Raw genomic sequence first — 72089 nt, 5'->3', positions numbered from 1 at the left:
TCCAAGATCATATGAAATAAGGTTATCCACATTATAATTTAAGCTAAAAGTTCTGTTCTAGTAGTTTCACTATACACCATTAGAGTTAAATGAAAACACTGTGTCTTTAAATAAAATCTCTTTGAATCTATAATATTTCTTAAAAACCCAGGAGATGTAAAAATGTATAATAAGATTATCCGAATTCATCCACCATGCCTATTTCTTTAATATCAATTAGTGCTACGAATGATGTATGGTTAGGTGTAAAAGAAAGGTCAGAATAGTTGTTTTTATACCATTGTCTCTGACTATGCTATATTGAAGGGTGAGATAGTAACCTGAAAAACTGATCACAAGAATGTACCCGGTAGAAGATAACCTTCCTTGACTAGTGGTGTGATAGACACCCAAAATAAAATGTGTATCAGTATACTTAGTTGGAGAGAGGTTGCTGAGGAGGACATTTAGACTAATATTATCATTGTCACAGAATCACAGAATCATTTAGGTTGGAAGGGACCTCCTGAGATCATCTTGTACACACACACACATACATGCACGCACCCCGCTCAACTGTCACCTAGAGCAGGTTGCCCAAGACTGCATCTAGTCAGGTTTTGAATATCCCCAGAGACGGAGACTACACAACCTCTCTGGGCAACCTGTTCTAAAGTAGATCTAATTTATCTGAAGATGACATAAAATTAGTTCCCATTCCACACAAACCTGCCATGTTTTAATGAAGTATCATGTTCACTACATTACCACCAGCTATCTCATGGCTATTTTCATGAAAGCAAAATCTATGCAGGAGGGTTCCCCTTAAAGGCAGTCGATATGTCTGAGAAACCCCAAAAGAGTGGGAGAGTGCGTTGAGGAATGCCAGCCCTGTTTTCTTATAATTCCCTAGGCATCCACTAATGGCCATTTTCAGCAATAAGACAGATATTGAACCAGGGAGACCTTTGATCTAACCTAGAGGGTATATGACAGTTCTTATACTCATAGATCCTTATGTTTAGGAAGCAAATTTGTAGCTGCTATCCAGCTGAGTTGAAGGTACTGGGGAAAAAAAGCCGGGTATTGACCCTGAGTAGGAAGAAAGAGTGAAATGAAAGTCTAAGAATCAAAATTAATTTACTCTAGAATAAGGTGATTATAGTTAGTGCTCGTAAATAGAAGCAACACTGCTGCAACAATTTGCAATTAATTTCTCTTCTAAACAGGGCATTGTTTGGTTTTTTTTGTGGTGGTTTGTTGTTGTTAATAGGAGTATTTGAGTGTACGAGGAAGGAGTGAAAGTCTGCAGTGCCTCTTGTATTCTGCTGGGAGGTGAGGATCACAATCTACCCTCTTAGATTTCAAAAAGAAGAAAATCTTTTTACCCACTTCTTCCTCCCTTTTTTTCCTCATCTTCTGTGTCTATACAGAAGGCTTGTTTCTCCGCCTGATCCAGTGAGGTGAATAGTGAATTGATGATCCTCAAGTAGTCCGGAAGCACTTGCAGGATGCAGATAATATCAACAGGGATATAAGGAAGACACAAGGTCCTGGCTCCAGATGCTTGGGTGGTTGTTGCTTTGAAACACTGCTTTCTTTTCTTCTTCTGTTTCTTTAATTTATTTTTCCTGCGGTGCTGCATACTGAGGAGTAACAGATACTCTCTAAACTCTCATACACCCTGCTTTAAATCTCCATTCAGCTGCTATGCTCATAAAATCATGCACAATATTATTATGAAATAATTGATCTTTGAATAAAGGATGGAAAGATTAAATGAATGGGAAAGGATTTTTAATGTGAAGCTTTTCCAAAATTATGTTTTAATTATTTGCAAATCCACGCTCTTGCATAGAGTCTTTTATCTCACAGGTGTACACTACGTCTACCATCTTGTACCGTTTTGTCAAGTGAGTTGGAGATGTTTGTCTTTTTTACTAAATTAAAGATTCAAAAAATCTATTGTGCATTAGAATGAACACTGGCTATATATTTTGTAAAAAACCCCAACCTATTAAATATTTTTCATGAGTACAGAATCCAAACTCTCTCCAAATCAGCACATTTGATTTTATATCCTCACTCTGTCTCTTCTTTTAGTCATTTGACTTCTCGTTGTCTAAATATATAACCTGCAAGTAGTTAACATGACCAAGGGGCACTGCAGGAGCACTTGTCTGAAATTACACAGGGGACATTTCGTTAAGTACATTTTGGCTTAGGGTTTATATTCTGTGTTCAAATCTTTCAACCTACATATTAAGAGGCTTTTATTTTGCATGTGTCGCTCTTTTCAGCAGCAGTGAGCCATTAACTTTGTGAACATTTGGCTTCTCTCAGGTTTTCTGACATGCTCATCAGTACTTTGGGGACTGCAAATCATCACGGTGTGTGGCAGACATAGGGAACAGTCATCAGCCTATGTGCACACACATGCATGCTGTCATTTCTGTGTTGTCAAAACGTTACCGTCTTTTACTGTCTATATATAGACTGGAAACCCTATAGAGTTCAAGTAAAAAGAGTCTAAAATTCCTAAACTGTGTGCCACTGCTCTTTGCAATTCATTGTACCTGAAACTTTTTGAGGTTATTGTCCAAATTTATTACGAAGTTTTCTTTCACTACTCATTATATTGACCTTCTGGCTTAGGAAGAGTTGAGAGACCTTTTTTTTTTTTGGAGGAAAAACAGTTCACACTATTTTTCCAGTGCTACACTGGTAATACATTTATATTGCAAGCTATCAAAGTATACACCTAATCTTTTTGTATTGTTTATCGTGGCTTATTGAAAAATATTAGTCTATCAATCGACTGAAATAAAAGAAGAAAATAAAAAGTTTTTATGGAGGGGGAACAAGAAGGAACATAGTACATTCAGATGAGAAGCCACTAAGGTATACTTTATCTTTTCCAAACTAATAGCAAACAAGTTTTGTGTAATTTTTAACAATATGTCCTTTATCAGCCCTTTTTATGTGATTCCAAATGGAATTGAAAGCCTCAGGGAGTAGCTGTCCCAGTACTTTTAAAACATGTTATAGCACTTCTGCAATATCATGAATAGATGAGGAAACTTGTATTTTATTTTATGTTTTTCAAATTATTTAGTGTAACTTAAATCAGAGTTAGAATTATAGACCCTTGTGACCACAGAGATAGTGTAGTCCCCAGAAGTAAAATAAAGGAATAGGATACCAGGATTCCTCAATTCTCTTCATTGACTGCCCCTATGCCCAAGGTGACTGAAATTTGGGGGTGAAAATTGTAATACAGGAGCTTACTTTTCTGAAATGACTTAAATGCTTTGATATCTCAAGGGAAGTAAATGATGCTCATTATAAATGAGTTTGGACAAGCTAATAGAAAGTTCTCAGGCTGTATGCATGCAGCACGACAGGGGATGGATTCACCAGCCTACACTCACAGGTAGCAAAACATCCTTTTCCCAGTGGCACAGACCAGCTTTAATGACTTCTCTCGCTGGACTTAGCTTGGACGCTGTGTACTCGTGCTCTTCCAGTGTCTGAGCTGGCATAAGCAGGACTCACTATGGTGCCTTTTTATCCAGGGTATACCTAGGCTGTCCGACATGTTTGGATACATTGTCCTCACTGTAATTACAGAATCACAGAATTACTGTGGCTAGAAGGGACCTCAGGAGATCTTCTAGTCTACCCCCCCTACTCAGAAAGGGCCAGCTGTAGCAGGTTGCCCAGGACCATGTGCAGTTGTGCTTCGAACCTCTCCAAGGATGGAGACCCCACAAACTCTCTGGGCAACCGTCCTCTCTCAACAACTGTTCCAGTGTTTGACCACCCTCAGGGTAAAAAAGTGTTTCCTTATGTTCAGACTAGCTTCTTTTCTTTTTTAATTTGTGCCCATTACCTCCTGTCCTGTCACTGGATACCTCTGGCTCCATCTTCTCCACTGCCCCTCCTCATCAAATATTTACACAATTGATAAGATTCCCCCTGAGCCTTCTCTTCTCCAGGCTGAGCAGTCCCAGCTCTCTCTCCTTTCCTGGAGAGTTGCTCCAGTATCTTAATTATTCTCACTGGACTTGCTTCAGTGAGTCTCTTTTGTACTGGGAAGCCCCCAACTGGACACAGGACTCCAGATGTGACCTCACCAGTGCTGGCTAGCGGGGAAAGATCACCACTTCTGACCCTAATTAAGCTATTAATCTCTCTTTTTTTCTCCACAGGGCATCATTTTTACACATATTTAGATGAAAAATAAGTGGGGTTTATGTTCCCATTTTTATGGGTGACAAATAAAGCAAATGGGAGTTCTGCTGTTTAAAGTCTTTTGCACAGCTGTGAGAAATTTACCTGTGTTTTGAGGTATATGCTGACATTCTTGTCATGCAAAAGCCAGGTTTTGAGTGGCTAGACAATTATTTCCAAAGATTTGAGCTGATCATTTTTGTGGCTTATGGATTTGCCTGAGAACTGTGATCCTCTCCAGTCCCTTTGTGGTCTTCCTCACTGCACACTTTTAATAATCAATCCATGACAGACCATTGATATATTCAAAGCATTGAGGGCACTAACAGGCCTTAACAGTCCTCCCCAGCTTCACATGGGACCTCCCACCCCTATCTGTAGCCTGGGAGCTCCACGCAGGGCCCTCAGCCCCTGCCCAAGCAGGACAACTTGGCAAATCCCAGAGATGCCTGAGCAGCTGCTTTTGACTTATGCAATCACAGGGGTCAAATGACCAACCGTTTGCAGCATGGTTGACCCTAAAAGTAAGACCATCTCCTGCCAGCCAGCTCCCAAAGCAGTCAGCAATAAAACCTTTAAGTGACTGGCAGAGGCAGTCTTGTGTCAACTGAAAACATCCTTGAAATTCCAGCACTGGTAGTTTTATTGCAGTTATATGAATAACCTCATCATAAAGCAAAATAAGCTTTAAGATCTAACGGAGAGGTGATTCAGCCTGGTACTCGGTAAGTGATGTAAATGATGTGTTTCAAACAAAGGAAAGAAAATGTTAGAAAACAAGTTTAAAAATTTAAAGAACACATTCTCCTTTAAGATTAGGTTCCATCTATATTTAAAAGTTGGTATTTGGAAGTAGAACACCTTTCACATAATAAATACAAATGTTCTGTTATTGGGTTTGGCTGTTTTCTTTTTTCTTTTTTTCTTTTCTTAATCTTTCTTTGTTTAAATAATAAACTTGTTTTCCTTCAAAGGGCTGTTTCACTTCAAGCTTAAATCAAAATATTTCCTGAATACTGACCCACTGTAGCAGCCAACTAGTTAGTCACAGCTCAAAAAAGCACAGACATGAAAGTACCATAATTGATGAACTTTAAGAATTTTTAAATTAGATATGTGTAGTCGGTATCCTCTGTGAATATTTCTTACATAAATATTTACAAAATGTACATAAATTCCCCAAAGCTTCTGTATGAAGCGTGTGCTTGACTTTTTAATCGTATGCTTAAGTGTTTGGCTGGATATTGCTAAAATGAGCTTAAAATATCTCTGTGTCACCTGAATCACCTGTACAAGTAAATTTTTGCATCCACTGTGAGCAAGTGATCTGAAAGAGAGTTTTCTTTCAGGATGTTTTTAATGAACAGAGTGAAGTGTATGCAGTAGCTATGAAAATTACAAAACTACTGAGGGAAATGTGTATATGAAAGAAAAAGAATGAGAAATAGCGGTACAAGGTACAGCCAGTGACATGAACTTAGAGGGAAAAATTAAATTAGGCAAGCCTGGTTGCCTTTCCATAAAATTACTGAAGTAATAGATCAAGGCAGTGATGTACATGCGGAGCTATAGGAGAGAAAGTGAGATGAACAGGGTATTTTACTTGAAAAAGAACTCTAAATGGTATGGCTAGATCTTAACCATGGTATTGAAAGGCACATGAAGACCTTGAAAAAAGTATGGTGAAAAAGCACTGAAAACAGTCTTGGATCTAATCTTAGCAAATGATGGGGTTTTGGATCCATCTCTCAGAAACATAGCACTGATTAGGGTTTCTGCGTTCATCTCCAGGGCATTACAAGGCTTGTTATGTAGTTTACTGAAATCAATTTGGAAAGAGTTGAAATGATTCAAAAGGTTACAAAATATTTTGTATTTTCAATGCATTTGACTTTTATTTACTTTGTAAGAATTGCAATGAAAAAGCACATCTGGTATAATGCCAAAAATAATTTGAAGAGTTTTTTCCTTATCTGCTTACCTTTATAACAATTTTAAGTATATATATCTGAATGATAAGTTTTATGTGGAACTGAGTAGTTTCTCTCAATATCTATTAGAAAAGATCTGTTTTTCAGGTGAGCACATTACAATTTAAAATTAAATAATATTTTAAATCCTGTTGATAAATTGAATGTAACAAACTAGTAAATGACCTTTTCATGTTGTACCTTTGGGTTTGGTATTAACAGCTTTACATGTTCTAATTCATACTAAGCTGTGGTAAGAATATTTTAACAGTTTCTAAAAAAATACCTGTAATATCTGTGTATGAAGTAATAGTATAGTACGTACAGCTTATCTAATCACTGAAAATCACAGTGGAAAAGAGAATTAAATTAGATATCATTTATTGTATCATTTGGGATATGTGCATTTATCAAATTAAATTATCCCTTTATTTCCTTTTAATATGTTTTCAAAGATGAAACAGCTTCTTTGGGGGAAGTTAGACATATGTTTCATAACAAATCCCGAACTTAGAGAGTTTTTCTAGTGTTTTGGGCATGCAAATATTCAGTCACTTTCTCTTCTTTTCTCCGCAAGGTTGACCGGGCTCAAAATTGTACTGCCGTTTGAGAAGTCCATCTCAGAAATACATATTGCTGCAAGAGAAGGAACCGGGTCACAATGCGGAGGTTTAGGAGTCCACTTTTCCTACAGCTGTCTCCCACCCACTGTTTGGAATAGGTAGAGTACTTCAGGGACAAGTGAATACGCGTACAAAAAGAGACACATTGAGATAAGCAAGAAGAAACATTCATGTCACCTTTTAGAGGTCTTTATAAGGCACCCATTGCTATTTGAGGCCACCTAGTGCATAGCTAATCTGTCACACAAAGTGAATAAACCCAGGCTTCCTCAAAAACTCATGCTGTTGTTCTGTAAGAATTCCAGTGCATGGAAACTGGGTGGCAATTTTAGTGTCTCTTGACACCACAATCAGAAGTTCAAAGTCTTCTGGTGGAACAAGAAGTTTTGCCGGTTCTGCCAACTTAATACTGTAAAAAAATCAGACTTTTAACTTGTACAAAATAGACTTGTAGCCATTGTTTGTATAAAATAGGCAAAAAAAAAGAAAACAAACAAACAAACAAAAACCCTGCTATTCTTGGAGTGAAAATTTAATTTTAAATAACATCATCCCTTAATAGTCTTTATATGTTAGATCCACCTGTCCATTGACCTGCTACTCTGCTACATCGTTCCTCCAGACATAACCTTCAAGGAACCGCAGCTCTTCAAGGAACAGATTATGGTGCAATAAAAGCATGGCATTCACTCCCGTCTATGTTAAGCAGGTAGCAAAGTACTTCCTTTATCCCAGGGTCAGTATGTTCAAGTCTTGTCGCTTCTGAAAGAGGTCATCAGTATCTATAGTCCTTAGCTGTGAGTTCATGATATAGAAATGACGTTTAGAAATTAAACTGAGTGTCTGACTCCACTTCTTCTTAACCTGTTAACTTTCTCAGTGACTCGGTGCGAAGGAGGCTGCTAGGTGAAAAGCCTTTTCAGTCTGTGCAGTTCTCTTCTTTTCTCAATGTGTACTGCACTGCCTGCAACTCAAGGGTCTGGTGTTCTGGTCAATTAAATACAGAGCCTGCGATATGCTTTGAAAGCTTGCTAGGCATCAGTCCCTAAGCTAATTGTATTTAAGTCTTCCTATCGCAGTACATATTGTTTTTTTTGGCTTTGTGCAGGCAAGAATCCCACAGCCTTGTAGCGTAAGTATTACTGAGATGTTCACCTATATCCTTTTCATACTTTCTCATCCTGGCAGTTTTTAAAAACCTACAAAATATGGAAGACTATGTTTCCTTTTACCAAGGGAGTGAGGGCACTTTCCTAATGCATGTAGTACACTTAGCTCCCTTCTTTTTCTTGCTCCCAGATTATTAGAAATTTTCCTCCTTTGTTATTTGAATATGGATAAATGGACCTTACATGAGAAAATGTTGTTTATTGCGAAAAAGAAAAACTGCCGTAGGTAGGTGGTATGGCAGTCATAGGATGTGGTCAGGAAAGGATAGCACTTCAGTCCTACCAAACTGGGATCCTGGTGAAATCCGTTAGTCCCATTGTATTGCCTTGGCCACTGGTAGTTGGATAACCCTTTATGAAAAGATTTAGTATTAAACTTCAATGAAAATTCTGCTATAAATAAATGGGGGTTTTGAGTGCGTGTGTGTGTGTGTGTGTATTTTGTATGGTTTTTTCCCGCTTGAATAAACAAATAGGAGAGTAACAATACAGAATATGGTATTCACCAGTTAAAATCAAACTACTGTTAAGATAACCTGAAGCCCACTAAACATCTTCTGTTGCCCCTCTGAAATGACATAGAAAATTCAGACCATATTTTAGTGGGCAAGCATGTTTGCTGAAGTATTAGACTGAAATCAGTGCCAATTAAAAAGGAAGAAGGAATGTAAAGGCATGTAAAATTTAGAGATGAACATGACAGAGTGGGAGAAGAAAATTGGTCTGGTCTTCTCATGGATCTGCAAAAGTCATTTGCAAAGTTATTTTGCTCATATGAAACATTACAGATTGTGAGGTGCTGAGATACTAATGTCTGGGCTATAACAGTTAGTATGGGGAAATTTGCACTACTGCAGTCTGTGATATAATGGGAGACATTTTTTATCTAGAAAATTGTCATTTGTAATGAGATATGCATCTCATGTCCTGACTCGGAGAGAAAAGAGAAAAAAAATGTGAATAAATACATCTCACACCTTTCACCGGCACTAAAAGCTCATTTAAAAATAATTTTGAAAAATTCGATTTGAGAAAAGATTAAAGATCAACTCAAGCACTTTTACAGAGGCAAAGGCACTTCACTCTGGAACAATATTACCACACACAGGCAAGGAAATGAAATATATTGGGATCAACAAGAGCTCCAACAAGCCGACAGAACCAGAAAATTATGTTGTTAAAATGACAGCTAAAATGGGAACTGGTACATTACCAGTTACAATCATTCTCATCTTCTCCTCTTATTAAAACCTTCATTACAAGCATGAAACATTAGCGTTTTAATGCCTATTTAAGAGATAACTTTTTCTTTTCGTTTGCTTTCCTTTGGACTTTTTTTTTTTTTAATTATAAGATAATGACTTACTAGCGTAAATATTTTGTTAAACATATCTTCTGGTAAGCACTTTATTTTTTTCTTGCTATTATCCCCTTCATTGTACATCTCATGCAATACAACTAGTTAGGTCAGTTTGCCTGGTTCCTCAGGACCTGCCTTAGGGCCTTTATCCTAAGTAGTATTTTACTGTACTACCAACAACATACAGGAATTTTGCTCTGCATATATATGTTTGAGACTATACATATTACATTATGTATACCATATGAGAAACCTGCCTTGTAAAATAGGAAAAAAGCCACAAGGCTGTCAAAAAATAATCCTCCTGTGACAAGGCAGTAGCTAGAGCAGACCTAGACTCATGTCACACTAAATGCCTCCAGTTCAGTTTCCATTTAGGATGAGCCAACTGAAGCAAAAGGGTTCATTTTTATTTTCCTAATTCTTTTATGCGGAAAGAGGGGGAGGAAAATAGATATTTTCCTGTGAAAATTTCAGTCTTGTGGAAACTGCATTTTCAGTTGAAATGTTGCCTGGTTCCTAGGAGCTGAGATCAGCTAGGTTATCTGACTGACGGTTAATCTCATTAAACACAAAGACACGGCAAGGAGCAGAGGAACAGCAACAAGCAGCCTAGACAGGGACAACTTGAGCCACTGGCTGGGTCAGTCCAAGGGCTACCCAAGGAGAAGGATTTACCTGTGGTCCTGATGTGAGCTTGTCGTGGTTTAACCTGACAGGCAGCCAATACCACGCAGCCGCTCTCTCACTCCCCCCGCAGTGGGGTGGGGAGAGAATCGGAAGGGTAAAAGTGAGAAAACTCGTGGGTTGAGATAAAGACAGTTTAATAGAACAGAAAAGTGAAAATAATAATAATAATAATAATGATAATGATAGAATATACAAAAATGAGTGATGCACAATGCAATTGCTCACCACCCGCGCTGACCGATAACCAAGTAGCGATCGGCACTTCCTGGATCACGCCTACCGTTCATATACTGAGCATGACGTCACATGGTATGGAATACCCCATTGGCCAGCTGGGCTGGCTGTCCTGATTATGTTCCCTCCCATCTCGTGTACCTAGCTCAGTCAGTAGGCACGGGAGCTGTCCTTGGACTAGGAGGGCACTTAGCAACAACTGAAAACATCAGTGTGTTATCAACATTCTCCTCATACTAAATCCAAAACACAGCACTAGGAAGAAATTTAACCCTATCCCAGCCGAAACCAGGACAGAGATGAAGTCAAGAAATAAATTTTCTCCCCAGAAAGGCATGCAAAATAAAGGGAGTTACAGACTACAGGAGGATAGGACTTGTGGGATGCTAGGGAAGAGCATTTGGAGACAGTGTAAAATTTATTATGGAGTGTTTTAAGACGATTATGGAGATGTGCAAGATTCCATATGGGATGCTTAGAGGAAGGACCAAAGATAGGGAAAGAAAGAGATCAAGATGGATTGGGGAGAGCTAATATAGGAAAATAGAGGGAAAAGGGGATAAGAAGGGACATTTTGTGTAAGCAAGTGCCGCTTGGCTGAGCCCTGGGCCTGATCACTGCAGTTAGTCCTATATTCACATTATATCCTATTTCCAACTATCTTCTGCATGGTTGTGCTCCCTATTCCAGACCTTTGACTCTGAATGACAGCGAACTCCAGGTGGGACAAGGTGATGAGCAGGGAGGTCTTAGGGTGGCCACAGGAGAGAGGACTGCAGAAGTAAGGGTCCCTAGGTTTGGGTGACAGCATGCAGAGACCAGGGCCTGGGAACAGCTACTGCATAGACTAAGTGTCTAAGACCACTGGACACATCCATGTGTGTGTCTACTTGGAGTACATGCTCCGCCTTATTGCTGCTGGACCATCCACTGCTCTCCCCTTATCCACCAAGCTCATCATCTCATCGTTGAAGGCTACCAGGTTAGTGAAGCACAATATCCCCTTCATAAATTCATACTGACTGCTCTCTTTATCTTTTATATGTTTGGAAATGGTTTCCAGGATTATTTGCTCTGTCACCTTCCCAGGGTTTGAGATGAGGGTAACCAGCCGGTAGTTGCTTGGATCTTCTTTCTTGTCTTTCTTGAAGACAGGAGTGATTGCTTTTTTCCAGTCATCCTTCCCCAATTGGCATGACCTTTCGAAGGTTCTACGCATATTAAACATAGTCAATTGATAATGGCACCAAGGTAGAATCACAGAATCACAAAATCATTAAGGTTGGAAAAGACCTTCAAGTTCATCGAGTCCAACCGTGAACCCAACACCACCATGCCCACTAAACCATGTCCCTAAGTGCCTCATCTACACGTCTTTTAAATACTTCCAGGGATGGGGACTCAACCAATTCCCTGGGCAACCTGTTCCAATGCTTGACCACTCTTCAGTAAAGAAATTTTTCCTAATGTCCAATCTAAACCTCCCTTGGCGCAACTTGAGGCCATTTCCTCTCGTCCTATCGCTGTTACTTGGCAGAAGAGACCAACACCCACCTCGTTACAACCTCCTGTCAGGTAGTTATAGAGCGCAATAAGGTCTCCCCTGAGCCTCCTCTTCTCCAAACTAAACAGTCCCAGTTCCCTCAGCTGTTTTCTAGACCCTTCACCAGCTTCGTTGCCCTTCTCTGGACACGCTCCAGCACCTCAGTGTCCTTCTTGTATTGAGGGGCCCAAAACTGAACACAGTATTCGAGGTGCAGCCTCACCAGTGCCGAGTACAGGGGCACGATCACCTCCCTACTCCTGCTGGCCACACTATTTCTGATACAGGCCAGGATGCCGTTGGCCTTCTTGGCCGCCTGGGCACACTGCTGGCTCATGTTCAGCCGGCTGTCGACCAGCACCCCCAGGTCCTTTTCCTCCGGGCAGCTTTCCAGCCACTCTTCCCCAAGCCTGTAGCGTTGCCTGGGGTTGTTGTGGCCGAAGTGCAGGACCTGGCACTTGGCCTTGTTGAACCTCATACAGTTGGCCTCGGCCCATCGATCCAGCCTGTCCAGGTCCCTCTGCAGAGCCTTCCTACCCTCGAGCAGGTCAACACTCCCGCCCAGCTTGGTGTCATCTGCAAACTTACTGAGGGTCCACTTGATCCCTTCATCCAGATCATTGATAAAGATATTGAATAAGACCGGCCCCAAAACTGAGCCCTACTGCAGAAACTTAGAAACCTATTTCCTTTTAAAGCTTAGAAACCTATTTCCTTGTTAAAGTTAAAGTTATTCACATCTAACATGCTCATTAATTTAGGGTAAGCATAATTAAGTTTTATCCAGCAGACAAATGTTAGACACCAGATCCTTCCATTTAAGGATTTCAACTGTCTTTCTCTTTGTTCCTTTCACCTTTTTCAAAGAGTGATGTTTTCATAATTATTTCATTATTCTTTCTATTTTGAGTAATGAACCCAAGTAAGAAGTAAAGACTTAGTTCAATTACCTGAGCTATAGCTGGCAGAGGATGAAGTCAAGACAACAAAATGTTATCTTTCTTAACGGAAAGGAAGAGAAATCTCATAACACCATTGTTGGATTTTTTATTGTGATGCACAAAGACTGATCGAACAATAACATCTTAGTAAATGAAAGTAATAAATAAATGGATTCGGGGCCAAGACTTCTAAAAATAATAAAATGTATGAAATATCTCAGCATCATTTAGAAATATTAAAAAAGAAACATGTAGTGTGATGAGAAGGGTAGCCACTGTTGTATGTAACTTATCTTCTCAACTGTGGGAAGAAGCACTTAGAAGAGTTTGCTGAAGAACACAGTGCCAGATCATCATAGTGCTCAGCTCCAATAAATAATTATACAACCCCTCTGTACAAAAAGTCATCTAAATGTGTAATTGTCCTTGAAATGCTGAATTGTTACATATTTCTTTTTTTAAAATGATATAATCTCTTTCTCAAGATTAGCAATACTGGCTGCATACACACACATATATATGCACATACGCATATATATACACGCACACATACATACATACACACACACACACACTTTGCCTAGGGTGAATATCTTTTTCTATATGTATCACTGCTGCCGTGAATAGCTGTAAATTGTTTGTTCTATCTTGCAACATTATTTGCAGTATATTTTCTGATGATGGCTTTCTGTTAGCAAGTATGCAAAACAAAAGCTGTAACATATTTCCTGATAAATGAGGAACGGCTCTCGGAGATGGCTAGAAGAGCTAGCACGAAGATATTTGTTGAGGTATCTAAGCCATGCCATAAACGGCTGAGGCACTTCAGGCACAGACCTTTTCAGACAGAGAGAGCGGAACTTATCCTAACATCTTGTAATGAAGTTGCCTCCAAGTGAGGGGAAAGGTATGGATTCTGCTCCAAGGCCCGTGCAGGCTTTCAGTTATCCTCATAAGCCGTTCGTCTTTCTCTATAAGTCCTGACTGGTTTGGTAGAAGATCTGGTTGCTTGTTTCACCCAGCTACTGCCCTGCTTTGCACCACTTGTGTGGCAGCTGACTCCGGGGGTGGGAAGCATCGCAGCAGCGTGTAATTGCTAACACAATAATAGTGTTATTCTTCTTCTCCATTAGTGCTTGCAGCTTCATGCTCCCTTTCTAATCTTCGCTATGCCCCAGCCTCTATTTGTCACCGGCCCTACAATTATCAAAAAGTTATTCACATTATTATGCTGTTGCAGGAGATAAGCTAGACTGCTGCACAGAGCAATTCCAAAATGTGGCTGAAACATGATGATCTAATGCAAAGGGAAAATCAAATACGTGCAGAGAATAAAATAAATACGGTCAGTCCGACTGTGAAAACACTGTAAAATACAACCAACTTCTAAATAGTTTGTAAGTATACTGATTAAATAAGCATTTAATGTACATCACTTCACCTACTCAAATGCTTAATGGTGTAATTCTATCATGTTCTTCCCACTCCCAGCTGGGACAACTTGGAATTTATATAGTAATAAAATGCACCCCATTTTAATTAACCTTTTTTTTTTTTTAATCAATATGGCACTGATAATCAGGTAATTTCCTTAATTCCTTTTTCAGCAGAATTTATCCACTAATTATCAGTTATTCTTTCTTGTTCTATTACACCTGCTTCAAGATAACAGTAGATTATCTCTGGAGGAAAAAGAATGGTCTGTGGCCCTGATTTAGAGACAGAGAGATGTTTTTCAATTCATGTTATTGCATTTGACAGCTTCCAGCTTCCCTGTACTCTAGTACTAAAAAGCCATTGGCAGAGGCATTTAACAGCAAAAAGAATTAAGCAGGCAAATAAGGAAGCTGTAATTGAGCTAAATCCTTATTTTCAGCTCAGGAATCTTTCCTAAGGATGGCCTGTCATCTCCTCAAGATGTGGAGCAGAAGTATAAGGACGTAGATCAGCCCTCTGGGAACGAGCTTCAATTAGACATTGCCGTGGGTTGAGGCAGAATGTTGGCTTGTGAAACCTTTTCCAAATGGTAATGGGACAGAGAGGGTCAATAAGAACAAGGATCTGGGAGGGAATGGCTATTAAAAAATGGTATGCGGCAAGAGGAAATGTTAACGAGTCAGAAATTGCTACCAATAGACATCAGAACTCTGTTTTCCTTCTGGCAAAGTAGAAAGGTGCCTTCTGAGATCCCCAAGTGTAATGAGCATGTGTTGAGACGAAAGGTGTGCTGTGAAAAACGAAATGCTGTTATACCGTTAAAGATCATTTTGTAATGTGCAGGTATACAAGGCTCTTATTCAGGGTTGCCCTGCCAACTTAGATTTTAGATCTTTAAAATATGCTTTCTGGTATGTCATTAGTTATCTGTTTATCCATTACAGAGTAGGAGGGAAGTCTCTGAATAGCATGCTGCATTTAGAGTTATTATCTGAGAAAACAATACCTGCCTTGCAAAGTTCATAATAGGCAGGACGTGAGCCGTGTTTGCAGCTAACCGTTCTGCATTTAAAAAGCACCTTCCTTTTGTTTACTTGTCAGCTCCCTTGTTTCCGCACAGTTCTTCCAGAGACAAAAGAACAAATGTCATCCTGTAAACAATGGGGGAGTACCAAACCCATATAAGTTGGCAGCCAGAGCTTTAGCATAAGTAATAAGGTTTTCTTGTTACTGCAACTCAGAAATTCAAGGGCATGTCAAAAGGGAGCAGCGTGTTTACCATTATGCTATTGACACTTATTTATTATACTTTCTTTGAAAGGAGGTTAATATTTCAAATAATAAAAATTAATGGGAGTGTCATTCCTCAGCTCAGTTATAAAGTATGCTAAAATGGTCAACAGGTTTCTCATACATCATTGACTGGGGAACATGGGCTACAGAAAGGAGAGAGAAAGAAAATTTCAAGAGCAGGTTTCTGTAGTGAATAATTTAACCATATGGCTATTTAACTTGTGACCTAATTCATTGGCAGGGATGTCAGGTATTTTATGTGGCACCTGGAGTAGAGACACACCACCCAAAAAATGGCGTTTTACTACAAGCGGCGGACAGAAAAAAAACCACAGGCTGACAAAGTCTCCTTATTACTTTTCATTCTAGAGTTCACTATTTTCTTCTGGCTCTCTGAGGAAGCATATTTTCTTGGGTGTATTATAAATGCCCTGTCCAGATCAGCAGGATTGCCATACTATTAAAGCTTCCCATGGAAGGGTGAAACAAATGCTTTCAGTGAATGCTTGAAAAATCATGACTTTTCTGGAAGGATCCTGTACAGTTTGGAGGTCATCTTCAAAGACCAGCCACTACTTATGCTCAGCTTTAATTCGTCTTCATAAGACAGTTGCAAACATGTTATGTACCTTGAAATACACAGTTTGGGAATCTAACAACAATTGGTAAAGTTAGGATTAAAATATCTGTGTTTTGTGGCTTATGGCATGCGTAGAGATAGTTTACCACATATTTGTTAAGGAGAGGGCAGTTTTATGAAACTACTTTTGAAATGGTTTTACCTTACTGCAAAACACAAATACCTGATGTTCAGAGATTTATTAACTACTTATGTTAAAAATTGAAAATTGAAACTGAAATATTAGAAATGGGAGACTTGGCTTTATCAAACATTTAAACTTATGGATCACAGATTTGTGAAAGCATTTACCTTTTCATGCATTTAAATCCCACTGGCTCTGAATTCTGAGCTAGGGCATACTGTAATGATTTATTCTTACTAGGTACATACTCTTTCTGTTTGTCTTGGCAGAAGAAAATACATATCAAGTAAGATAGCTGATACAGAATAATAAGGATTCACAATAGAAAAAACACATTCTCTCTTTTCCTTCTCTCATCCTCTCTGGTCCCCTCCTTCTTCCCATAGCTGTTACCTAAACTTGTTTATAAACAGGGATTGTGTTGCATCACATTTGATGAATTTTGTGTATACCAGCATTCAAAGAAAACAGCATTCAAGAGGTTTTGTGAAAACTTAGAGGTTGTCGAATCCATAGTAATAATTCTGTGTGGATATAGAGACATGTTGCTTTTTCTTTAAAAAGTTTTTTAAAATCCCAATGACACCTCAATGATTCCTTTACTTGACATTTTATCCTAATTTATCCCATAAAGTCTATAATTTCATGGTGTGATACTCCATTAACAATGTTAATAAGAGTTCAAACTCACCAAAAAAGGGCACCATGCAGAGTTGGAAAGGAAAAGTAAAATTTATCAGGGAGAATTAGAGCAGCCATTATAGAATAAAAGTTACATATGATACTAAATAGTTTTCCTCACTGTGTAAAGGGCACATTTAAAACAGGATAAAACAGAACAGAACTCATGTGATATATTGGCACAGCTCTGCTGTGAAAAATAAACAATGAGTAACGAATCACAGAATCACGGAATGGTTGGGTTTGGAAGGGTCCTCTGGAGGTCATCTTGTCCAACCCACCTGCTCGTGCAAGGCCACCTAGAACCAGTTGCCCAGGACCATGTCCAGATGGCTTTTGAATGTCTCCAAGAATGGAGATTCCACAACCTCCTGGGCAACCTGCACCAGTGCTCAGTCACCCTTATAGTGAAAAAGTGTTTCCTGATGTTCAGACGGAGCCTCCTGTGTTTCAGTTTGTGCCCATTGTCTCTGGTCCTGTCACTAGACACCATCGAAAAGAGCCTGTCCTCTTTGAACCCTCCCTTCAGGTATTTATTTACATTGATAAGATGCTCCCAAGCCTTCTCTTCTCCTGGCTGAACAGTCCCAGCTCTCTCAGCATCTCCTCATAGGAGAGATGCTCCAGTCCCTTCATCATCTTCCTGGCCTTTCATTGGACTCTCTCCGGTATGTCCATGTCTCTCTTGTGCTGAGGAGCCCAGAACTGGACACAGTACTCCAGGTGTGGCCTCGTGAGTGCTGAGAGGAGGGAAAGGATGGATGACCTCCCTTGAACTGCTGGCATGACTTTCCTAATGCAGCCCAGGACACCCAAAGGGACGAGTAGCCTTTCTTTTCCTCTCCAAACCACAGTACAGATCACTGGTATAGAACTGTACAAATGAGAAAGAAGAATCTTGTTTACATTTTCTGTTGTGTAATGAGAATATGTCTAATCAGGCCAGAATTTGGCACAAGATTCATTTGTCCCGTCAGTGGAAGTAACAATATATGCCTCTTGCTAATTAAGAATGGAGAAGTTAAAAAGGCAGTTATCGGTTTTCCAATGTAAATGCCACACATTACTGAATATATGGATCAGAAAAATGTACTCTGTTGAAACCTTTCACTAATAAAACTGGGAAATTCTTGATGGAAAGCTGGAAATGTGGTTTTAGATTCTTACAAAAGGCCATTGAAAAATGTTCCTGCTACCTTACACCTTCAGTTTATATGAAAACTTAAAAAATAATGTACGTGATTTCCTCCTTGCGTGCATAAGAATTGATGCCCAAATTCTTCAAACACTTCAATACACCCTTAATTTTGAGTATAAACCGAGCTGAACTATTTTGAACTCAGAAGAATTGTGTTCAAATGCTTAAAATCAGCCCTAGCTCATGTGAAGATATGACTATTTGGTACATTGACTCATGCTTATGTATCACTGAAATTTTTAATGCTGCACGTTTCAGTGACACTTCCAGAAATGCAACTCTTATCTCCAGATTATGACTTCTTCTGTTGTTCAGCCATGTGTTTCCTCAAAAATACCCTGCTCCCTCCCAGCAATCAATAGCAGAATAATTTTAATTCTTTGGGAAATAAGAGAGCCCTTAAAAAATACAAAATAAAGACCATCCTTCTATGTCTGTATAACTCGATTTGTTAAAAGTCACAGTCTTGGTTAAAAGATTTAATTACTTTACCTCTCATGTACGCACAGTATACAAAGAGATGTAGCCATCCAGACAGTAAGGCCATAAAAGATGAAAGTCACAAAATAAATTGTCGTCTTTTGTTTTCCATCTCCCCTCTTCAAAAGAAATAATCTCAGGCAATACAAAGAGAAGATAAACACTGAATGCAGTTAAAAGTGAAATGAGAGATAAAGAAAATATTTGCTTCCTGAGCTATTCCCACCTGACATAAAAGATAAAAAATCAGACTTTCAAGATGATATTGACTGAAATATTTATCTTATTTATTCTGCCATCACACTTCCTTAGTGTGTGTGCGGAATTTGGTGTTCACTAAAATAGTAGCATTTTCTGGTCTTTCAGATAATGCTAACTAATCTTTCCTTCAACTGTGGAAACAGTGAATCTTGCTAGATGTAATAAAAATACCAACCAAAGCAAGCATCTTGCTTTTTCTTTCTCTTCTTTATGCTGTTGTTATCGTATCAATCTTGCAGTTGTATGCCTGTTTTTTTTATTTGATGTTTTATACATATCAAATTTGGCAGAATTAGCAGTTAATGTGTTTGTGAAATACTGAACACTAAATCATTATATAAATCAGAATTTTAAAAGATGCTTATAGGATGAAAACTGAACCTGTCTTGGAACCATGGTATAAATGCTCCAACAGTTCATGCTATAAATATTCTAATAGTTAAAACTTAAAAGAAACAGCTAGAGTTGATCTAAACTTCCCTCATAATGTACATTTCTTTGTGAAAAAAAGTTTAATGTGCTTTACTAAACTTGACAAAGGCAAATATTGTGGACAACGAAGGATAGTGTCATCAGTGGACCATTAAACCTGGAAAGACAGATGTTAATGTGTTTCCTCAATGCACTAGTATTTGGAAGAAGATCTCCTGCATCTTCTACCTATAGTGGAACAGGCACAAGGCCTCCTCAGAAGCAAAGGCAAAATTGACTTTTTTGCTATTTTTCATCCTTTCAGCACTAAAATTTATTTTTGTAGACAAGATTCAGTCAAGACTACATGCAAGAGAGGGATATTTTAGGGGAGTAAAACTCTGGAAGAGGAAAGGCTGAGAAATCAGATGTGTTTCAGGGAGCTATGAGATATTAGTGTCACTTTGGCTGGCTGAGAAGCTTTAGAAGAGAGAATAGAGAAGCTGGATAAGCAGTACGTTGGGAGGTTTTGAGGTTTTTGAAGTCTACCATCAGGGACGGTATAATCCCATGCAACAATATGAGTGGTGTCCTGCAGGGGTCTGTTTTGGGACCAGAACTGTTTAATATCTTCATCAATGACATAGACAGTGGGATCGAGTGCACCCTCAGCAAGTTTGCAGATGACACCAAGCTGAGTGGTGCGGTTGACACGCCTGAGGGATGGGATGCCACCCAGAGGGACCTGGACAAGTTTGAGAAGTGGGCCCGTGTGAACCTCATGAGGTTCAACAAGGTCAAGTGCAAGGTCCTGCCCCTGGGGCGGGGCAACCCCCGGTATCAATACAGGCGGGGGGGATGAAGGGATGGAGAGCAGCCCTGCCGAGAAGGATTTGGGGGTACTGGTGGGTGAAAAGCTGGACATGAGCTGGCAATGTGCGTTCGCAGCCCAGAAGGCCAACCGTATCCTGGACCGCATCAAAAGAAGCGTGACCAGCAGGTCGAGGGAGGGGATTCTGCCCCACTGCTCCAGCTCGGGGTCCTCAGCACAAGAAAGACATGGACCTGTTGGAGCAGGTCCAGAGGAGGGCCATGAAAATGATCAGAGGGATGGAACGTGTCTCTTATGAGGAAAGGCTGAGAGAGTTGGGCTTGTTCAGCCTGGAGAAGAGAAGGCTCCGAGGAGACCTTATTGCAGCCTTTCAGTACTTAAAGGGGGCTTATAAGAAAGATGGGGACAGACTTTTTAGTAGGGCCTGTTGCAATAGGACAAGGAGTGAAGGTTTTAAACTAGATATAAGGAAGAACTTTTTTACGATGAGGGTGGTGAAACACTGGCACAGGTTGCCCAGAGAGGTGGTAGATGCCCCATCCCTGGAAACATTTGAGGTCAGGTTGGACGGGGCTCTGAGCAACCTGATGTAGTTGCAGATGTCCCTGCTTATTGCAGGGAGGCTGGACTAGTTGATCTTGAAAGGTCCCTTCCAACCCAAATCATTCTATGATTCTATGATTCTAATACAGAGTCAACTGGCTCGAAGCCAACTGTAGAAAGTCCTGACGTCCTAGAGGACAAGTTGAACATGTTACAAAGGTGTCATCACAGGAAAGTGCGACAGCATCCTAGGCTCTGTTAGCAAGAAGGTAACCAGCAGGTCCAAGGACGTGATCCTTCCCCTCTATTTGTCATTTGCAAGATTGCATCAGAGTGTTGGGTCCAGTTTCGGGCTCTTCAGTATAAGAAAGATATTGACATACTGAAGCGAATCCACTGGTGGGCCACCAAGATGATGAAATGGCTGGAAAATAAGATATACCAGTACATTCACAAACACTCATATAAGTTAAGACAGCACTAATAGTCCAATTTTGTTTTTAAGGATTTTTCTCATTGAAGACCTCCTTTCACAGATTTCTCCAATATGTGGCTCCCAGATGTTTGATCTCTCCTGTATCCAGCTCCTAGACCCTTTGTCTCCTGGGAGCACACCCAGACCCATTTATCTTGCAGCCAGAATTTGCCTACCCACCAACTAGTCCAGCTAGTCCACAAACTAGTCCACAAAATTCCAGCAAGAAACAACCGCAATGTACTTGCCAGAGAGAAATATTTCAAACATTTCAAATAGAACAAAAATCATAACACAAGCACCACAAAGGAGAACAGATAACCAGTTAGAAGACCATTTAAAAACAGCTGAGCAAACTTTTTAAACAGAAGTCCAACACTGTGAACAGGCGAAGAAGAAAACAAGGGCACATTATGCTAACAGTATCGCCACAGTGAGCTGCCTTCAAACAACTGGTTTGAGAGAAATGGCTACGTTCAGTCTTCATAGGGGTCTTCTCATTTTCTAAGGCTAATTGCTTACTTACTGAATTTAATTCATTAGGCTATGGAGGGGCTAACCATTGTTTTCATCTACACCTTGGATGCTTAAAGACAAGGTGGAGCTAGACTCTTCTCAGAGGTTCACAGAGAAAAGATGAGAAAGGGTGGTCACAAGGTGCAAGGAAGGGGATTTCAAGTGGAAACATTAAGGGCAGCTGAGGCTGGTGGATGGAAGGACCTGAGACCAGTTGAAACAAGGGGCTGCTCTCCGTCTCACATCCCACATCCCACCCGTAGCAAGGCTAGGCATGAATTCCCAAACAGGGAGGCTGGTGGATGGAAAGACCTGAGACCGGTTGAAACAAGGGGCTGCTCTCCATCTCGCATCTCACATCCCACCAGTAGTAAGGCTAGGCATGAATTCCCAAACAGGTACATGCACACGCTGCAGTCACAGCTGATCACAGAGAGATTAACACAGAGCAGAGCACAGTACATTCACAAACACTCATATAAGTTAAGACAGCACTAATAGTCCAATTTTGTTCTTAAGGATTTTTCTCATTGAAGACCTCCTTTCACAGATTTCTCCAATATGTGGCTCCCAGATGTTTGATCTCTCCTGTATCCAGCTCCTGGACCCTTTGTCTCCCTGGGAGCACACCCAGACCCATTTATCTTGCAGCCAGAGTTCGCCTACCCACCAACTAGTCCAGCTTAAAGTTTTCTCACAGATCACTTGCACATACATACACACACACAGAAAGGAGTAAAAGTGGAGTTTCACAAAAAGATAGACCAGGGTGCTATGATTAGGCGGAGGCCTCAGCAGCCTGCTCACACACCACCAGGCTCTCACACACCACCACCCTTCTATGCTCCCACTTCATTTCCTCCCTGGTCCACCTCAATCCTTGCTTTCAGCAGTTTCCCTTTTCCCGTCCTCTCTCTGTGTCAGTAAACAGTGTCAGTGCCTTCTCTAAATCATGAGAAATGTAAATATGGTGGTGTTTTATTTTGCTTTCTTTCAAAAAATTTTTCTTTTTTTTTTTTTTTTTTTAACTAGAGTATTATATGTTTGAGGCTGGTGCTGCCGCCTCCAAAGGGAAAAGTCCAAAACAACTTGACAAGGGCTGAGGACTTTCTGGAACATCCATGGTCATCCCTGACCCACGGAAAACTTGGGAAGCATTTGTACAGCTGAGGTGAGAAATTCAGTGAGTGAGCTGAGCCCTCCTTCTTCCTGTCCCAGAGACTCTGGTATTTGGCAAGGCCCTGCTGTAATTTACTTACTTGAGCAAAGCACCTGCCGTTGCCTACACATCCCTGAGCAGGACACGGTGTGTAGGGGGTGGCACGGTGCTTGAGGCTGTATGAAGGTCCAGCCCGGGACGAGGTGTCAAACCTACAGATGTACTATTCGTCCCACCATCGGCAATGACCATTCATCTCTCAGACAACAGACCACGGGACGGAAGAGACAAAAAAAAGAAAGGGACCGAGCTCAGAAAACTCAGAGAGAAGCATTTGGAGAAGGAGAGGGAAGCACTCATCTGCTGGTTCTCAAACTTCTCTGTGAGAAATCAGCATATTGAAGGACGACATGAGAATGGCGCCCTGCAAATGCACTTTGAGCACCTAAACTGGAATCCCCTTCTGGGGGGTATTTTTTTGACTGTTCACAGGTTAAGCCTAGAAAGACTAAACACTCTCCTCCTCACACTGCTCTTGCAATAGTAAAACATTTTGAGCGGTGCAACAATGCACGCATACCCTGTTTATTTAAAAATTCTCTTCTGTTAGTCTGCTAAAACCAAGTTTAAGGCTGTTCATTTATGAAAGCAGAGAGACCTTTTTTCACAATGTGCTAATTCGCAACAACCTATTAAGTTGCACCACAGGCTCCGTTGTGTGCTTAGACACAAATTGCTGAGAGAACACGTTTTAGTGCATTTCATTTCCGTGTATTCAGTCGCAATATATTTACAATTCTGTGGATTGCGAGGTAGATGTAAATAAGTTTCCCCCTTGTATATAAGTAAGCACTTTGTGGTATATTTCCTTGCTGATTGAAAGTAAATGGATAGCAACATTACAGTGCTGTAAATCATAATTTGTGCCTGGCTTCTTGGATCATCAATTTCAAAATATATCAGAACATATTGTTATAAAATAAACCGTATGACTCAGTTTGAGGCTTTCTTGCTCCTTCGGGTGCTGAAAGTACTGCAAAGTGCTCCAGAATTCAGTCAGTTGCCTCCCTTCAGAGGAGCTAATAAACCGAGGTTCTTTCTCCCTGTCTCTGGGATTAGGCTAAATCCAATTGCATCTTTCAAAACAAATACAGCTGCTGGTTAAACATCCTTTCTGATGTATGAAAAAAGTAAGAGTCGAATTCTTCATGTCTTATCAAATCCAGTTAAAACACAGGTGCCTTCAAGGTCTCTAATCTTATACCCTTACACATACTGAAAACGCCTATAAAAGCCAGAAACCAATTTCTGACATATAATGTAGGCCCTTCCCCCTCACCCTTTTAAATGGAATCAGTGTTAAGGGAAGTTCTTTTATAGGTCATTTTAATCACTAAACCAAGAGCAATGAAAATTATAATTCAATTGATCTGCCTTTGTCATCTCTAAGTATTTACATTACTGACTTTCTTTTCAACTTAAGTTGAATCAAGATCATCCCTGGTCAATCTTGTTGACATACACTCCTCTACTAATTGTATTTAATGAAAATTGCAGGGATATCAAAATCACTTATACAATACAGGGGAAAAAAAGAACCCTTCTCACCAAGGACCAAGGACAAAACATGACATATCCAGGAAGCATTGACTATACCGCATATAAAACCAACATATTTTTAAAGATTATTTTGCGACTGCAGGGTACATAATGAATGATCACAATTTAAAGTATGACATATTCAAAGAAAGACATTGGCTAACTTATTATATGCGTAATAAGGAATACATAATATATAGGAAATACTCAGATAATGTTGTTTATGGCATAATTTTACACATTGTTTCTCAGGAGTATATTTTTTAGAGGGAACAGTCAGATAGTCTTCTCAGTAAACCAAATGGCCTCCTATGAAGACAATGAAATTAGACTGCCAAAGGCCACAAAGGCCATATTTTAATTTCTCTTCTATATCCAAAGTGATGAACATGCTTCAAAACCAGTTTTCCACTTTTATTTGAGATCTTTCCTGCAGTAGCTCTCATTTCGTTGGTGAAGTTCCCAGTCAATCCAGGACATTTCTAAAATGTGCATATAACAGTCTCTTGACACAAGTGATCAACGAGATAACAGTGGGAGATGCTTTGCTGGACCTGTTACAAGCAAGGAAGACCAGGTCAAAGATGAGAAGGTTGAGTGTGGCTGTGGCTGCAGCAACCATGAGATGGTGCATTTTTAAAAACCTGAGAGAAGTAACCAAGCAGATTCACAGTCCCTGGACTTCAGGAGACCGTATTTCAGCTTATTGGCAGGATCCAGTGGGAGACTGGGTAAAGGAGCCCAGTACACCAGTGGTGAAGGACATGTGAAAGACTGAGGCACTCAGTGCCTTTTTGCCTAGGATTTCAGTGGAAAAGTCTGTCCTAAGGACTCCTAGGCCCTGAGCCAAGGAGCAGAGTCTATGGGATGAAGCTGTACCCACAGTCAGGGAGGATAAAATTACGGCACACATCAGCAGATTGAACATGCACAAGTTCACTTTCTGGGGTTCTGAGGGAGCTGGCTGGTATTGCAAGGCTGTTCTCTATCATCTCCATCACTTTTGAGATCATGGGAGGTGCAGAAAACTGACTGGAGAAAGACACATGTCCCACATACCTGCAGGAAGGGCGAGGAGGACTGGGGAAAGTACAAGCCTGTCAGCTTCACCTCATTCCCCAGGAAGGTTATGGAACACAGCCTGCCCAAGCCTCCTCTTCTTAAGCATCCAGACACATGCAGAACAGTTTAAGACTGAGAAGAGCCATCATGGATCTTCCAAGGGCAAACCAAACCTAACCCGATTGCTTTCTATGGTGAAACAAGTGGCTGTGTAGACAGGGGAAGAGCAGTAGGTGTTGTTTACCTTGGTTTTAGCAAGGTCATTGACAGAGTCTCCCATAAAATCCTTCTAGCCAAATTGGAGAGACATGGGCTGGGTAAGGGCATAAGGTGGGCAGAAAATCAACTGGAAAACTGGGCTCAAGGTGATTGGTGGTAATAAGTCCAATGGGTGGGTGGCCAGTTACTAGTGGCGACCCTCAGGGATTGGTGCTGCTGATCTAGATGATAGGACAGAGTACACTCTCAGCAAGTTTGTAGACAATGTCAAACTGGGATGTGCCCTGATACGCTGTAGGACAGGGCTGCTATCCCAAGGGACCGCAACAGTAGTGAGAAATGGGCCAAAAGAAACCTCATAACCCAGGGCAAATGCCTCCAGTTTGTCATAAGCCCATGCAAGAATACAGGCCCTGGGCCAACTGGCTGGAAAGCAGCTGTGCAGAAAAAGACTTGGGAGTCCTGGTGCACTATGAACTGAATCTTCAGCGTGTCCTTGCAGCAATGAAGGCCAACCACCAGGGAAGCGATCCTTCTTCTCAGTCTGATCCTTGTAAGACTGTACCTAAAGTGCTGTGTCCTCTTTTGGGTACTCACTGCAAGACAGACTTGGACATACCGGAGCAAATCCAGTGATAATTAAAGGGCTGGAAAACACAACATATAAAGACAGGCTGAGAGAACTTGATCTTGTCAGCCTGGAGAAGAGAAGTCTTGGGGGAGACCTTATTGCTATCCACAGCTGCCTAGTGGGAGGGTGTAGAAAAGACAGAAGCAAACTCTTCTCAGAGCTGCACAGCAGTAAGAAAAGAGGCAACAGGTACAAGCTGGAACATGGAAAATTCTGATTACATATAAAAAAATTCACGTCATGTGGGTGGTCAAACATTGGCACAGATTTCTCAGACGTTGTGGAATTTCCATCCTCGGAGACAGCCAAAACTCGACTGGAAAAGGCCCTGAACAACCTTCCTTAACTGTACCTGTTTTGACTGAGAGACTGGACTAGGTGACCTCTGGAGATCCCTTCCAACCTATAATATTACTCTCTGTCTCCAAGATATGGCAGCATACTAGGTAAGTGTTATCGTTTTTCCTGGATGGAGTAAAAAAGAAAGGAGAAGAGGGAAATTTGTTATAAGCCACATGTGTCTGGGTTACCAGTTCTTTGACATTACCTTTCAATCATTAGCCAGAGGCCATTATTTCTGCTTGCCTGAGTACCCTTGATGTGTATAAGAAAAAAAAGAATAAAGTGTCTAAAATGTTTTTCCAATGAGAAAATTTGATGATAGAATGTCTCCTTAAACTGTCCTTGTCCTGTTTTCTCTTTCCTGTGAAGTTTCTAACTTGTCTTACTTTCTGTTTTAAAATATCTATGACTTTGTCCAGTGTGCATCCAAACCAGACGGAAGAATAAGCTGTTGTTAAGCTGTATCTTGTCAAACTACTGCAAGATCATAAAAAAAGGGAAAGACTGTTGTCTTTTCTCCTCTCTTATATAATTCAGAGCAACACAGGAACTCTTGCATAACAACTATAGCAAAGTAATGTCTTGACGAGAGAGGTCAGAGCCTTTGGGACAGAGAAGAAAAATTCAGTAACTAGATCTATATCTGAAACAACTGCTGAAAAAAGTATTCAAAGGAAAGGTAAGTTCATAAATATTTTGTAAACTTTCTGTAAGCTTGATTAAGAACCTGAAAGTGCCTACTTTTATTTAATATCCTGCCAACCTCAATCTGTCTTTTACTCTTCTAAGCAACTGCCTGTACCAGAATCATATTCTCCATCCTTGGAAAACACCTTGTTAACCCTATTAGCAGAACAAAAAGGAAAAGCTAAAGTTAAAAGCTCTTCCCCCTTGATCTGCACATACACCTTGAAAGCTGTTGACATGTTTGGATTAGAGTGTAAGTCTAAAGCATGTTAAAACTACACACCTGGCATTTCTAATGAGAGTGTTTCAGGTGACTTGATTAACTCTGAATGACAGCTTTGAATCTTTGCCTAACAGGAAGCTGATGGTAAATTAGTCTCTTTAAACCTGACAGAAATGATCAAAACTCTAAGTTAGCAGAAGTTTTTATTTTACTATGTTGCATGAATGTGTGTGGAACAGCCTGCGATGCAACTGGTCTCATTTTCTTTTATGTCAGCTAATTTTTTTAAGATTAATTATCTATTTACTGGTGACTGTAAGTGTTCCAACAATTTGCTTCTATGTACAAAACCATTGCCCCGCATCCCATGGATGGATGGGGAGCCTTCTCAGAAGGCTTTTCAGAAGCTTTAGGATCGCTCTACTGAACATACGTGTATCTAAAATAAAGCCCACAGTGGGTTGTGATGACTTAGAGCATCCATGTGGAGCTCTGGTACTTCCCTGGCAAGACAGTTTCTGACTTTGAGTTCACTCAACCAGAGCTATCATGGCCATCTGTTCACTGTAGCACGGAGGATGGGCATATCCAATGAAGCAGAACTTGCACCCAGTGGAAAGCTAAAGAAGTTTTTAGCCAGTTTTACACTTCCCTTATCTTAGTATTTTCTGAGATTTTAAGAAGTTGCCAGTCTGTGTGTATGTCTTTGATTCCTAGCGTACAATTTTTACTGGAGAGTGGTAGGACATCCTCAAGCTTACAGCTGCCTGCTACAACACCAGCAACAAAGGAATTACCAGTTAGATCTGGAGCTCATAAAATCCTTTTATTTAACTTCTTTTCTTTTTTTTTTTTTTTAAATGATGGATAAGACAGAGCAGAGATGAGGACCTTGCCACATTTTCAGATTTTCCACTTTACTTCTCCTGCCTCTTAACTACTTTACTGACACATGCAGTAGCTGTACAAATAGATCTCACCTACAAAGTTGATGAGAAAACAGCTCCATGAGAATCTGTGGAGTGTTCAGCTGAAAACCTGTTTCCTAATGACTTACACAACCAAAACAGTATGAAAGGAGTTGTCCAAAATGTTTTGAGGCCAAGAATGATTCTATTGTCCTTATATGGCAATAATATGTACCTGTAGATAAGCAAAATTCATAGTGACAAAACATGTACCTAAGAAGCATTAATAATTTGAAAAATGTCATGTAATCAATAGCTAAGGAAGTTGTTTTTTTTAATTGTAGTTTATGTCTATGAAGCAGGGAGATGGACAGTTCTGTCAGTTAAGTCACATATAGGGTTTAATACAGGTTCACATGACATTCATGATATTTCCCGCTGTACCATAACCACTGTGCCATTCCAAGAAACAACAATAAGAATACTCTGACAGGTTCCAATCTTTTAAACATAACTTAAGCTTAAGAAAAAAATTAATCCCTCATGTTTTCATTATTGATTTCATATGCTTATTTATTAAATTCACTGAGAAATAAGGTTGTGGTTTCCATGGTACCCATTCCATGAAAATGATACGCCGATCACAGAGTAATTATACATGTGAATAAAAATTAACAAAATAATTCCCAAACTACTAAAGTTCAAGCTTTTGGACTTCTTGCAGCTGCTTCACATCACAACAAAGACGAGCATAGAAAAGAGGCCATCACACTGTTTTCATGTGCTTTTTTCTAGTCTTGTATTTTTGCATGCAAGTACAGACTTGTAGGATAAGCACAAGCAGTATTAACACATGCTTCATGTCTTCTTAAAAGCATGTAAGTACTAAATTCCAGGTGCCTTCATCACTACCAAACTCGTCCATCAATCATATTTTCTCTCTGTGAAGTGCTTTCATACCAAGATGAATGCATGAGGAGGTGGAGTGGGTTTGCAAGTGTATGACTATTCTTTAAATTATACTCACATCTGTGCTTAAACACTTGGCAGTTCCATCCTTTGAAAGTATTACGGCATAGAGAAATGCCCCCCCGCCCTTTATTTCTCTTTCTTCCATACACAACAATGTCTCACAGACAAAATGGTTTTTCGAGAGTGTGTATATCAATTATTTTATCCTTTATGGAAAGAATATCTAGCCATAGCTCAACTTTTCAGGTAGTAGAGAATGCCATTAAAGAGCAACACTAAAATGCAATGTAATTTTGTAGAGAATAATAGCTAAAAGAAATATTAAGGGAATGTGTTCCTTTTCTGTATTTCTGTGTCAGTAACTCAGAAATTTCACCACCATTGGCAAAAAAAATAGAGCATTTTTATATTTTTCAAAGTGATGGGAGCAAAACTGTAGCTGTAGAAATATGGATAATAAAATCACAAACACGAATTTCACGGTTGATATTTTGCAGATGGACTGATTTTTTTTAATTTTTCATTGAATGTGTCAAAAGTTTCTGTTGCCAAGAATGCCTGCATTCTTTCATAACACGTAAGAATAAAGGACCAGGTTTGAATTTAAAATGTGTTGCTAAAAATACCATCTGTAGATAAAACATATATCAGTAAGTACATTTTCATCCTGTCTCTTCCATATGTAACCCGACACATCTTTTTTCCATGTAACCAAGGTTTTTATAGTTGCCATAAGGAATGTGTGACAAAATGCTTTGGGAATTGGAGAGAGAAGGCATCCACAAGACAGTCTTTGTCTGTCTACACTACAGAAGTGTTTGCAGTGTAGTAGGTAGAAATGTGTAAACACAGCTGAGGTAGCTGGAAGAGACTTCACATTGTGCTTCTATATCTGTAGAATAAATCTGCCATTATGTGTTTGGCACACCTTGTGCTATCTTACATCTGTAGCTCTAAGATTAGAAAACACACCATTATGGAGTGATTGCTTTTCTGCTGGGGAGAGAGTGGGAGATTGTCCAGAAATTGCCAAGAAAGTTGAAGGATGGAAAGAGGAAATTCTTTTATACACACACAGAGTAAAATTTGTATTTTGTTTTAATATAAAATTCTGCTGGAGTACATAAATTGGCAAATGCTTGCACTGCTTTATTGGTACAAATGGCTGTTGTCTACTTTAATATACCAGTAAGTATACCAATAAGGATACCAATAAGTCTGGTATACCTAGTCTCTTCTTAGATTGAGGTAAACGACAGGAATACACTACCTTGCTCCTGCATACTGTGATTAAATGGCTTTTTAAAGCTATTTATGTATGTCTGCATGGGAGCAAAGTAACAAAAAAAAAAGAATTAAAGAAGTCTTCCCACCTGCCCCTTTCTTTCAGTTATTTGCGAGGGAAGCTAAGGATGCAATATTGCATTTTCCCCAGAAATATTCTCCTGAATGTAAAAGAAAGCCAGTTTCTTTAAACAGCCCATAGATATTTTTTAATAGAATCTTAAATTATTATCCTATTTGCATTTGAGACATCCTGTGTATATGTGTATACATATTTAGGCATGTGCAAAATATACAAAGAAAAAGCTATCCATAAATAAAATGTATATGTAGGAGCCATACACAATAAATATATAAGTTTTACTCACTCTGAATTTACTTATTACTGTAGTCTGATAAATGGTGATGCATTAACATTTATGCAGATTTTCATGCGACTCTTCGTTTCCAATTTCCACAATATAACCCTACCATTCCTTCAAAATATGTGGATGATGTCAAACACCTATGAAGCTTATTCTTCCTGCACTAAAATGGCAATTTTTTTTGTTGAAGTGTCTTCCCACTTGTAAAAGGATAATAAAGTCAACCTACTATGAATGAGGAGTTCAAATTTGTGTCACTGAAATACACCTGACTGATGTTGTTTGATAGACTTAGGCACGGCTGGACTACTCACTGTAGAGATGGAGCATGCCAAAAACCATGAGATTTTATGGGGTAGAAGCTTGGGAATCTGGGGAATATGGAGGCTTCAGGCAGGCAGGGACATTAAACATCTCCGCTTTGCACTTTCTAGCACTGACCATAGATATTAGATATCACTTTACGTCTGGGCAACCAGAATCACAAGCTGTGTGCAGCTTTGGATGAAGGGCTCCAGTTTTATGCCCCACAGGAGACTTCCATCACCAGCTGCATTTGTGGAGTAACCCTGAGGTCTGAGCCTGGCACCACCTAATTGCCTGAGAGCCCCACCATAAAGCATTGTCTTCCTACCCCATTGTGGCACCTCTGTGAAGGGCCTGGCTACATCTTCTCACCCCCTCCCCGCAGGCAGGGTGGCTTCTGTGAGTCCCTCCGAAGCCTTCCCTGCCCCGGGCTGGCCAAGCCCTGCTCCCGTGGCCTCTCCTCCCAAGGCAAGTGCTCCAACCCCGACCGCCCTGGGGACCTCACTGGCCTCACCCCAGTTTGTCAATGTCCAAGACTGGAGACAGTATCTGGATGTGTCCTAATGAGTGCTGAAGAGAGAGGGATAATTACCGCGCCTCTATCGCATTCCAGAAAACATTCTGGATAAACATTTCATTGCATTTATTCATCATCAAATTCCATATAACTTAAGGTTTTCTTAAAAATCATAGTATTTTCTAGATTACAGCAATACTTTATAAAAAACGTCTCATAAGAACTTTCCAACTAACTTTCATGTTGCCTTTCCCTGATACATAGATCCTGAAGCACCTAATCAACTTCTGAAAGGGGGAGTTAGGCTTCTTTGGAAAATATTATCCCAGCTTACATCAGGATTAATAAATCCTCTTTGCGAATATCTCAGTGCTTGAACAGGTTTATCCTGAATATTTAAGTTATGAAGGCAGGCTGTTCTGTTGTTCCACTTTAGACACAGCTGAGATCTTACAAAAATAGGGACTAGTATATTTTTTCCACCATTTAAACAGGGTAGAATGCCACAATTTTAGTTCCGTGTGGAAATACAGCCATGTGTTTAGTAAAACTGCCATAGGCTTTTGAATGACAATTCTTTGGTTCACTGCCAGAGCCTGTACGTGTGCGTAATGCTGGCCTGGAAACAGAAATCTTCCTTGTGGGCATGATGAGCAAAATGATAAGCTGCATTTCTTTTTATTCACCTTCCTCTCCTTCAATCTATTAGAATCTCAGAGATTCTGAACTGCGGTTTGTGGATGTACTTTTTTGTTAGCGACTTCATCCCCAACTTGAAACCCCATTTTCCTAGCGCACGCGGCAGTATTACCAGATACCCCATAGGGTGAAAAATTAAGCTAGTCCTGTGCACAGCTTAAGCAATTTCCCATAGTCAATCAAGCAAACCTCGCATATTTGGAAGGGTGCAATTTTTTGTGAGCTTCCAAATGCTGATAAAATAGGTAGTTTTCCCATCATCTTTGTAAATATACATCATATTAGGTCTCTTTAAAAATCTGTATATAATGACCTATTTTACTGTTTTCCCTTCTTTCCACTACAGTGATGTGAATTACTTGTTTTGTTACCGAACATGTTGTTTCTCATAAGAAGTCAGTGGTTTATAGATAAAAAGAAAACGTAAAATCTCACAAAATCTAATAAAACCTGACAAGTTGTTAAAAATATAATAGGTTTGTTAACTACGGCTTTCCTGTGCTAATAGAGGCTTTGCCATTAAGGGGTATTAACAGGACATGCATTTAAGCTGTTCCCGTAATCAATTGCTCAGTGGTAGGTGATGACAATCTTATCCAATTAGAACAGTGGCAAGTGTATAATTATTGGATTTTCAAGAGAAAAAAAAAAAGCATGCCTTAGTAAATTCAAGCTAATTCAAGCTTCAAGTAAATTCAAGCTTATAACTTAAGGTTTTCTTAAAAGTTATAGCATTTTCTAGATTACAGTAATTCTTTCACTCACACGCACCCTGTTCACTCACTTGTGATTTACTGCAGAGCAGGAAAAACTGACAATATATCCAGTGGATAAATAGATGCAAAACAAAAAAGAATAACAAGAATTCATTCATGATACATACTTCTGATATATTAAGGCATTATTTGGCAAACACATTCATAATGTTAATTCTTTATTTTGTTTGGTTTTGTCTTCAAGGGGTTGATAATACAAAATATGCATTCCTATGGTTGAGCTTCTTTTGATACATGGCACGGACAAAAGAAGTTCATAAATATATATTAATATGCATGTGTAGTGAATTAATTTATGCCAGGTCCTTTTTTTATGCTGTGAAACATCAATTAAATATATTTATTGAAAAAATGCTATTAAGAAACTGAAATGTGTTCTTGATTGACTAAGCATTTGTGGAAATAAAATTTTCAGTTGTGAAAATACTGGTATAACAAGGTCATAAAATCGTGTTTGTGAGCTTTTAATGCATGAGTAATATTCTGGTTTTGTTTCTTTGCTATCACTTGTTAATTCTACCATTATCTAGCAGATCTGTAGTAAACCCTTTTTTCTCTGCCTGCAACTTTCTAATTACTGCTGATCCTTGCTGCCTTGTCATCAAAACTGATATTTCTGTTGAGACTGATGAAACAAGGAATTATCTTCCTGCCATTGTTTTTTTTTTTTTAATGAACAGATCTAGGTAACACAAGGTGAAAAAAAAATCCTTCCTTTATTTGCCAAGTAGCTTATTTACGTTTCAACAGGAAGCCAGCAAATATTTTATAATCAGGAAATGTGCTTTGTCTGGAGAGTATTCACCAGAACCTAGAAAAAAAATACCCTTCTGCATTGCACATCAACTTACATAGCAACAGATTTTTTATCCCCCCCCCAAAAAAAAAAAAAATTAGAAACCACACTATTAGCTAATTGCACAAAGTCTCAACAATAAAGATAGATTGCAAAGTACTAAGAACCAAATTCACTCACTGACTCAAGAAGTCTCCAGTTCTGAGTGTGAAGTTTGAAGGACACTTCCAGCACCAGCAGTTTCATGACATTAGTCTTTCTTTTCTTTGCCTTTCTTATAAAGGAGACAAAGAATATTCCTTCGGGCAGTGTGGTGCATTATTTACAATCATAGTCTTTGTTAGAGGGCCTGATTGCTAGTGTTTCATTTCACCAGTAAAAAGAAATACATTTTAATTAGGCACCCTCAGAATCTGCCTCAGAAGCTGCTTAAAAATTATCAAATAAATACATAAATATTTCTATTATTAAATGAGGCTCTCTGCTTCTGACAATAGATAAAAATCCACTTTTCTTTGCTATGGCCCAAAACCAGTTTTCTCATAAACCTTGACCTTTTGCCTTAGAACTTCTGAAATTGAGCCAAAGAGTAACAAGCTCTTTCAGGAAAGCAGGAGAAATACAACATAATGACCTTGCAATTTCCACGGTCTCAGCTAACCTAACCCTTGAAAAATGCTGCACTGAAGTGAATAAAGCAGATTGTGAAAACCACTGACATCCAACATAGTACAGGTTACACTCTTCTAGTCAAAATGGTCATTGCACCAGAAGGTTGACCCAGATGAGAGTAAAGTAACAGAAAAAAAAAAAAAAAAAGCATTTATTTTACTTTGAAATCTAAGAGCTCTTCCAACAGCTGAAGCTCGTCTCATTCTCAACACTCGGTTTCCACAGTAATAACCTTCTCATTAAAACAGTAGTTCGCCAGACCTTAAATAAGTGCTTTTACTGAAAGTATAAGGATTAATCCTTTTTGCTATTACTTTCAATATTCCTTGTTAAAGAGCCACGCATATATGACATTTATAAATGTGTGTACACTACGTATTAATTCAAGTTAAGTCTTGCAGTGAATAATGCTAAGGCCCTTGAATTAAGCTATTTAATTCCTTTCCTCATCTAATTGCTGAAACTATTATTTAATGTCTCTTGTTTTTCTTTCTATTAATCTGTTTGCTTTACTAAATTGCATTCAGTTTTTCAACACAGAAATTGTACAAATGAGAGGGAAAGTAAAGGTTTTAAACAAAGGAGTAATGCATTTATTTGGAAGAAGTAAAATGTGGCTGAGGAAACATCCAAATTATAGGGTACCTGTCACAAGTGGCCATCTATAAATTAGGGATGAGCTGGAAAGGGTCAGTGAGGTGAGAGGACTATTAATAACGTGAAGAAAGATAACCAGGGACCTGAGCTGCAGTTGTGGCTCCAGTGGGTGTTGGACCCCGCTGCCCCGGGGGGCTGCACAGGACAGCAGCTCTGGCCAGGGTTGAGGTTGCTGGGTCCAGCCCAACCAGTGGACTGGACCTGACAGAGATGAACAGCTAAAGCCAAAAAGGCAAAATACTGCGCTTAACATTTTGATTTTAAGCACAACTGTGTCACCAGGCTTTTCATATGCTATTGTAACTTATGGCTGTGAACACGCACTGCAACAGAGAAAGCTCTAAAAACCTTCTCCCTCTCGGTGTTATCTGCCCAGGTCATTCAGTTTGTGAACTATTGCTCGCTTTTAGCATACAGTGGGGGTTTTTTGTATTCTTTTCCTTTCTTCTGAGGGAAAGAATGTCGAATAAAGACATGGTTCCTGTTCCTTCCATAGGTTTCTGGTGTAGCTCCAATGCTGTGGATACCACATTGTATCAGCCTGTCTCAGCAAATACAGCAGACTGCTGACGGGGACTGCAGAGACCCACTATATGCTTCAGATAGGACAGATAGCTCTTCCCGAAACAGGGGTAAGGCATTGTGCCTGTAAATTGGCCTAGGATGTGTTGCCTTACATTAGACTCCACGCCAGTCCGAGAAGACTCAGCCCCTATGGAAGTGCAGCAGGAAAGGTTTCTTCCTATGACCCATATACCTCATAGGTTTGTAAGTCTTTCCCATGACAGCAATAGTTCTTATAAATATAAAATTACAATTTTTTGTAAAAAGCAATTCAGCCAAGAAAACAATAATTAAATAAATTAAGCCTTATTTTATTATAATACCAATGGCTTTAATGTAGTCTGCAAGGACTGATTTCAGTATTCCATTAAGTCTGTACACAAGGAACATGCATGTGTTTGAAGTTCATGTTGTTCCTAGTATGACTGAAATATTCTGTGCAATAAGTAGGTAAAATAATTGTATCATTTCTGCAAATTAGTTCTGTTTTCTGGAATGAGCTATGCTGTTGCATACGTTGTTGAGAGAGACTTGCATTATTTTCTGTATTCACAGTTTCCCTTCATACTGATAATTGGATACCAGGCCATTTCCACAATATTTTTCCCATCAGCTCAGAAAGCACCTTATGCATATAGTGTGAAGGGCAACAGAAATAACATTGATCCCTGCTTTGAATTGCAATAGGTAAGTGTGCTTTAGTGGTATCCAACTTCCTTAGGAGAAATCAGCACTGCTCGTGGTCTGAGCCAAAATACTGCACAAAATGGCCTATTGTCCTTTAATGTTATGCCAATTGCTGTCATTCTAATGGGTAAAAAAATTCACAAAAAAATATAGTCTTGATTTCAGATCCTTTCCACAAGTTATAATCTCACCAATAAGTTTTTGATTGATTTGCATCAATCTGCCATTTTAAAATGGATAGACACACACTTTCTGTAAGCAAATAGTAGCGTATGAATAGTACACAAGCTCTTTGCCACAACCATTTTCTCTGCTGTCTATCACACAAAACTTACTCGTGTACGTTTTCTTAATACTGAGCCAATTATTGTAGCTGCACAACTTAACTTTGGGGGACATGGAAAGGAAGGAAAAAATAAAAGTCTTGTTTCTTTCCACCTATTGCTAGATAGGGCTTTCTTTTTTCTTAAATTAGTGCTGTGCTCCACGGTTATACATCCCTTGCTGTACTTCCACAAGACACTGGCCACAGCATCGTTGACAAAATCATGCAAGGGCATTTCAACAGCTAGAGAAAAGAGGTAGCTTTTTGGATGCTTGTCTGCTTTTCGTACCATGGTGGTGTTGGGAAGACTGGACCTATTGAGAATTTAAACAACTTGGCAATTTGACTTTTTGTGGGGTTTTTTGGACTTGTTTGGAGATTTGTTTTCTTTTCTTAATAAGCGCAGACTCTAATGCAACGTCTTCTGGAGCCTGCAAGCTCCAGCATATTTATGTTTCTGTCAACAGCCGTGGACCAAGCTGGGTAGCCTAGTCAAATCATATTAACACACCTTTCCATCAGGGGCTGCTTTCAAATGCAAATAGATGGCATCTTTCCTGGCACCAAAAAGACTGTCTCTGGGGATCAACAGTGCAGGCATTTTGGTCCTCCCCATCTGATTCTGCAGTGATGACACATTTGTGCTCCCATATAGACCTGATATTAAAGCCCACTCTCTTCAGGTGGACTACATATTGTTGTGTCACGTAAATACCCAACGGCGGCCCCTGCCAGAGGGTTCCCGTCTTATTTATGGTGACATTTGATATAGCCATAGAAAATGCACCAGTTAAATTTGAAAGCTGTCCGCAATCCATCAGTAACTGCGCAACCATCCAAAAAGCAGGCCTCCGCTTGGTATTCAACACCTTATAATGCATGGTAATTTTGAGTATTTTTCTTTTCAGCCACATGCATAAACCATTGAATAGAGGGAGTCAAATACCCCTTCTTCCTCTGGTGGCAGCCATTGGTGTGAGAGAGATGCTTCTATGTTAGGTTTAAGGAATATAAAGAGGCGTGTCTCTGCAAGCAGATGCCAGGCAGCAATATACTGAAAGGCATCTGTAGGGATTCATCTTTACATCGTCATCACTCTCTTCTACATGGACTGTGTGACAAATCACCGCCACCTTCCCATTTCTGTATGATCTCAACATCTCCCTCAAAATTTTCACATCTTGTTCTCAATAATAACAAAATTCTTTTCCAGGTCAAAAATCTTCTCATGATTAGTTGTGTACCACACTAAGAATTGCTTTTTCTCCCTGAGCATCATGCAGTCCACCCTGAAATATTCAAGTGTGGGACAGAGTGCTGCTTTTCGTGGTGTTAAAAATAGAGAAAATAATCGTCCCTGAAATATGAGTTATGCATTGGGGGATGGGGACATAGTGCAATCTGTTACTTCTTGGTCTCTCTCCAAGCAGTCTATTACTTTCAAAGGTTTCTGTTTGCATAACTCTCAGTAGACCTCAGCTTTGCTTTAAAGAGGTAAGCCGGTTGCCTCTTGTTTGAGCTATGATCTTCTCTACATTCTTCAGAGATCGTAGTTATAGACTAATCCTGTAGCCAGAATCAATCTTTTACAAGCAGAAGACTACATTTACATGCACAAGCTTTTGTTTTAGGATCTTAGAGATTTGCTTGCTGAGGTCTTAAGAGTAATTCTGATTTCTAAACTTCTTCCACACATTTGCTATTCACTTCATGAATTTTCCTTTGGAGCACCCTCTGTTGTCCCTGATAAGATACAAGATAGTGACTCTGATGGCCACTAATCTGAAAGAATAATTGTTTCTTAGATTTTTGTTTTGTTTAGTTCTTCTTTTTCTCTCCTATACACGGCTGGTAAATCTTTAGCTGGAATCAATGTGATTATAGAAAAGACAAATCTGGTCCACTGTATTCCAAAGTGTGCTGTGCTTGCAAATTGAAAACTTTATGAAATAAAGTTAGAAACTGGTTGAATGTTCATGAACTAGAGCTACACTAGTTTCTTTAAACTCAGTTAATTCATTTCAGCAAAACACAGCCACTGAGTTTATAGGAGTGACAGAGAAGGGCTTTATTACTGTTGACTTCAGTTAAGAGAATGCACAATGAGATTCTTTAAATTAGTTGAATGTGTTTGGACAGCTAATATCTCAAAAAGTCTATTATCTGTATTGACTACAACACTACAGAATGTTATAAAATTAATTATATTCTTCATAGCTTAACAATGATTGCCTCATTTAGAAATATAATTACCTATCATTGAGGTTTTCAGCCAGAAGGGGTTTTTTTGCAGTGTATAACAACTTGGTTTACCAGGTTTCATTTAAATCTCTTGCCTCCTTCTTCTCCTTGTAAAAGTTTGATATTTTAGGTGACTCTTTTTTTTTTTTTAAATACCAAAGTTTTATTCCAGGTATTTAATGCTCTTATACACAGAGGACAGATTGACACTAAAATAGCAGCCTGGCTAAGAAACCACCAAATGACAGAATGTTATGGGATGCTCTGTAATATAATGGGATAGTGTGAGCAGTGTCCCCCTCCTTAAGATTTAAAAGCAGGACAAATTATTATTCAGGAACAAAAATTATGATCCATCTCCTAAAAGGGTCATTCAAAGAGACAGAAGTAATAAAATTGAAAACCTGAAGATCTTTTCCACAATTTCCCAAGAAAACTCTTTCAAGAATATTTGTTCTGGTTTAATAATTTTTGAGAAACACCACTATTGTTCCCAGACACATCAAAACCAAACCCACCAGGTTTATCCTGATATAAACCATAATCTCTATGTGCAATTACAATGCATTGGTAGAGAAAATAATTGCTAAACATTGTCAAGCATAATTAGATGGCATCCATTTTTTGTAGACTAGTCAGCTATCCAAACCATGGCAACCCTGCCATCTTGTTCACAGGATCATCCCTCCTCATCCAGTGAAGAAACAAAGTGTTGAGAAATATTGAAGAAAGGCACAGAATACATTTTGTTATTATTATTTTTCTTGTAGACACTATTCTTTCTCCTTGATAGTATCAGAGATCATCATTCTCTCTTGCTATTAATCTGGCATGTGTATTGACATCGTGTGATTGTAAAAGATGCTATTTATTTCCTGCTGCCTTATAGCTCAAATATAAAAGAAATACTGAGATGCCCCAAACCTTAGGAACAAAATAAAAAGAGAGGAAAATGATGAAGTGTGATAATTTAAGTACAAAGAGATCAGGTCCATATGCTCGAGACATTGGTTTTGCTTAAAAACTACAGATTTGTTTTCAGGTTTAGCCTAAAATTAGAATTTTGCTGTTTGAATTGAAACCAAGTTAGTAGCAAGATGCTGCTTTGTTCCAAAATATTTTTTTAATGAAACACACCACTAAAAATTGATGAGTCAATAAAACACATACAATGAGTGTAACACGTCCATGGCTTTGCATTCCCTCTCGTGGGTGCAGGTAATCATGTAAAATACATCTGTAAAACGAACACAGGATGCTTATTACATAGACACAGTATGTCAAAACAAACAGTGTAAATCTTTGTCTCAGAGTAGGGCTTTTTAGCATAACCCCTTAAATCCATTATAAAATATGACACTGTATATAGATATAACATTACATACATTGCTGATTACTTTCACAACCACAATGTCTTACATCTTACATTGAATACATGAACAATAACACCTGTATAACACTTTACCTGAGTATATGTGAAATTTTATTTCAATTTCAGGAATACCTCAGTTTACTAATGTATCAACATTATTCAGAAAACAAGCGCTCTTTAACCATGTAATTATATCCACATAGTAAAATATATAGCATATAATTTAGAAATACATGAATGCCTGATGGATCTTGACAACTGTGAATGTGCAAAACAAATTTTGCTTGATCTTCTTTCACATTCTTGAGTTACTGTAGGCTGTCCTTCGGAAGATTTTTTATTGTGCATTCAAACACATCAGGACCTCAGCATAGAAAAACTGGAGCCCATTATAGGCTGACATAATGTAAAGAACAAGCTGCTGTATCTAGGTGCAGAAATGAAGAGCTATTAAACATGGTGGGGCAACCCCCCCAAAAAAAACATACGTTTCCAAACGAAAGGATAGTTTTCAAACTGTGGGTGTTGTGACCAACTCAACACAGGTAACAAGAAATATTTTGAAATCCTCAAACCATCTTCAAGGGCTTCTCAATGAAATCACCGGGTATGGAGTGTGCCTGTTTTATGGTGATGGTCACATAGTTTTATAAGCCTCTAATGGTGTTACGATTTTTAAATATGGTTTTTAAATACAGTTGTGTACAATGTGAGGAACAAAAGCAATACAAACCACAAGTACGAAGAAGCTAGTAGAAGACTTTCTTCAATTAGGAAAAGTCACACTGAGCACCTCTGATGGCTTTTGTAGTTAATGGACTTTCCCTTCAATCAGACATATAGACTAAGGCACCTGGTTCAGACAAGGACCCCAAGAACTGGTCTTTTGGGGGACTTTTTGCAGGCAAAATGCCTATCGTAACAGGTCTTCATAGCAACATGCAGAATGTTTTGTTGGAGAATTTTTCTAAAATTTTATTTTCCACACAACCTAGTGTTACACTATTTGAATAAAAGCTAATTAAAATAAACACAAAGAGCATGCAAGGATCAGAGGAATGAAAGCAGGTGAAGGAAACTCAGTAACCTAATCACTGAAAACAGTACACTGAGTGTGCTGCTCCTAAATCCATCAGAGAAGATAAGCACTTTGTCCCTAGTGTGAAACCAGGGAGGTGATTGAGCAAAAGGACCCCTCTGCACATGGGGTGGGGAGCGCTGCACATGCATGCAGGGGCACAGAACTCTTGGGATGGAACCAAGAGAGCTTTGTGACTATGTAAAACTTCTTACGGGTATTTTAAGGGGATTAAGGAGATGTGTAAGACTTAATATTGGATGTTCAAGGGAAGGACAAAGGCAGGAAAAAAGGAGCGATCAAGGTGGAAAAACAGAAGGAAAAAGGGATGAAGGGGGCCAGTCAAATGTAAACATGAGATCAGTCACCACGCTTGCCTGACTGAACCCCATAGTTGGTCACCACAGTCTGTCCCGCAGTCTTATTAAATCTATCTCTAAATATTTTTAGTTAAACTTACCCGTCAGCCTCACCTCTGTGCCTGGGAAGATCATGGAACAGATCCTCCTAGAAGCTATGCTAAGGCACATGGAGGACAGGGAGGTGATTAGAGACAGCCAGCATGGCTTCACCAAGGGCAAGTCTTGCCTGACCAACCTAGTGGCCTTCTATGATGGAGTGACTACATGAGTGGACAAGGGAAAAGCTACGGATGTTGTCTATCTGGACTTCTGTAAGGCCTTTGACATGGTCCCCCACAACATCCTTCTCTCTAAATTGGAGAGATATGGATTTGATGGATGGACTATTCAGTGGATAAGGAATTGGTCGGATGGTCACATCCAGAGAGTAGTGGTCAATGGCTCAATGTCCAGATGGAGATCAGTGACAAGTGGTGTCCCTTAGGGGTCCGTACTGGGACCGATACTGTTTAATACCTTCATCAATGACATAGACAGTGGGATCGAGTGCACCCTCAGCAAGTTTGCAGATGACACCAAGCTGAGTGGTGCGGTTGACACGCCTGAGGGATGGGATGCCATCCAGAGGGACCTGGACAAGCTCGAGAAGTGGGCCCGTGTGAACCTCATGAGGTTCAACAAGGCCAAGTGCAAGGTCCTGCACCTGGGTCGGGGCAACCGCCGGTATCACTACAGGCTGGGGGATGAAGGGACTGAGAGCAGCCCTGCCGAGAAGGACTTGGGGGTACTGGCGGATGAAAAGTTGGACATGAGCCGGCAATGTGCGCTCGCAGCCCGGAAGGCCAACCGTATCCTGGGCTGCATCACCAGCAGCGTGGCCAGCAGGTCGAGGGAGGTGATTCTGCCCCTCTGCTCTGCTCTGGTGAGACCCCCCCTGCAGTGCTGCGTCCAGCTCTGGAGCTCTCAGCACAAGAAAGACATGGACCTGTTGGAGCAGGTCCAGAGGAGGCCGTGAAAATGATCAGAGGGATGGAACGCATCTCTTATGAGGAAAGGCTGAGAGAGTTGGGGTTGTTCAGCCTGGAGAAGAGAAGGCTTCAGGAAAACCTTATGGCAGCCTTTCAGTACTTCAAGGGGGTTTATAAGAAAGATGGGGACAAACCTTTTAGTAGGGCCTGTTGCAATAGGACAAGGGGGAATGGTTTTAAACCAAAAGAGGGTAGATTTAGACTAGATATAAGGAAGAAATTTTTCACAATGAGGGAGGTGAAAACTGGCACAGGTTGCCCAGAGAGGTGGTAGATGCCCCATCCCTGGGAACGTTCAAGGTCAGGTTGGACGGGGCTCTAAGCAACCTGATCTGGTTGAAGATGTCCCTGCTCATTACAGGGAGGTTGGACTAGTTGATCTTTAAAGGTCCCTTCCAACCCAAATTATTCTATGATTCCATGATTCTATTCTATGATTTTTTCTGTGGGGATGGTCTCTATTCTAGGGAGTGGGTGGCTGAGGGTGTGTGTGTTATTGTACTTCAAGCTGGGCTAACTTGTCAGTAGTGCGAGACCTCCATCGGGAAAGAGCTGGCAACTGAGTAATGGACTGATGGTCCAGGCACGCATGCTGGATGGACTAAAAGTCCCGCTCATATTTGAGGGATCAGTGACTGTGGTGTGAATCCAGAGAATGAGGGGTCAATATGCTCCATTGATGAACTTCAGCACTGATCAGGGCAGGAAGGGTCAGGTGCGGGCTCCTTGTGCTGATCATATTCATGTGGGTGCAGCTTGTGGGTGCTGATAAGGGCACTGGTGTCTCTGCAGTGACCTGTGAGAGTTTGCACGGGTACTATGTGCGTGCATGTGTTGGCTGGGAATACGTGCTCAGCCTCTCCCCGGAGCTCTCTCCCCGCGGCTGGGAGCCCTCCGGATTTGGCTGCAGCAGTCCAGGAAGGAGGTCCCCTGGGTGCCAAAGTCTGCTGGATTTGTCTACTTCTAACACTGGAGCATAGCCAGTTCTGCATCTGCCAAGTGAGAGAAAATGAGATGTGTTGGTAACTTTGCCTTTGGAAATGTCAGTACTGTCAGGTCTAAAGATCACCTGAACAAGAATTTAGGGGAATCTCTCTGATACCCATCTGGAAATCTAGCTTTAGGAGAGTTTGACTTTTCTTGGCCTTTTTTGTAACCTTCTGTAAAGTTACTAGCAAAACTGTTCTGCCAGGCTCTCCCAAATGAATGTCTCGCTGCACTAAATTGAGGATTGTTTCTATGCAGAGCAGACCAAAAAGTTTGTACTGTTGAGAGTTGTATTTCAGAAGGGTTGCGACATGCATCTCTAAAGGAAACATAAGAAAGGATTCATTGTATATACTAAGGGATTACAAATGTCTAAACACTTTCACATAATTAATCCTCATCCTTTTGCTCATCAAAGTGCAGGGAACCTTGGGCCATTGCATTTCTACTTCACAAGAAGTAGAAGACATCCAGAATCACCATCCAGGGCATGGTACAAGACCTCCTCCTCTCAAGCAAGAGATTTCCTCTGAGCACTGCTCAGTCTAGTGGACCATTTTAAAACAGACTTTTAGCTTTGGAAGTATACTGTTCAAGATTTTATGTTCCTGGAAAATTAAATTCTTAATTTCACACTTTGAAACTTTGCAGCTCCTGTGCTTCTGGGACAATAGACCAAGCTTATGATCTCCATCTGAAAGAGGAAAAATTGCAGTAACAGAGCTGAAATCCCTGGAAATATATTTCTGTAGCAGAAACAGGTATCTTATCAACATCTCACTCAGACTGCTGTGTCTTTGGGGAAATTTTTTCAGCTATTCATTAAAGAGCAACCTACAGTTGAACATTTACAACATTCATATGTATTACGGTTCATGTCAATTGATACATTCCTTCATTTGGGTGGCATTAGACTAAGCAATGGAGGAAGTTTGATGGAGAAAGTGAAAAGACATTCTTATTTCTTCACCTGTAAATTAATTCCTTCACCTCTGAAAAGCAAAATATAGTACTGAATGTCCCTGAAACTGGTCCTCAACCTCCCCCAATCTGAAACATCCCATGAAATAAAGATATTGTACATTATGGAGGATGATGGGAAGAAATAATTAAACGTATATAATTTAAATAACTTTTAAATATTTGGTCAAAAATACATAAATCCCTACCCTGTGCACAGCTAATAGTCCTGTCAGGGCACATATCATATATTCTGGCTGCTGGCACATGAGTTTATTGTATCATCATGCAACTTTGCACTGCCTTCTTCTAGGTAGCCTATGGCACTGAACCTTCTAGGACTATCTTTTTTCCTACCTTCCAAATTTTGCACTCTTTTGGTACACCAAGCACACTAGGCTACCTGCTCCCTACACCCTCCAAATGGAATAAAAAATTAAAAAAAAAAAAAGAAAAAACATGGTTTCAAACTTTTGAATTCAGACAATGAATTGTCTTCTCACCTAGTTTTATCAAAAAGATATCAGAATGTTCCCAAATATTGTAGCATTTGTTCTCAAGCATCTGTTTCTTGGGGTTGTTTGCAACCAGTCTTATTAACATTGTTTAGCAAGAATTATAGATATTTATATTTTCTTTTTATTGCAGAAACACCAGAAGTTTCAATCCTGGCCTGAAAGTTATTTTTTCAGTAAAGACAAAAATAAAGACCTATAAATTAACTTGAAGAAGGTAAAATATGGAAATGGTAATTCAAGGATCTTTCTTTTTTTTTATAACCACAAATATTTCACTACCTTAAGCATCTACATTCACATCAGGAAAGTCTATATCATACTGATGGGGACTCCTCCAGATATACAAGGAGAGTATATAGTTATTACTGAGCTGCAAACTTTAGACTGTACTTATGCTCCAAGCCTGACCTTTCTTCTGTTCTTAGTGACGCAGGGTGGCTATTCTCCTTCTAGACAGCAGAGCACTTTAGGGTGTATAAAATTACCCAAATTCTTTCTTTGTCTTTTAGGAATAGCAGATGAATTGGTTTTTTAAGCATTTAGTGGAAGCTAAGTGCTCTTGCCTTGCGATCATAGGACACAGTCATATGTCCTGGGGCACAGAGTTTGACACGGTGCTGGAGAGGTAGATTACTTATGCTTAAATATTTTCCTCTGAACAAACATATATATGCGTGCACACACTCATTTAATGTTATAAGGAAATTACTCAAATGCCTGTTGCAGTTCTAAAAACAGAGGTTTCTCCTTATAAACCATTGAACGAGAAAGCAAACGCTAGAAATAATGACCGTATCTGAAGCTTATCACCTTGAGTGCTGGAAGCACTGTGAAGGTATAGGGTTGTCAAAAAAAAAAGGGAAATGAACAAAGATAAAAGATCTCAAGACGTGTAGAAGCAGCATTGTTAGTGTTATGTGAACTGAATTCAGACTCAATACTCCCCCAAAGTAACAAAAAAGAAAACATCTTTTAAGAACTCCACACAGTGCAAGAAAAAAAAGTAATTTAAACTTGGATCAATATTTGAAAGGGGTAAGTGGAAATTGCCGCTCAGTAAGGATTTTGGCTCACAAAATTCCATTTCATTTTGCTTTCATGTGGTGCAAGTCTGGGATAACATTCCAAATGTTGGATTGTACAGAGGGAAAAGAAATGCTTGTACTACTTACTCTCTGCTCTATGTTAATATATAACATTTGTGTATCATCTACCACATATGATATGTGATATATTATCTATACCTATAAAATATATGGTAATTGTTTAATAAATTGAGATACCAGACCATGGATTAACTTGTGAAATAGAGCAGATCACAAGCTCAGTTGGTGCCAGACTTGTTTTGTCAGTTGGTGAATATGAATTTTGTCCTCATATATATATATATATATATAGGTTGTTGTGTGTTGACATCTCCTGGTATAGAAGCAGCCTGGGCTCAGTGTTGCTGCCTGTGTTGCACCGCTACAGGCAGAGCTAGATTTCTGAGGGCAGGGAGGGTCAGTCTCAGTTGCTCAAGTTAAAGGCGCTGAAGTCCTGCTCTCCTATATAGGACACGGTAACAGCCCAGCTGTATGCAGCGCTGTGCACAGAGGCTGTTTTTGCTGCAGCTGGCTTTAGCCTCTCTGCATTACTGCGACTGTCTGACCCCAGAGTGGAGCAAAGAAGGATCTTCTGCAAATACCGAATCCTCAAAGCCCTCCAGTCTCCATGTCCTTCCTCTTCAGAAACTGAATCACAGCCCATCGATGTTGGTGGGATGAGCCTACTGGCTGCGCTGGGGTTTGGACAGGCTTTAAGGGAATCCATAAGGTTTTTAAAATAATCTGCAACGCAAACCAAAAGGAGGCAGGGTCTCCTAACCGGCAATGCCATGGATGGAGAAGAGGACATTCCCATCTGCTGCTGTGTGTCCCTGACCACACTTCACCTTACCTCCTCCTCTCCCGTTCTTTGTCTGACCTGTGCACGTAGACTGTAAGATATTTATTTTAACAGTGATTTTTCAAAATACACTGTTTTTTCTCTCATAGGAAGAGAATCTGACAGAGATTGAGCCTGATTCTGAACTGAGATTCTGATACTGATTATAGGTGACACTGCTTTGCAAATAATAATAACAATAATAACAATAATAATAATTCTAACAATAATATCTATTAGTAAGTAGATATAAAAAAGAGGTGTGGTTTGGGATTTTTTGGGGCTTTTGTTGTTGTTTTGGTTTGGTGGGTTTTTTGTACTTCTCGTAGTCATGAAAAGGAAGTAGATAAAAAGCAGACTAACGGTCGGTTTGACTCACTTTACCCCTGGCTTCTTTTGTCCCTCGGTGCAGAAAAAAAGGAAGACGGTTAGTAGCATATACAACAGAGTCAGCGAGCAACAGGAAAAATTCCAAGGGTGAAAGTATAGGAAACTTACCTTGCTACGGCTACAACACGCGGAGGTGTCAGAGCTGTGCCAGCAGTGGAAGAATTTGCTTAATGAAAATTTTCCCCAGGCATCCAATAATGTCGCTTGTGATTTCCACTGAAGATTACCCATCAGTTAGCACAAATTTGCTTTTTAATTGGCCTGTATTGCACCTGCCACATTCTGACTCCCCAGTCTCTGAAGCATTGGCAAAAGAAGGAAGGTGGATATCTGGGGGGATTTAATCTTAATACATTACAGGAAGGGCATGCACAGCAACAATTAATGTTTAAAAGACAAGAATAATGTGCACTAGCACGAAGTGATGAGGAAGAGGGAATGGGACCTGGGGAGTATCTAATGAACAAGATTAATTAGCCACAGCAGAAAGATCTAAAGCTCCAGTGAATTCAGTGGGAAGCTTTAATTGTGTTGACTTTTGTGGGTCCTGGGAACAGCCCGAGGAGGCCAGAAGTAGAAAATCCAGCAGCAAGGCTACGTTTACCCAGGCTTATTTTTAAAAGAATGCCAAAGTCGGTGTGTGCTGAAGGCAAACTGTAAACAGCTGGGCAAGCTGACTAAAGGGCAGCGCGATGCGGGAGGCTGACGAGCACGTAGCACGGCAGCACCCACCGGCAGCCGGTGGGTGGGGAGGTAGAATGACTCCATGCGCCATTTGACCGTAACCCAACTACTTGTTTATGTTGTTCACGGTGGCGTGGCTGTTGTTGGTTTGCTTATGGGGGGGAAGAAAGAAAATTATGAACCTGAGAAATAGAGGATATTTTCATCTAGACGTGCAACAGGCCTGATGTGCTGCAGAGCGTAAAAACATCCAGTAAGAGGTGGTTTCTGATTTGGGAGGCTTAAATATGAGCAAAGGAAACCAAGGGTGGAGAGGAAGCAGGGCCACACCGACCTGCTGGAGCTCAGAAGGAGGCTTCCAGGAATCCAGGTGCAATTCACTGATCCAGGCACGGGATGCTCCAGGTCACCGTTGCCCATCTCAGAAGGAGCGTAACGCAGCTGACCCCACATTCGTGGGTGCTACCTGAGGTGCTGGCTTTCTGCCAGGTCGACCCATAGCCAAGGCTGGTCCTTTGATATCTCGTGGCAGCAGGGATGAATGAGGGCAAAGAAGGTGACAGTGGTGACCCAGGACCAGGGGCAGAGGGGAACAGGGGTCCAGGGGGACAAGGAGTTGGTAATTTTGAGTAAGCACAGTGGGACACTGAGGAAGCAACAGCAGAGCCAGATGAAAAGGGCAGCAAATCATCTTATTCAGGTAAGGGAGAAGGAAAGGCAGGGAATGGGAGGGGTGGACAGGCTCTCCTGTCCAGCACAATCTAAACAAAATATTTATAGTTAAAATGTCACCTTATTTGTTGGATTGAATAAGAACACTTTTCCTCTAGAACTTGCATAAAGCTTGTTATTGCATTCAGGTTCTTCCTCCTCAGTTTAATCTACATGTGTTTTAAATACTTTTATTTTGTTTGTCTCTCTTGGCTCAGATTTTCTGTTTGGTGTTTGTCGTCTTCGGCCTTGCAGTTGTTTTGACTGTTCTCACCGTGCAGCGTTGCCTGGGTTGGCAAGAGCCACCGCCCGCCTGCTGTGCCCGGGGTAAAACGGACACACGAGGCACGAAGACCTGAGGTATCAGGAGCTGTGCCTTTTCTCAAAAGCTTTCTGCCTCCCCATTTTTCTAGTGGCTCCCTTTACTGATCTCTACATTCGAACGGACAATTTTCTTTTTCTTTATAGGGAAGTGTCAAATTTATTTGGATTTCTTAAGAGAGAGACAAATTGAACTTCAAGGGCAAAAGTGTGTTAGAGACTGCTCAGTTTTGTTCATATGTTCAAACTACTTCTTTTTCTCCCTCTCTTCCAGAATGGTTGGATTCTCCTTGCTCAGATTACTATGTAAGTCTCAGAGAATATATGTTTATATGTATAAATATGTATAAGCTTGCTGGGAGATTCTGCTTCCAAACTGTGCAGCTCCCTGGCAGCGCTGCCAGCTGAAGGAGCAGCTGACTCCACAGCTCCCAGATGTTGTGGCTCCGGAGAAATACTATCACGGAGATAACACGGGCAGCAAGGATGCTGATTTCTAACGTTTGCATCTCTGCTCCAGGAACTGCAGAAGTGGGAACTTAGTAAAGCTTCTCAGGGTTGCCTTTCTAAGGACAGTCTCAATTCAAAATAAATAAATAAATATTTCGCTGTGAAATTAAAAATAAAATTGAAAAATTTATTCTAGAAAATGTGGGCATTTGTTTCTACTGTTTTAAACTACTTTAAACTTGCAAAACATAAATTTTAAGTTTCAGCTGGTTTTGTTGAGGGCTTTCCTAAAACTTACTGCATTTCCTTACAGCGGAGTTTCATAACCCCCTTCAGCTGATGGATTCTGCACTGCTGTGCACGGGCAGCTTCTCCTTTTTCCTCCCGCACACCGCTCCCTTGGCTGTGTCCTCTCGCTTGTTTCCTCGGATGGTTGAAATAACCGTGCAGATGTGTAGTGAGTCGCATGAGTTGGTGGAAAGCAATTTTTTCCCCTCCAGAGTTAAATTTCAATCAGGTCAGTGAACTGATCTGCCTTACTGGGTCCAAGCGAGTGTGAGATGGCGGTGGGAGGAGATGGCTGCAGGCAGAAGAGAGGCAGGATTGTCCCCAGATTTCGTGTGATTTTACACTGTTTTACGCTGATCATGCACATGGCATTTTTTCTTTGCTGTTCTTCCCCTTCCAACCCCATCCCCTTTCCCCAGGTGTCTGCTCTCCCTGCCTGTAACTGTTTATTGAGTCCTTGGTTTATTTACAGGAGAAATAAAGTTATTCAATAAAGATAGTCAAAATAAAGATATTCAGATAGTAGCTGTATAAGTATGTATATTTGAAATTTTATCTTTGCAGTGCTAGACTGTGTTGTAATATCTGTGATATATTGCTGTTCCCTTTACATTATAACAGATTGTCTGTTATAGAGGCAAAATTTAATAAGGGCATGTACATTAACATTATGGCATAATTTCCTGGCTGCCAGACAGGAGATATTTTGAATGTTAAGCTGTGTTTGATATGTTAATATATGATGTAAGTACCAAATGAGGCTCTATTAACATCACTTGCTTAAACATTTTCCAATTTTCCTGTTAAGTCAGAGTGGGGGGGGAAAAGGTACTTGGTTCAAAGTGAAGAAATTGGGAGCTACTTTATATGTTTTAGTAGCAGCCCAGTTGTTACAGTTAGTAGCTATCTGCATGAAAACCAACCATCCTGTTAATGGTATAGGTACCAGCAGTGATGAGTCCACGCACAGCGGCTTTCTACTCAACAGAATAAAATGAAAAATAATTGTCATCATGCACTTGTTCAGCTGTCAGAGTCGTCATTTCGAAATAGATGGGCTCTACGAGGCAACTACTCCACCTTGCCTCTTGAATTTATGTTTCCAAGTTATCTGCATATTTTCTTTTCATGTAACGCGTACAGTGTGCTATTTGAAGGAACTGTAAAAGATTTAGGAAAATTGAGAAGCGCTGCAGTTGCATAGATCAACAGCCCTAGAGGCAAATTCCACCTCTACCAGTGACCTTAATTTTGACTGGGGGCAAATTGCTTCTTTTTTTCCTCTGGTAGCATCTATTTTGTTTCTATACCACTTTGAAATCCTTTTGGTTAGGTATCTCTTATTTTGGGTTGGTAAAATCCAGACATGATGAATCTATGAGCCTTTAGTCCCCTTCGGGGTTTGAGGCAGTACCAGCATGGAAATAATAATTATAATAATTATTAATAAAAATAATATGTAAGTGTAAATATAACTGCTTATATAAGCACAGAAAATAGTAGCTTTTTCCTGGACTAGATTAAGGCAGCTTCTTATTTTTTTATAAATCTACAGGTTAACCAGCTAAAGGGCAATTGTATCTGTCTTCTAGTTCAAAGAAGAGCAAATACTATAACGCCTGAAAAGACACTGAGGAAACCTTTAAATCAGTCTTCATTATGCCTGAATACTAGGTACAGTTCAATGGTGGCTGTATCTAATCTCCATCCCTCATATTACTGCTTGTATGTATAAATGTATATATGTATATTGTATGCTTGTATGTATAATGGCTAAAATACATACGTATGATTAAGATATAGCACAATCTCGATACGGTCTGTCCTCAGAAGGGTTAATGTCCAGGATCTGAGCCTCTGCACAGGGCTGACACTGAGCTACAGCAAACTAGAGATTCATCTTTGTCAATCAGATGTGACATTTAAGCTAATTTCGCACCTTCATAGTTTTTCTACCTTTGGTGCAACAACTGGTAATGTCAGAAGCAGAGCACAGGATGTTGTTAAAAATCAAAAAGGCAGCTGAATTTTTCTTCTGCCCATAGTCATTGAACTAAGTATTTCCCTTCCTGCTCCGTGAGTTATTTGGAAGATACCCTGAAAACAACTAAGCAGAATTTTAAATCTGTTCATGCTTTAGTTATGGCAACAACCTAACCCACTCTATCTGCTGGTGTCAAAATTTTCTCAGTAAAATCGCCTCACTAAAATCAGCAGAAAACTTTGTGGTGTTTTTTTTTTAATAAAGGGTTTTATAAGGGTCTCTTCCCGTTCTAGCTGCACTTTTAGGAGACGCTTTTCAATCACAAATACATGCCAGAGATTTAAGACCAATAAGAGCATCAACAATTGCAAAGGGCAGTCAAATCTGATCTTTATTTCAGGAATACTCTAGGGATTTGCAGCTTCAGAGTCCTCAGTTCTGTCCTGGGCAATAAAACAACCCGCAGAGGACTTTGAATAATTCCTCCCTGCAGGCTGCACGTGATTTCTGAATGTGTAGGGTTTGATTCTGCAAAATCGTTAACGACAGGAATGTTTAAGGTGATGGGTGGGGGGGGGCAAAGATGCAAGGAATAAAGTGTGCTGAATTATATGCATTCAGGAATCACTCTGAATCCAAAGATGTCCAGCTGCAGATGGGAATGCTGTGCTTCAGCAGGGGAAGGAAAGATGTAACAGACAGCAGGAAAAAACCACCAACATATTTATTTTTCATGACGCTAAGACTATAGCTGATATGATAGTAATTTTGCTAGCTGTGCACGCTATAACTTACACTATTCCTTTTCAGGCCTATGACCTTCATATTCTTCATGCACCCCCTGTAAGGAAAGGATGTTCTAGGACTTCCTCCATAAGGAAAAACTCCATCATAGTAGTCAGACATTCGGATGATCAAGTTAACTAAATAAGGTTAACCACCAGCATAAGGTTATCCACCATTGCTCTTATTCTAGTTTTCAGTAACTCCCTAAATAAACTATTAAAATAATGACTGTTGTGTGATCTTTTTTTTTTTTTTTTTTTTTTTTGGCAGCCGTTGGAATGTCTTACAAATAAATTACCATGTAGGAGATCCAGCAAAAACCTGTGATTTTTTTTTTTTTTTAAAAGGTCTTGAAATAGTCATCACAAATGATGAAACTGAAATCAGGCAACCAAGAGAAAAATGAGTTCTGACAAAACTAGAGCCATTCTGCAAGAACACTGACACTTCTGTACAATAGCACAGACTTTGAAATCTTGTGGGTTTTTTCCTTCAACCATCGAATTTCTGCCATTTTCAGTTTGGGATTTGGGGCATTTAAAGTACGCAGTACATCAGTTTCAAGATGTACGGTGAATTGACGATGTTGGTCATTGAAGCAATGACCATCCCAATGTGGAGAAGGAGAGATGGAAGTTAGTTGAAGGTGGTCAAAAAGGACCAGGCCACAGGAACAAGGGCGGAAAAGTTGCAAAAAAATTAAATGGCTGCTTTCTGTAGTATTGATCTTCATAGAGTGTACAGTCACAGGTTCCCAGAAGCTTTGCCTTACCATATTGTTCAAAGTTAGGCCTAATTTGCTGTTGATAAGCAGACACTTCACCCAGTGCACGTTCAATATTCGCAACTCACTGCTTTCATAGAGGCTTTCTCAATTTTGGCTGTCCTTATTCTACTGACCTCATACGTGTATACTAACTACTTTTTCATAGATTTGTAGATCATCAAACTGTCAAGCTTTTTAAAATCCAGTGGAATATGACCAATTAAACAGAATAATTTCCTAGTTCTTTTTGAGACATGAGAGGAAAAGTAAACTAAGCAAAAGCAAATTTCAAGGAAAACTAGATGAAAAAGGCTCAGGCAATGGACAGTGGTGATTATATTTCTCATACTGTGACTGCCAGATAACCTGAAGTCCATGCCATTTGTGTGTAATATCTATTCGTTAGAAGTAAGAGGCTGTTATAAAAGAAGTACAAGTACAGGGTTATGTTGCGCCTAACCTGGGCCAGGTGCTACTGGGGCTGCATAACGACCCAACCTCCACATCTACTGCAGTCAAGGGAAAGGGAGGGGAAACTTATCACTGTAGGTACCACAAGAAACCTGTCTTTCTTTCATAAAACGACCCTAGAGAAACTGCCTTATTTGAAATGATGTGGTAAACTTATTTCATAAGGCAGACATCACTATAAATTGATTTCTGTTAGGCAAATTCAAAGGTTATCACTCATACAACATTAATCATTTAATAGAAATAATGCTGTGCTGACTTTGGGCTTGGGTGTTGGGAGACATCCTGACTTCAGTCCGATTTCAGTTCAGCAATGCTCTCAAACATGTTTAACTTTTAGGACCGGAGTAATCCCACTGGATTCACACAGACTTCTGGCATACTCAAATTCATCTACACTTAAGTGACAAGCAATGTCTAATGTTGGAGAATATCTAATGTCATAATTGTAATCTTAATGGACAATTAAGTATCTAACAAAAATAAAAGCACAGTTGCTGGCTGGTCGGTCAGTCCTGAGTGTGAGCTGCAGTTCTTCTTGGTGAAAGTGTGAACACAAATTTACTGAAGGATATAAGGCTGAATTTTTTTGTGTTTTACTTTTTTTCCCATGCTATGATAGCATTCAAAAGATTTTCAAGAGTATTAAAGGTATTCTTTAAAGTTGTAAACTACTTCTTTCCTTAAAACATTATGAGTAATTTCTGGTTAATGGGAGGTACTTGCAAAGCCTGCTCCATAGGTCTCTAGGTTCAACAGAAAAGTTCAAATTCATTTTACTTGTATGCTTGATCATGTCCAATATGAGTAGGTCTCATGGCTATGTCTGAAAACAGTTTTATAACTTTGCTTCAATCCTGATCTAAAATGCCCTGGCTATTTTTGTTATCACTCCTGCTGGGACTGCACATCTTGGTCAAACTGCAGAAGAAAATGTTATAAGCTGTAAATGAAGATGAGAGATACACAAAATGGTTAATTCCAACAGAAAACCATTCAGAGCAATGGACAAGAAAGAAAATTATGAGACTCAAAGAGGGTATGTGTATTAAATCTCTCTCAGTTCAAGCATTGCTGAAATTATTCCTTGCCTTGGTCAAGAAAGGTAAAATGCTTTTGATAAACTGTTGGATATTACATCTCTCTGATTTATTTCATTTTTGGATTCAAGAAATGCAGTAAACTATATTGACTTCAGCAAAGTATTTGATACAATGTCACATTCTGAAGTTATTGGTTAGGATGAAGATGATGGAGAATAATACAACAGTCTTGAAGTAGGTATAGAAAGAGCTAAGCAATGCCCTTAATGACTCAGCTGTAAAATGCCATGCTGCTATGGGAACTTTTCAAAACAGAGCCTTAGGACTGATTTTAGTTGTTATGTTCATTAACACACGCAAAAAAAAAAAAGATTAAGAGCATTCAAAACACACTTACTAATTCTATGGCAGAGTTTGATTAATTTAGGAAGGGTTTTGTATGATAATGAAGTTTTCTGGAATAGCAGATCCCAAGACTGTCCCTTCCAGCGCTATGTCGGTAAATTGAAATCTGTGTTACCAAGAGGTATCCAATTGTTTTGCTCATGCCTCAGGCGCTGGCTGGGTATCTCCAGAGCCACATGGTGTTGGGGTGAAGAACCCAATGGGGGCAGGCATGCCCACGCTCCAGCCATGTCCACCGCTGTCCCTTCTAGGCAGGTGGTGGCCAATGAACCAGCAGTGGCCACCATTCCCATAGGTATGGGTCTGGCTTGGTAAGTATGGACTAGCCCCTGAGGACAACATTTCCAAAGGTCAGCATCAATGTTTTGATGTTTGTGGGCACTTGGTTGAGGTCAGGGGTTTGGGGGCTTTGTTTGTTTCTTTCTTTTGCCTTTGCATTTTCTCCAACTTCAGCTGAACATGTCCACTTCCATCCTCATCGCTGTGATGAATGTACTGTCCTTTTTTCTCAGCTCTGGTATCATGTTTAAAGGAAACTCAGTGTCGGAAGGCCTGCCTCATTGCTTTTTCTGAGCCTTGTCCCATATTTATCAGTGTAATAAACCAGCTGCAGGCTGCCTCCATAGAGATTTGTTTGTTTGGGTTTTTTGTTTTTTTTTTTAATAAGCATGCCAGGTGATTTATTTAAGAGTTTTCATATCAGGTTCACCTGACAGAACATTGCTGTAATAATTTGCAATTTGTTTCCATTTATGTGTTCTTTTTAGCACATCCTGACAAAAGAAGACCACTAATAAATAAGAGATGAATTATATTAATCTTTTCTGCCATTTATAGAAATGGTTTTTTCCCCTTCCATATTTCAACTTAGTCCCTAGTCATATCATTCTTTGCTGAGTTATAACAATGTGGGAAAAAAAGCCTTTTTAGAAGTAGTAGTGATATTCTATTTTTTTCTCACAGGGACACAAACATCTGGCTTCAAAGATAATGGCAGTAACAATTATTTGCATCACAGCCCGAGCTAACTTGATAGCTGAAAGCTGCTGTTATTATCTCTCAGCCTCCTAACCTGTCCCCAGCGAGACAACAATATATGAAATGCTCTGCCATTTCTCTCTGTGATACTAAATGCATGTGACCTGGCACTGAAGAAAATTGGCTGCAAGGTTGCCTTTTGTGTTTGTTTTACATACGTAAATGAATCATGTAGGCTGAGTCTAAATAAATAAATAAAAGCAAATATTTAAATGTTGTTTCTCAAAAGAGAAGTGCAAACTCATAACAAATTCCCCTAATAGACCGTCAGCTGCTCAGAGGCACTGCCTGCAGAGGGAAATTGTTACCTCAGAAGAACAGAGGTAATAATGAGTCAAGTTGTTCGTACTCGTTATCGTGAGAAGGATCCGCAGGGTGAACAACTCAGATATGCAGTTTATCCAAGTCACGGTTCTGCCGCTTTTATTAACACGACCAAACATCAGACATTTACTTAGTGCTTGTTGGACCAGTGCTACTTCCCAATGTAGAGCGTGCAGCTGCAAGAAAGAGCTGGTACCAGACACCCTGGTACCCTACTGACATGCCGGTGTCCTTTTGGGCTCCGCTGACCCCTCTGAGCAGGTTTCATCCTGCGCCAGCCTGGGCGTGGGAGCTGCGTACGCTTAGAGAGGACTGAGGGAGGGAGGAGATGCTTCAAAGCCTCCCTCGCTCCCTGCCCGTTTTCTTCTAAGCTCGGTGGTGCTCCTGCTGCAATTTCTGTGAAAAGGTGAGGAAGTCAAACAGGTTAGAAAACGTCAAAAGGTCCGATTTTCGAACTCTGAGTTTTAGTAGTGCATTTGTATAAGTTATGATATATTCATCTAGGAAAGGTTATACAGGCAGGAAATGGAAGTGATAAGATCCAGATGGGACAAACAACTATTTTTAGTATTGTCTCCTGACCTTTCCATTGCCTTCCTGAAAAATTTCAGTCCTGATACAGCACTCTGTCAAACAGCTGCCAAAACCCATACAGAATGTAAGTTTTATGTGTTCCACCATCAAAAAGCTACTGCCATCATTTTTTTTGACTGACACTGGACGCCCCTCCTTTAGATTCTGCAAGAGTGTTTCATCAACGTGGCAATCGCATGCACAGGTATTGGTGCCTCTGTGTGTGCGTGTCTGTGTGTGTATGCTGTCTCCAAGTGGTATTTTTTAAACGCAAATATCTTGAACTCGCTGACATGGTTTTTTTTTACTTTGCAAAAGGAGCAATTTGGCATGAACAAAAGCTACATTTCCCCATGCTGTTATTAACAATAAATAGCTCCATCACTACCAAGGCTTTCACATTGTCAGCTGTTATAACACCAGAGTACATATCCAGTGCAGGTATTCTGTCAGACTTTTTATTATATATATCCATGCTCGGGTATATCTTCGCTATATCTCTCAGTACTCCCTTATTTCCGATACAGATTTATTTCTGTCCCCTCAGAACTGTCGTTTGCTCCCTATTATTCCCGTGAAATATTTGCAGGGTGATAGCTGAATCATAAAACACAGGTCAGGGAGCAGTACCCTGTGTTCACAACATGCAAATCCAGTTCCTCCCCTTTCCCATCCTTTTCGGCTTTGTGGATTTACAATGTCCTGTTTTCCTTTCTCTGGGTCCTTGTGCTATGTGGTGTTTCTCATATTTAGAGCTTGGCAGGCTGAGAAATGTGATCTTCGTTCTAGCAACAGACTGCAGAGTCTTGGCACAATTGCCTACACAGATGCAAATATACTGAAAGTGCTCATTATCTGACAAACCCTTAGCCTTTCAAAAGCAAACAAACCTCTTTTTTTCTCCCCTTCTTCCCATTGCACTACACTTCCTTTTAAAAATAAGGCAAGAATACCACTTTAGAAATACCTTCTATGCTTTACAAAAATACAGCAAGCTCACAGCCTTTGATTCCCCTCCTAAACATCCCATAAATCTCATGCAATCCCCAAATGCTCTTCCCCTGCCTCCCCTAATGCATCCCGTGCCCCGAGGCAGTGATGCCCCTCAGCCTGTGAGACGACCTGGGGAGCGTTGACGCACCGCAATGGGGCAGAGGGTCTCCCAGTACAGCCAGGTCAGGGACTGGGTTGCTGGGGTTCACCCCATCCCTCCCCACCCTGCCTTGTGCCCCTGTGCTCCTCAGCGTGTGTGGACATCAGCCTTTTACCCCATAACCTAACAGTGGTTGAAAACAATACCCAAGTTTGGAGGGTTTTTTTGGTGCGTTGCCCTGAAAACGTTAATGAAGGTGTTTCGCGTATTCAACACTCTTCATTTCAGACAAATGCTGAACCCCATTTGGAATAGAAGAGCTGAAAAAAATTTCATTCATCAAAGCCGAATATAAATAATATTACGGCTGACTAGGGTGAAAGGACTGACAATATGAGAGATGGCCAATGCTCTTTTCATGGCCCTGCGCTCTACTAAATAGAGTAAAGAAGCATCCAGCCATGAACCAAAGAACAGACAGACCAGGAGCAGAGAGCTCAGGAGGGCAAAACGAAACTTCTGTAGATCTTATTTTTACAGTATAATGCAGAGAGGAAACTAAGGCTAAAATGCTCTTAATGTCTCTAGGGCGCGATTAAAAACTTCGAATCCATTGTGATTTTTCAAGTGCAAGTTGAACTGAGCTGAAAGGATGCTAGTCAAGAGAGGAAGAATGAAGCTCAGAGTGGGGACCATACTCAAAATTTGGTCTGCTGACCACCTTTGTTATAACTGCCAGCACGATCTAAGTCACATCAGTGTCTTAGTGACACTAGAGGAAATAAGACATACTGTGAATGGTCTTCTTGCCCTATTTTCTTATTTTGTTCTCCATCCAAGATGATCAAAGAGAAAAAGGAAACAGCAATTAAGAACTAAAAATAGCATTAGCAATATTAGACTTTTTGCCAGAAGATAGATCTTTGGGAGTAAGACTTCAGGTATTCAGCCAGATATTTGATTTCAAAGTATCTGCCACATGAAACGAACTCAACAAAAAGAAGTTCTTTGAGGAAAATGAGGATCAATGTGACAGCACTGTTGTGCATCCTGGTTCCCAAACAATTTGAGTGTGGGGATGATTTTCCTAGCCTTTGGCATGCACAGAAATCAGTGTTTCTTTTAAGGATAAAAGTTGACAGCTGTTTATGATGAAGCAGAAGGCTCTTTCCTTCGAGCTTACCAGGACACCTCCCTGAGTTAAACAATTTTTTCTACTGGCTCAGGGGTAGATTTATAGGCACCAGATGCAGAAAAACGGTAAATGACTATTTTTTCCCTGCAGGACTTCCCACAAAGCTAAACAATCAAGACCAAACAGGGCCTCAGCACACATAAATGCAGTGCTGGTGAAACATGACATAATTTTTGAAATGAAATGCATCCAGGCACATGCAGAGACCCATTCACAGAAATGACACTGCACATGCTGTCATCTGCATGAGTGTAGCTTAACAAGTAAGTAGCCACAGGTTTGGGGGAGCAGGGATCAGTTTATTTTCTAGGTTTTCTTACCCACATCCAAACTCTTGAGTGAACTTCAAGGCCAGTAATGGAGTGGAGACCTGCACAGGAGGGACTCCTGCCAAGGTGGCACATTAAAGCAGCTGCAGAGGTGTCTAATGACACTTATTTTTTAACTATACTTTTCTTTACTAAACCAAATAATATGTTCTAGTAGTTACTAGAGGGTAAGCAGAGGGTGACCAGAAAGATGCCAATGAGATCAGGAGACCGTAACAAGAATTGTAATGATCCATAGGAAGAAAATAGGAAAGCTCAAAGTAGGAGGAATTTGTTGAACAAGATTTGTGAATGACCTACAGAAAAATGACCTACAAAAGCTTTCCATGCACCACATAATGCAATCAAGCAAAACCAAAAATCTCAGTCCACCAGTCTGACAGAGGCTGGGGGGCAACCTCCTCCCTTTTTTCTCAAGCTTGTTGGTGATTCCAACATAAGGGCTACTTACATACCACAAGCTTTGTTTTGTTTTCCTTGATTCTGTTATATACTCTCTCCCACAAAATTTTCAAACTTAGGAGATTTTTTTTTTTTAATCATTTCCTTAAGAAAAAGAGAAGGAAAGGAACACAATGTAGTTAAAAAAAAATACTAGTTGTTGAATGTTGTCAAAACTCAACTGAACTCCCTGGAACAATGAGAATTAGCATCGTTTAAGGGACTGACCAACTTTATCTTGAACTCCCATTGTCCATCTGAACATTTGTTTTCGAGAAGATCCATGAAGTGCATTTTAAGTGTCTGTGCAATAGGAGTGATTAGTCTTCCCTGTCAAAATTATTGGGACTATAAATTTGTAAGCTAGGATTAGAGGGATATTTTTTTAGAGAAGAAATCACTTTTAGAAATACATTTGTCCCCATGCATTTTGATAAGACTCACTGATCAAAGGGTAACTCTTCCAGAAATGCCTACAGTGAATTTCAGTAGGAGTTGAGTTCCTGTGTCAGACTTGAAAAGAGGACAGTAGTTGCAAAGTTATTTGGGTACTTTTGAGCTTTAACTAAGACCTTGTTTTGTACCTCATTCAAAAGCTAACAGTCCTAAACAGACAGAGCTCTTGGAAACAGTTCAAGGCGTGCCGTGCAATTGTGCTTGTAGGTGAACTTTATTTGTTGGCATTTGATTTGTGTGGGAGGGCAGCTCTGTTCAGTCCTTGTCATGGCCTGCTGGATCCCAGATCTGTCATTCTCAAAAATACAGTGCCTGTTTCTAGGTCTGGATGGGATCTCCAATTATTGCAGATTTGGGGATCTGTAACTACTATAGTGTTGGGACCTCCAACTACTGCAGTGTTGGGATCTCTAACTACTGTCCTTCTTAACAGTGTCTTTAAAATATTTGTTATTTCAGCCGGAGAAGGTGCAGCTGGATTCAGTATAACTCTGGCTTTCCGATAAATCATTCACTGTTACCATCAAGCTAGTAGAATAACATTTTTCTCTTTTGAGAGGTTTGAGACACAGGGTAATCTGTGGTTTAAAAATCAAGTTATATGTTTCATACAAGGGTTACTATATTGTTATACTGTTTATCCACTCTAGCTGAATACAAATAAAATTGTTAGTAAAACAATTTTGGCTTTGTGTTTTTATTGCTTTTGTCCCTTTTCTTCTAACATAACCCCTGCAGATTTTTCACTTCAAACTGTATTTGAAGTGGTGTATCCGAGGGATCATTTTTCAGAGAAGATCATGGTGACTCATATACGTAGCCAGGCAATTGTGAGGGTAAACGGTCAAGGTAAAGCTCAGAGCTAGCTGCTGTACAGAGGGAAAAATTAACCTTTATCTAAATACAGTATTGCACCTCTGAAATTTTAAGGAAAGCCCAACCAACAAAGAAAAACCAAAGCAAAGCAGGGGCATCAGCTTTTCTTCTTTTAGTTTTACGCCAGTTTTACACTGGTGGTTAGTTCAGGAACTCTGTGAAGTCAAAGCCAATCCTAACGATTTCACTCAAGAGATCTCCTTTGATGGACTTTGCTACTGAATCCAATGATCGTTCATGGGAAGGGGTATCTTGGGAAGAAAATCTATGCTTAATTTACAGCATTTTTTCTTTCCTTCTTTAGGAAGGATCAGGAGATCCCAAGGAGAGAATCAGGATTTCTTTTTCCCTATTTACTGCAATTAACTGCTAGCTTTGCACTGAATTTGATGAATATCTGGGTGTCCACATCATCCAGCCATAGCTAATCCCAAAGGGACATTCTGTTTCATTGCTGAAAGCTTTCAGTCCTCCTTTTCCCCAGACTACCATGGCTTTCTCCTAAGTATAGCTACACTCCTGCATTGGGCTGGCATTTCTGCTTAAGTGTGTACCTCTTCCTGCTATGCTTGCTTAGCCACTCCAGAAAAACTATCATTTCCATGGAGAAAGCTACTTTGCCCAGGCAAAGTATCCCCTCATGAGACTGTGGTTTGAGAACAAAACAGGCCAAAGGTAATTTTCACCATACAATGATTGTAGATTGCAACTAAATCAACTTTTGTCCATGTACAACACCCACATGGAAATGCCTCTAGACATCCACCCCATTCTCTAAATGGGGAGAATATCCTTCTGTTTTCCAGTTCTGAAAAGAAAAAATTGTTTAAAAATAGTGCATATATACATGCTTTCGTTGAGGTTGCCCACTATAGCAATTTTTGTTACTCCTAAGTCATGAGTTTTAGGCCGTGGACATGGTCGTGAAATACAGTAATGACTTCCTTCAACCCTGTAAATCCCACTAACATCACTGTTGTCTCTTCTGCATGACTGGGGCTTTAAAAGCAATAACTTATATTTAATGCAGAATACTGTATCTCATTGATATGTTTCCATTTTTCTTTTGACTCCCAGGTTTTCTATCTGAAACAAATTTTGTGCTAACATACCATCCAAGTTTTAATTTCATTTCTATTTCATCATTTCACTGCTGTGGCAGAAAAAAAACATGCTTACATTTGTTTTGTTACCCAATAAAGAAGACTGTGCCATGTGCTGTAAAAGCATAGGATTTTACATTCAAGTTGTCACATCCATAACACCCAGCTGTCAGGATGCTAAATATTTATAAGTAGAAATTGCAAACACGCTGAATTAGAAAACAAACCAAAAACCACATTTTGTTTGATTTGGCCTTATCTGTCAGCTGAGACAAAACAAAAAGTGCTGTGAGGAAGAAGTCTTGCTGGTGTGGTGAGGACTTAACAATATGGGGCGATTTACAAGAAGGTCAGCAATCATTTAAAGACCATGTTGAACCGTGGGATTTGGGGTCTCACAGCACTGTGTGTGCAAAAGGCTCTGAAGGTGCAGGAGGTGCAGGGAACCACCGTTGGATGGCCATGGTGTGTAAGCAATTACTGCTTCAGTCTTGTCTCCAGCCTGCATCCTCATGGGAGGAGAAGCGGTGTGGGATGGTGGCCACAACGGCAGCAAATATAAGATGTGTTCTCTTGACAAGAGGATCTGGCATTTGGATTTTCTCTTCTCCCCGCAGAGATCTAGATATAGGAGATAAAAAAAGTTAGCTTGAATAATATATCAGCAAAATAAAGTGGGGAAAGAGATGAGGAAAGGCTTTTTGTCTTACTGTCTCAATGGACATTTTCATGTTGTGTAGAGTGACATGTACCCCTGTACACTAGTGGGTAAAAAACCAGAGCAATTCTTTACCTGTTATCTCTGGTTTATAAAGCGGCCTCCTATATATCTTTCCTGACTTGTACAGATAGAATTCTCTTTGAGATAGCAATATTAATTACTTCCCAGATTTTCATGTTTCTTCGCAATAGAAGGTAGGAACATCATCTTAATTAGTGCAATCTTACAAAAAACAGAGGAAATGCAAATAAGAAACAGAATTAGTATTAGACCATTGGAAGCTCTTACACATGCTTTCTCACTGAAGGCATGCTTTCAAAACAGAAACCAACAGCATAAAATACTTTAATACAAGCCATCACTCTGCTTTATGCCCTCTGGAAAAGCATGCATACACATATTTTTTATAAATTCTTTCCCTTCACTGTTTTGAGTATTTATTTCTTAATTCACAAATACAAAATGACAAATACTTGTGAACATTATACAGTGAGCAAATCCTATTTTATACATGCCCTTGTGAAGTATTGTGAGTTTTCTAACTTTGTTTCCTTCACATTTGAACTAAACATGAAAAGAATACATTTCTCCACAGGCAAAACCAAAATGATCAAAAATTTTCATTTAGACAAAATTAAAATTCTGATTTTAAAAGCTAATGATATCAAAGAGTTTCAAAGCAAAAATTGTTTTCACAGAAAAAACCACAAACACAAGCCATATGAAATACCATTCAACACTGTCAAATCTTTTTTTTTTAGTCTTTTATTACTTCTAAAATTGAGGTTTGCTAATTGAAATCCCACCAAAAACAAAGAGAAAGTGAACTTAGCCTCACAGCTAATACTTACAAAGCAGCTGATCTGTAACCACCAGTGTAGGCAAACCGGACAAAGCTATTTGCTGAGGGCTGTATGTGAAAACTGCACTAGGATTGGTAACCCCACATGAAAAGAGGTTCCTAGCAGAACAGAGATGGCTTTTAAGCCATTAAGCCTTTTTTCCACTATATTTGGCCTTTGCTTTTTACCTCTGCATTTTGTTGGACAAATACTTTATTTTCTTTTTATTGCATCGTTATAGACAAGAATAGATTGATGGCTTTGGTCCCTATATCGTTAAAGAAAGGATGTGTCATGTTGCAATGTATGTTCAGAAATGATGGCGAGAGTTGGAATTTTCAGTTCATTTTTCCATACTCTATGCAACACTGAGGATCCCTTAGGACATTTTAAGTCCCTCTGCATGATGTTTTACTAGCCTTTTTTTTTATTATTTTTTAATGCAGCCTGTTTGTCCTATATCTGATACTATATCCTGCTTATTATGTGCCATTTCTATCTGCCAAAATGGCTCCAGCTTTTTGATTTCAGATTGCACCCAGAGCCATGCCTATGAGATAAATTAATTGCCTGCCTTTTACAAATTCAAAAAGACTTCTCTCACCCAATCTCTGGTTTGGTTCTCAGATAGAGGTATTAACCCTTCCACAGAAAATATAACCTCCATCACTAAGGTGGAATACAAATGAGCAATTAACCAAAGCCATATACTTTTAGCACTGGTTTTCTACCACCTGACCCTCTCTAAATGGGGCTTTGACTTGATGATATATATGTCTTTACCCTGTATGGAGCAGAATTTTAAACTGAGTTGTAACAACTGGGAACAATATGAGAGCTTTCTCAGAAAGTAAATGGCAGAGAAAACTACATGCCACTACTTGAAAGGCCATTAATGTCTGTCAGAAAAAGAAAGGTTATTTAATGCCAGAGGAATTGATACTGTACTTAGGCCAGCCCAAATGCTTATCCCACTGGTGCGATAACCTTCTATTCTGTGAATTAATTTATGAATCATCTTTGAAGCCAGAAAACTTCTCCAATTACTGTTTGTAGTCAGGCACCAGCAAACAGTCTGTCATTTGAGAAGGTGCCTAGGAAGAGAAAAGTTGGATAATTCTGGGTTACTGTTGGCTTTAATTTCTGTTTTTCTTATATTCCATATAAAAGTGCATTTTAATGTATTTTGGCTTTCTGGTGCTTCCAGACACCTTCATAGACACCACTAGGAAAACATCCCGATGCATGCCCTGCAGACATTACATGTCACATGCTCAGATGCCTGCCGCGAACATTTCAATCCTGTCATTATCAAAGTGCTGAGAAGTCAACACTCCAAAATTTTCACCCTAATTCTCACTGCTAGGTGTGCCCATGTATAGCGCAAAAATATGAGGCAAAATTAAAACCTAGGATTACACTTGAAAACAAGGCTGTGTTAAACAAGCAGTATCTGATTGGCAATATCAGACTATTTCAGAGCTGCAAAGTGCTCCTGTAGTGGACTCAGCAATAACAATAAAACTTCATTAGTATCTGTACAGAATATCAATACTTCAAAAGTGAAATGTGCTGCCTGAGGCTGGTGTAACTGAATTTACACTGAAGCCACACGCCAACGCGGCAGTGTCAGGGAGTCACAGCTCTTCACACCGCTGACCCACTGAACCTATGCCAAAGAAATTCTGCATTGTAGCTGCACGCTCAGATAAAGAGAAGCATTGCATTTCTTGGCAAGCTACCATGACTAAAATGTACATTGAGTAGCCAACATATAGAAGAGGAAAGGGAAAAAGATGAGTCTGCTATCAACAGAAATGTTCTTGCTATTTAAACCTTTTTCAAAGACTACTGAAGGCAACGGGAGTTTGCCCCCATCATAACCTAGGTGTATCAATACAAATCATACTTGGTTGAAATTACTTGTGTTTGTATCAGGCTTTAATGTGTGTTAGTGGAAACTATTAAATCTATGATGCTGTCTTTTCCTTCCTTTATATGCCCACCTGGGAAATATGGAGGATGTAAAACTCTGCTAAGATCAACTTTCCTTGGCAGAAATATTTTTATTATCCCTCTATTTCTTAATACCCAGCACAAATGTTGAAGAAAACCAGTTCCACATAAAGAAACTAATTTGCCTCCTCATCGTTATATTCACAGGGATTGCATTTCAGCAGTCGGAAAGAAGTGAGGGAGTATTAAAATCTTTAGATAACTGTCGACAATTATGTGAGTCTGGAAATATTGCCTATAAAGGGGGGAGGTCTCTCACGCTGCATTGTTTGTGCCTGTCCAAACAGCAATAGGCAGGTATAATGCCTGAGTCTGGATTCCCTCATCAGTATGCACACGATCAAAATTCAGCAGAAAGCCACTGTAGCATATTAGATACCACTAGTCTCAATTAAGGACAATTAGCAGTGCCACTGTGCATATGAGTGAGACAGATTATTGTGGCACCAGAGACAAAACAGATTCAGAACAGGAAAGAGAATATGGCTTTAACATCCTAAAGTGTTATTTATGGCAATTCATAAATGTTCTGCACTGTGTTTATCTGAAATTTATGATGTTCTGAAGCAAAAAATGAAACTTGCCAAAAAGAAAAAAACAAAGTACCGAGAGAGAAAAAGAGAAGTATCCCAGCAAATATAGCCAACGATCTTTCTGCGTAATCAGGTTATTACAAAATCTACCTTTCCAGAAAGCAAATGAGAGCTGATTGCAGCTATCCAAGCTAAAACACAGCTGTCTTTCTCCTACTTATTTGGTACACGATAGAAAGCCATGCAAATGACTAACAACTGGGGGTGTTTAGTCTAGAGAAGAGGAGGCTGAGGGGAGACCTCATCGCGCTCTACAACTACCTGAAAGGAGGTTGTAGCGAGGTGGGCGTTGGTCTCTTCTCCCAAGTAACAAGCGATAGGATGAGAGGAAATGGCCTCAAGTTGCGCCAAGGGAGGTTTAGACTGGACGTTAGGAGAAATTTCTTTACTGAAAGAGTGGTCAGGCCTTGGAACAGGCTGCCCAGGGAAGTGGTGGAGTCACCATCCCTGGAGGTATTTACAAGACGTGTAGATGAGGCGCTTAGGGACATGGTGTAGTGGGCATGGTGGTGTTGGGTTGACGGTTGGACTTGATGATCTTAGAGGTCTTTTCCAACCTTAATGATTCTATGATTCTATGACTCTACGAAAATTATTTTGAAAGTGAATTCAAATATTGCGCTATTTAAAAGTATTTTCTTTTAGCATTGAAAACTTTAAAATCAGTCAGGTTGAGATGAGGGTTCAAACTTAGATCAGGATTAGAAAAATTTAATTCAAGAGGTGAATTTCTTGCTATATGTTTCGGTAATTACTAGTTGGAAAGAGCGTTTGCTTTGGCTCAGACTCTGTTAGGGCTACTGCTAAGATTTGAGTTAGGGTCAAGAAAACTAAAGGATCAAGGGCTGAGTTTACTTCAGCATGTCAATAGTTTGAAGGCTGGGGAAGAGTCTGGATGTTACCTGGACCTGAAACTGTATAGGTGATTTAAAAGAAGGAGCTGTCTCCCTTAGCAACTGTTTAGATTTTAGGTTGTATATGTTGTTCACGATAAAAAAGCAAAGGATCCACAAAGGATCTTAGTGTTTCACATCAAGAGAGCTGTAATGATTTGGAAGAGAGCTGATGTTGGTTAAGTGCAAAGAACTTCTTAGACAGAAAGTCCTTGATGCACCGAGTCAGACTCGGAATGAAAGGAAAGTTCAGAGTTCAGAAGGTAAAAGAAATATTGTATGTTCCTGGAGTTGAAGACATGAAAGATGTCATTTGGTCCAAGGACAGTAATAGTATCAGTGGGAAATGTTAGTCCCTTAGGTCAGATTTAGTCTTGGGTTAAGGCTGGGCTTAGGTTTAGGAAAAATGGTGAAGAAGAAACAATTCGGTTCAGCCCATGTGATAGCTTGTACAGACTGTTACAGACCTTCCTCAGGCCCACAGACAGAGGAAGGGTTGGATGTCAAAGAAATATTTCATTTGGTGAGAAATTATTGAAATATAGCTCTATGTCTACCTGGGACTGCACTCCAGTTCATCGTAGAAAAGAATTAACACCCGGGCAAAGTTTCTCTTTTTTTTTTTCTGAAGAAGTGTACAGAATTAGGAAACAGGCTGATGCTTTTAGCTAGACCAAAAGAAAAGGAGCTGTGGCCTGGGAAGACATCAGCCTGGGGTTGGGTTTGAGGTTAGTTATGTTAGGTAATCTAACAAAAGGTTCAAGAGGTGAAACTGCAGCAGTAAATTCAAAGGACTGCAGCTTTTGGGTTCGACAGTGCCGTCTAACTCTGAGATGGATACAAATTTGCACCGAGAGGTGACAGCCCTGGATCAGATTTTCTTAAGGAAATTCAGCTAGAGTTGAAAATGCAGAAGGATCTTTGCAAAAGTGTGATGCTAGGAAATAAGAGCTTGGCATGTGTCGCTTTCAGCAGAAGTTACCTGTTCCTTTGTGGGAAGAAAGAAAGGTGTCCCAGCTTGGCTTCTCTTCACATTTCCAGGGCTGGTAATAGGATTAAGACATCACCTGGGCCTAAAATTGCCTTACTCGTTTGAGGGGGTGAAGAATCCTCCAGTTTTGTGCTTCTTCATGGCTTGGAGGGTAGGATGAAAGTTAGGCAAACAAGGGGTGGTCAAGACAGATTTACTGCTGAATGTTGGTGGGGAAGTGAGGAGAAGGCTACTGTCTATCAGCTTCCAGGGGCAGCTTCTTTACTGGTTGTCAGGTTTTGTCACCTGAAATCAACTTTGGCTTAGGATCAAGCCAACTGCCTTGTCAAGGGGGAGGACAATTGCCACAGTTCAATGCATGTCTCAGAGCATTTCACCGCAGTGTCCTGACTTCATTCATTGTTAAGGGTGGAAAGCGAAAGGCTCATGAAGGGAATGTACCGCTGTTTACTCCTGCCTGGGCTTGCAGGGTCATGAAGACGAGCTGGTGTCAGGTGTGTCCAGGAGACAAAAGCTTACTGCAGGGACGAAGCAGTGCCCTGGGGCTTTTTTCTTTGTTATTTATTTAATATTGCCTAAATGGCGATCTCTGTCATAAATAGGCTTCTAAGGTATTGCAGCAACAATGAAGTGGTTAGGATTAAATTATATTTATTCCCCCGTTACTAAATGGGTCAGAGCACTCTGGTGCTTAAGGGGGGTTTAAAATGACCATTTTATGAGATATTCATCCTTACTACTGTTATTCCAAAGTCCTGAATTCATTACTTAGCCCAAACTCCCAGAGACTACATAATTTATTCCATTTTTATTAATGTGCCTTCTAGAAGTACAAACCTTCTTTACAAAACTAAAGAAAAATATACTCAGGAACAGAACATATTTCCCCTAACCACAAATTTAACACAGAAAATCTTACACAGACTTTGAATTTCATAGAGGTGTGACTAGGAGAACTGCAAGTAAAAATAATAATCCTTTGTAAATACGTTCACTTGGAAGCAGATCTGAAGCCTTCAAAAAAGTAGTGCCCTTCTCACATGGCAGACCAGACCCTCCACCGTATCGGTTGCTATTTCCACATCTGTACCTTTTATTCTGCTTTAACTGAATGTAAAGAAGGCGATGCTAACTAAAAGGAACCACATGCAATTAATGGCGAGAGAGACAAGGGGAGTCCCACAGCGACTCACAGAGGGTGGTGGAGAGTCTCCCACCGGCGGAGAGTCCCAGGCGGGAGATCAGAGTGCGCAGCTTGTGCGTCTGACAAGCGAGAGGATTACTTGTCACAACTCTGCCTCGTCTGTGTGGACAAAGCTCGGCTATTATTGCTAGACCACGATGCCCTTCTGACAGCTCACTGTTCTCAAAGCAGTTCCTTGTCTGATGGCCTTTTCAGAGGGAGAGGTGGATTTTCCACCTGCAGCCTCTCCTGCTCCTGTTGACTTTGTGTAAGATGTGATTCAGCGCTCCCCGACAGCATCCGTTCTGGATGTTCTCAAGCAGTGATCCAAGCACAGCATCAAGCTCTGTAAGTCACAAGTGACTTGGCACAGATGTGAGTGAGCATGAATCGCATGGAATTTTCCCAGTTAGGGGATAGTTTTATTTGGATGCGCGCACACACCCCCACACATCTGTCTTTTGTGATGGTTTCGTGTGTCCAGCACACCTAATATCATTCAGTCCAGCCATTTCAATGGCAGGGCTCTTCCTATTGAGAAAATGCAGAATATAGTGTCATTGTCTGTCATTTCACTTTTGATCATTTTTCACAAAGGTCTAAGGTTTTTACCAACTATTTCCATCCCAGTCAAAAAACCAGGTATGTTCTTCTTCTTCTTCTTCCTTTGTCCGACGGTGACCCTAACATATATCTCACAGAGTCAGATGAGTCAGAATGGCCAAAAGCTTAGCTTTCATCCCCGGGAAAGGTTGACTAAGTGGTGCTCAGCTGGGAACCTGTTCAAACCATTCTGGATCCATATATTGCTTACATTTGTTTGATCCTATCAGACAGAGACCACGTCTCACTCGGCAGACGTTGCCACCCAGTATTTTAATCTTCTTGCTTAAAACTGTATTTTTACTTTATTCTCATTAATGGCTACATTTTCCATGGCACGTATATTTTTACACGTATTTGAAGTGTCACCTTGGTTTCAGTAACAACATGATGCATCATTTCTTCAGTTCTCACTAAAGGCCACTGTAAATCAGTAAGGTCAATTTAACATTTCGACATGTCCCTTTAGGCCATTCTCATTTCGTTCCATAGACGGTTCTGCATCACCAGCCTGTTCTGCAACTGAAGAGGGTAAAGCGCTTCCCAATTCACCATTTCATACTTGAAGACCTCTCCCCATCAGATTCACAAGCGTAACAGCCTTGTTGAAAGGTCTCATTCAGCATTTCTGTTTGGCAGGCTTGGAGCTTTCCTACCAGCCCTCACATACCCTTAATCTGCAGCAGTGCAGTCTCGGGAGTAGACTGTAGGGAAAGCAGTGGCTGAGTCTTCTCCCACCTCCCAATACTCCCCATGATAATACTGTATTTTCTCCCATCATGCTGCCGCGCCCACACGCGATGAGTGGGAGTGATGAAGTGATACACCATCCATCCCATGCTCTTCTTGTATGCCTGGAAGACAAAGTCAGGGTCCTATCCTAGTTCACTCCTCATTTGCACTGAAACCTGAAGAGTGTGTAATCTCCAGATTGACCTCTGGATGAATGACAGGGCTCACTCACT

This window comes from Calonectris borealis, chromosome 8 (assembly GCF_964195595.1).
Source record: "Calonectris borealis chromosome 8, bCalBor7.hap1.2, whole genome shotgun sequence".
In the NCBI taxonomy this organism is placed as follows: domain Eukaryota; kingdom Metazoa; phylum Chordata; class Aves; order Procellariiformes; family Procellariidae; genus Calonectris; species Calonectris borealis.
Note: the sequence above shows the minus strand (reverse complement) of the source record.